The 70,894-nt window shown below is 49.7% G+C and overlaps 1 protein-coding gene across 3 annotated transcripts; it reads left to right on the top strand.

Moving 5' to 3' along the window:
• The first annotated feature begins 18,993 nt into the window (after positions 1-18,993).
• Ky (kyphoscoliosis peptidase) lies at positions 18,994-56,746 on the top strand. 3 transcript variants are annotated; one of them, XM_052189284.1, is made up of 11 exons: positions 18,994-19,129; positions 22,140-22,202; positions 25,695-25,757; positions 33,752-33,826; positions 35,956-36,018; positions 38,256-38,338; positions 40,070-40,178; positions 41,300-41,417; positions 51,427-51,615; positions 52,453-52,643; positions 55,380-56,746. In XM_052189284.1, the coding sequence occupies exons 1-11, from the start codon at positions 18,994-18,996 to the stop codon at positions 56,273-56,275; spliced, it is 1,986 nt and encodes a 661-aa protein (XP_052045244.1). In that variant the 3' UTR covers positions 56,276-56,746. The 3 variants fall into 3 exon arrangements, with proteins under 3 accessions (XP_052045244.1, XP_052045246.1, XP_052045245.1); XM_052189286.1 differs by lacking the exon at positions 25,695-25,757; XM_052189285.1 differs by lacking the exon at positions 25,695-25,757 and having other exon boundaries at positions 35,929-36,018.
• Positions 56,747-70,894: the final 14,148 nt, after the last annotated feature.

Genomic DNA, 70,894 nt, shown 5'->3' with positions numbered 1-70,894 from the left:
TTTCATTTGACTATCCAGGTATTTCAATCCCCCAGAAGCCGTGGAACAATAATTAAGGCGCTTTACCATTGCTAAAACTAACAGCCTCATCGATAAATAACACAAACTGAGTCACAGTTCACCTGGCATTGCCTTGGCGTTATGAGAAATATGTAATAGTCCACATTACACTGAATCTGATCAATCAAAACAGCACCGGCCAACAGCCTAAGACAGCTACATCATAACATAATGAAATGCTACCTGGCCTGGGGGCCTGCTGTTCATTACTGAACTACCATACATGGGGAGTGTGTGCCCTCAGAGGTAGAATGTGAAGCTAGGATATCAGCCCACTATGGTGTTTTACAGAACCTCAAAATTAGACCAACGAAGAGGGAAGGTTTCTTCACCAAATCTATGACCTGTGTTCCTCTGCCTACATCACTCGCCGTCCCTTTATGTTCTTTGGTATGTAGGCTTTTTTTTTTTTTTTGGTGGGCAGATGGTATGGGTGAGAGGAAGATGTTAGAGACAGTACAGAAGTACAGATGGTACAGGTGATGGAGGATGGTTGGTGGTGGTGGTAGTGGCAGTCGTAGAGGTGATTGTCCTGAATAGTTTTATGTCAACCTGACACAGACTAGAGTTATCTGAGAGAAGGGTACCTCATTCAGGTGCCTCCATAAGATCCAGATGTAAGGCATTGTCTTAATCAGTGATCGATGGGGGAGGGGCCCAGCCACCACTGTGGGTAGTGCCATCCCTGAGCTGGTGGTCCTAAATGCTATAAGAAAGCAGGCTGGGCAAGCCACAAGGAACAAGCCAATAAGTGCTCTCTCCCGTGGACTCTGCACCAGGCCCTGCTTGAGTTCCTGTCTTGTCTCCCCTTGATGATGTACTGTGATGTAGAAGCGTAAGTTGGACTCAATTCTCTCTTCCCCGAGTTGCTTTGGTCATGGTATTTCATCACAGCAATAGAAACCCAAACTAAGACAGTGCTTCATACGTTTTTGATAGAAACTACAACGTGTTGAAGAAAACAGCCTTCACCCTTGAAGCTGTAGTGACCTGGAGCTCAGTGCTGTCTCCTGCAATCCCCCCACTCAGGGCCTCATGCCCACTAAAGGGAGTCTTCTCTCTCTCTCTCTCTCTCTCTCTCTCTCTCTCTCTCTCTCTCTCTCTCTCTCACTCTCCCCACCCCCCTCAGGCCGTGGTAAGAAGGATGCCTACAGCATCTAACTCCCAACAGCTCCCACCTTTAGCTGGAATTTAATGGGAAGGCGACGCCTGGGCTAGGAGCTGGGTTTGGACTCTTAGCCTAGGATGTAACAGAGCCACTTACAGAGAGAGAGATGGAGAAGAGAACAGAGAACACAGGCTTTAGGCTTGGACGGACCTGAATTCTGCTGTTTACGTTCTCCGAGGACTTGGCAGTGTTACCTGTTACCTCTCGCCCTCACTGCTTCACCTGTGAGGTTGGCTCAATAATGATCCTTGATCTACTTAAGAGAATGAGACAAAACAAGGCTCAGCAGAGCCCGGCAAACATGTGCTGTCACTGACCTACCCAACTGCACATAGTTCTAGGACTGAATCAAGGCCTCTAAGGCACTGCCCCATTTGCCCACACAAGGGCAGAGAGAGCATTCCATCCCAGTCTGTGACTGCAGACTACTGAAACGAAGGATGGAGGGTGGTTCCCGTGCGTGCGTTGAGGGACTCTGTTCAGAGCCCTTCTTGCTCTGGCTCTAGCCTGACCCTGACCTACCCAAGGAAGGAAGGAAGGAAGGAAGGAAGGAAGGAAGGAAGGAAGGAAGGAAAGAAAGAGGGAGGGAGGGAGGGAGAGAGAGGAAGGAAAGGAAAGAAGGAAGGAGGGAGGGAGGGAGGAAAGAAAGGAAGGAAGGAGGGAGGGAGGAAAGGAAGGAAGGAAGGAGGAAGGGAGGAAAGGAAGGAAGGAAGGAAGGAGGAAAGGAAGGAAGGAAGGAAGGAAGGAGGGAGGGAGGGAGGGAGGGAGGGAGGGAGGAAAGGGAGGGAGGGAGGGAGGGAGGAAAGGAAGGAAGGAAGAAGGGAGGGAGGAAAGGAAGGAAGGAAGGAGGGAGGGAGGAAAGGAAGGAAGGAAGGAAAGAGGAAAGGAAGGAAGGAAGGAAGGAGGGAGGGACGGAGGGGAGGGAGGGAGGAAAGGACGGAGGGAGGGAGGAAGGAAGGAAGGAAGGAGGAAGGAAGGAAGGAAGGAGGAAAGGAAGGAAGGAAGGAAGGAGGGAGGGAGGGAGGGAGGAAAGGAAGGAGGGAGGGAGGGAGGGAGGAAAGGAAGGAAGGAAGGAAGGAAGGAGGGAGGGAGGGAGGAAAGGAAGGAAGGAGGGAGGGAGGGAGGAAAGGAAGGAAGGAAGGAAGGAAGGAAGGAAGGAAGGAAGGAAAGAGGGAGGGAGGGAGGGAGGGAGGAAAGGAAGGAAGGAAGGAAGGAAGGAGGAAAGGAAGGAAGGGAAGGAAGGAGGAAAGGGAGGAAGGAAGGAAAGAGGGAGGGAGGGAGGGAGGGAGGAAAAGAAGGAAGGAAGGAAGGAAGGAGGAAAGGAAGGAAGGAAGGAGGAAAGGGAGGAAGGAAGGAAGGAGGGAGGGAGGGAGGGAGGGAGGAAAGGAAGGAAGGAAGGAAGGAAGGAAGGAGGAAAGGAAGGAAGGAAGGAAGGAGGAAAGGGAGGAAGGAAGGAAGGAAGGAGGGAGGGAGGGAGGGAGGAAAGGAAGGAAGGAAGGAGGGAGGGAGGAAAGGGAGGAAGGAAGGAAGGAGGGAGGGAGGGAGGGAGGAAAGGAAGGAGGGAGGGAGGGAGGGAGGAAAGGAAGGAAGGAAGGAAGGAAGGAGGGAGGAGGGAGGAAAGGAAGGAAGGAGGGAGGGAGGGAGGGAGGAAAGGAAGGAAGGAAGGAAGGAAGGAGGAAAGGAAGGAAGGAAGGAAGGAGGGAGGGAGGGAGGGAGGGAGGGAGGGAGGAAAGGAAGGAAGGAAGGAAGGAAGGAAGGAGGAAAGGAAGGAAGGAAGGAAGGAAGGAAGGAGGAAAGGGAGGAAGGAAGGAAGGAGGGAGGGAGGGAGGGAGGGAGGGAGGAAAAGAAGGAAGGAAGGAAGGAAGGAGGAAAGGAAGGAAGGAAGGAGGAAAGGGAGGAAGGAAGGAAGGAGGGAGGGAGGGAGGGAGGAAAGGAAGGAAGGAAGGAAGGAAGGAAGGAAGGAAGGAAGGAAGGAAGGAAGGAGGAAAGGAAGGAAGGAAGGAAGGAGGAAAGGGAGGAAGTAAGGAAGGAAGGAGGGAGGGAGGGAGGAAAGGAAGGAGGAGAGAGAGGGAGGAGGAAGGAAGGACCAGTCCGGGTGAGCCATTGGGGTGCATCTATCGCTGGTTCTCTCCTTCCCACAGACCCTTCTAGAAGCATGTTGTCCATGCAGGCTCCTGGCCTCAGCCTAACTAGAGTCAGATTCTAGAGCACAGCCTGGATGTTGGAACTGCCCGTTAACACCTGACAACCACTGGCTGATTGCTGGGGCCACAGGTAGAGACCCCCACATAGTGGCTCAGAGTGCTGAGGCAGAAGGGGTGAGTCGGAGAGCAACCTTTCCACCAGGGGCATGCTGAGCACGCAGGGGCTATCCCGGCACACCCCACCTCAGAACCCCGCCCATCTTCACCTGTCTCAGAGATTTCTTGGCCTCCTCCCCCTCCCCCCCCCACCCCTCCACCCCCATAGCCTCTGCCTCTCAAGAATCTCTCTATCTCTATTGCTTTCTGTCTGCGTGCCTCCTTCTCTGATTCTGTCCCTTTATCTCTCTCCTTACTCCCATTTCAGGGGTCCTGTCATTTCTTCCTCCTTCTCACTTCTGCATCTCTCTCTCCCTCTCTTCTTCCCCTTCCCCCTCCCCTTTCTTTCCCTCTCTCTCTTCCTCTCCCTCTCCCTTCCCCTCCCCCTCCCTTCTTCTCCTTCCCCATCCCCCTCCCTTTCCCTCTCTCTTCCCCTCCCCCTCCCTTTCCCTATGCCCCTCCCCTCCCTCTCTCTCCCTCTCTTCCTCTCTCCTCTCTCTCCTTCCCTCTCTCTCTCCTTTTCCCTCTCTCCCTTCTCTCCCCTCCCCCTCTCTCCCTCTCCCCTTCCCAGTCTCTCCTCCTCCTCTACCCATGGATCTGCCTCCCTGCTCTGTGTGTGTCTTTCTCCCTGTCTCCTCCCTCCCTGGAGGCCTCCAGGCTGGTGGCTGGGAACAGATGGCCGTTAGCCTTTGGCCAGAGGCCCATGTCATCACTGAGGCTCCTCCCTCGGTGGCAGCTTGTCCGAGACCACCTGGGGAGTGCAAACTGTCCTGCCACAAACAAGTCACTGTCACCAGTGATTCAGGGCCTGGCCCTGTCTAATCTCCGCCTGCCTCGGGTAACCCTGTGAGTGGCCAGCTCCCTGCCTTGCTTGCGCAATGGCTGCAGCAGAGGCCAGAAGCCAGGAGTGGGCTAAAGGAGGGCAGTGGGAAGTTTTGCATCCAGGAGGCCTTGCCAGGCCCAGAGGAAGCACCTGGAGGCAACAATCATCTGTGACCCATGACCACAGTAACTGAGATGCCCTGGGCCTGTGTCCTATCACCAGCCTCCCATATCAGAACGTAAGAGATGCAACCAGGCTGCTCAGATACCCCAAGCCCCTGCCTGATTTCTCCTGGACCTGCATGGCGGGACCAGGGTGGCCTTGTCTAGGTGCCCTGAGGGCAAATCCTAAAGAACACTCCAGTGTCCAATGAGAAACTAGTACTCTCACACCCCATGACTCGAGCTGTGCCCCTACAACTCGCCCTCCATCTCTTTTTTAAGGTCAGACCTCAGGCATCCTGAGGAAAATCTCTGCGGTGGATGAGGGAGAGGATGAGGTATCCAGGTACTCATCACTTACTATGTGGGCCACCATCAGCATCTGGCCTGAAGGAATACATCTACTTTTCCATGACAGAATGTGGATCCAGCGAGATAAAACGACTCTTCTAGCATCTCAACCACCTAAAGGGCCCTGAAGTTCAGATAGCCTAGTTCCACCCATGTAGGTACACACACACACACACACACACACACACACACACACACACACACGAATTGCCATAGAGCAATATAGACGGGATCACCTCTAGAAAGCTCCCTGCACAAATACCTGACACACACACACTCCTGCACTCTAGTATACCTGAGATACCAAGGAATCCAAAGGAATCTTGTAGGATACAAAGTGAAAACCCCTATCAGGAGCCCACCTGACACAGAGAACAAAGGGGATAATTGAGACCCACTGGGCTGGCCCAGCCTAGCAAGTGTGAGTTGCAGACGGCCAAGCAGACCCACATGCTGCCTCCGGAAGGAAGGCGTGGGTCCTGCAGTTGCTATGCACGCGCATGCATGCACCTACAAGCTGCCCCGCTCTGTAGCAGCCAGAGGCAGTTGGGCCTGGGAGCTCTTCCCCAAGCCTGTCCTCCCCTGTCCCCACCCTAGTCACCCCCCTCCTAGTTGGAGCAAGGACAGGATGGCAGGATACAGTGGGTGCAAACCCAGCTCATGTTTCCCTCCTCTCTTCCTGGCAGGGATTACATGGGGAACAAGGAAGACAGCTGAGTTGGCAGGTGGGTGGCCGGCCATGCTGAGAGGAGGGGCGGGGCGAGCTGGGGAGGAAGAAGGACAGGACAGCTGAGGTAACTTGGGCCTGGAGTGGCTTCACTCCCACATCCCCCTCCTGGCTACCCAGGGGAAAATACATCAGGAATGAGTCAATCAGACCAAGCACCCACCAATGCATAGGCACCGCTCTTCGTTCACCCTAATTCTGCTCCCTGAATGGGGAAAAGCAAACTACCTAGTTTTTTTTTTTTTCAACAGACAGAAAGATCTAACTCAGAGAATTGAAGATCCGTGGGCTGGGGATGGGTAGTAGCAGGCCTGGAGTGGGTGAGATATATCCAGGTCTAAACCCACTAGTTAGTATTGGTGCTCATCCCTCTCCCAGCCTTTACCACACAGCCCCAGTAGAACCATCTCTCCAGCTGTCAAAGGCATGTGTCTGTACAAATGCAGCTGCGCCTCATCCCAGCCACAGCCTTCACCTTGATATGGTCCCAAAACCTATAGTTTCTTGGACTACCTACCATTGGAAATACTCAGCTTCGGGACAGAAGTTCTCAATCGTTGACCCTTAGGTACTTATGAGAATGACTGGGCACAGTTTTCAAGCAATAAAAACTAGGTGTGAGCCTAGAATATATAGGGATCCTGTGTCAGCAGAAAACTGTGACCTGGGCTTGGGTCTTGGTGGAGCCCTGAGTGACAGTCTCGTGCAAGGGAGGTAGAAGGTGACCCTGTCCTTATCGTTCCCACCCCACCCACAGGAGGACATCCTCGATCAGAAAGGCGAAGGTAGATATTGAAGCTCTTATGTGGATGCCCCCAGATCTGACCCAACATCAGCTGGTATATTCCAGGCAGAGACAGTCTAGCTGATCTCCGGATCTGGCGCAGCCATGAAGGGGTGCTCCAACGCCATGGTCAACAGGTACAATCAGGCACCAGACTCCAACAACTGCGCATGTTCTTTAACCTCCTTCCCATATTACCCTTGAGCCAGCAGACTCCATGGTTCCTGTCTATATCTACCCTGAGCAGTGCAGTCCAGAAGTCTCTGCCAGGTAGCATGTTTTCCATCTAACTTAGGTCCGTTTGTTCCAAACCCTCATTCTGGTGTCCTGTATTAGCAAGCCTGTATAACCCAGCGCTGTTCTTCACACATCTGTGCAAGATCCCTGCTCTGTGAGTGCAATGAGGTAGCTACTTGGAAAGTCTGTTGAAAAACATTCAAGACCAAATAAAAGCACCTGGCATGGGGCCCAGCATAGAGTGAACCCCAAAATATGTCTCTCATCTTCCATTAGTCCATTGTAACAGCTATAACAAAATACCATGAACTGGGAAGCCTATATATTAGGAAAAAATTCTCATAGTTCTAGAAACCGAGATGTCAAAGATCTAGACCACAGAAAATTTACCATCTGGAAGTCCTACTTCCTGCATCAGAGATGGCACTTTCTTCCTATGTCCTTACATGATCATCTGGGATAGTGTGATAAGTATGCTAATACCATTCATAACTGAATCATCTCCCAAAGAACCACCTGACATTACTATCACACTGAAGATTAGGATTTCAATAAATGATAAGGGGTGGGAAGAACACAAATGCTCAGGTCATGACAGACTCTCTTCTCAACCCTTCTTGCCTGCCTGCCTGCCTTGCTACCCCATCTCAAGCCTTCCAGAGAGTCTGGAGCATCCTAATTAATCCCCGCTCATCTGCCTCTCTTTCACGCCATCCAGATTCTCACTGAGAAGTGAGCCTCAGAGGTCCCAAAAAGCTCTGTGGCCTTGCTAAATGGATCTGCACACAATTTTCTAGGCCAACTGCAGAGAGGGACTCATTCATCTTTGTGTTCCCAAGCATCCAACACGGGCCTAGAACATAATGTCTGGTTCCAGATGGAATGAAGGGGTTGTGATTGGATAGGGAACGGAGGACAGATGGACAGATGATGAATGTGTGGGTGAAGGGACTGTGTTAGATAGAATGGATACAAGGGTAGAACCGCAGATGGGTTGAGTACTGGTGTCTACGTAGAGACGTAGGAATGGGTGCATTAACAGCTAAGTGAAACTAGATGTGACTATGTGGTACCCAAGTATTGAAGAGGAGGGACAGGAGGAGGGATAAACAGATGGCTGCAAGTCACGTGCCAAGTTGGCTTTGGGCCAAGACAAGAAGTCTCCAAGGAACTCTCTTTAATACTTTCACCCCAATCCTTGTCACATTCTGTCTTCCATTGCTGTCACAGCACAAACTTGGGGTACTGGTGGCTGATGGTGGTGGGTGTTGGATGCTACCTCCATTTGCAGTTTTGACCAAACCCTCAGTTATTGAGCCCTGCCCCAGGCTCCATGTACCACAAAACTCAGAGTACAGCCCTGGGTGGAGAGCACATGTGCCCTTCCCCAGCCACCTGCCCAGCCCTCAGAAGTTGCCCCAGAGAAAGATAACTGAACCTACCAGTGGAGATGCTGTTGTCCTCACGCCCAACACCAAAGTCTGGACACCAGCCAATCACTCTTCTCCTCAGGGTGAGCTTGGACTCCAGTTACATGGAGGTTCATCTGGGCTGACACTCCTATGTAGCCCTCAGTAAATCCAGAGCTCCTTGACAACGGGAATGGTATCATCCTCCCTGCCCAATCCAGTCATACCGTCTTTGACACAGGGTTGGCAGAGCAAATGTTTGCGGGCTAAAGAAAATGAACAAGGCGTCCTAGACACGGCTGGCTGTTGCTACAAGAAGGCAGTGGTAGGTGCTCATCCAAGCTGAGAAGGTGCTCACCAGCTCTGCCACTTCCCAGATGGGTGACCTTACCCAGTCCCTGGACCTCTTTGACCCAGCCTCTTTTCATCTGTAAACTCATAATAACGGATGATGACACTCAACTATCGCCTGTGCTCATTTGGATCATGCAGAAAACTTCTGATGTTTGAAAAACCCTAGTCTGAACCAATGGCTCCCCATAGTTCCTGCCCCAGATCTTCTCCACCAGGGTAGGGCAGGGCCTGGATAGAGGAGCTGGTAAGTTGCAGGCACTGAGCATACCCCATTTCCATGTTTCTCCAGCCAGGGCTATCTATAATCACCCTGACCCCAATCTTTCCGGGTGAATTATGTAAAGAGAGTTCTCTGAAAACGAGGCCTATGAAAAGTTCCAGCCTGTGCTTTCCAGCCCTCATGTCATCTTTTCCAACTTGATAAGGACCATGGCTTGTTAGCCGTTCCTACCCAGCTCTCACCATGTCCTGCGCCTGCACACGTGAGACTAAAAATACCCATGGCTCCTATTAGACACTCTGCCCTCGGGACAAGCCAAGCCTGAGTCTGCAGTGACACCAAAAGCTGGCTCCCTCGCAGCCCTGGGATCCAGGCCACTGGGCTCCTCTCCACAGCAGCTCCTTCCTGATGGGCCCCTGAGGGTCCACAGAATTGATCAAAACGCTGCTGCGGGTTTCGTTGTAGCTCAGCGTCAATTCTCCAAAGCTGCCTCCTCCATCCGACTCATCTGCCTCTTAGACAGCTTCACCCTGCCCAGAAAATGATTCTTTCTCAAGGAACTCTTGTCATTCTGAGTGCTTCCCTGGACCCTACAGATGTTCGATCCAAGCCTCAGCCTGCCCCTGGAAAAGACACCTGTGCCACTTTTCACTGAAAACATATGCAATAACAAGGGTGTTGGGTTCAATGGGAAAGTCAGACAGACCTCCCCAGAAGCCATGGGGTAGAAGCAAGCCTGTGTGTGTGTGTGTGTGTGTGTGTGTGTGTGTGTGGTTGTTGTTGTTGTTGTTGTTGTTGCTGCATGTTGGTGAATTGTTTACATGTGATGTAGATACACATCCATGTGTGTATGCATGATTATAGAGGTCAGAGGTCAAAACCAGTTGTCTTCCTCAGCTCTCCTGTTTGTACAGAAAAAAAAAATCTTTACTGACTGGGTGGTTTCCCCAGACCCCTGAACCGATCTCTTCACCCTTCACTGTTCTCTGTCGATAAAATGGACACAACTCCATCAGTCGAAGCTCTAGCTGTTGTGAGACAGTCGGGATGAATCCGTGCATAAGCCCTGAGCTCTCTAACCTAGAACTGGCACTGAAGAGGGAACAAGGGGTGGGCAAGGTCTCTTACTCCCAAGGAACATGCCAGGGACATGCCAGGAACATGTCAACGAGCCGGTGATGCATGCTTGGCAGGGCGGAAGAGGTGATCTCTCCTCAGGCTTGCATGTGCTACTGGATATCTCTCTTGGCATTGACCAAGCTATTTTGGAAATGGTGGTGAGAGACGAATTGATTTTCATCATCTCCATCCCCAGGAAAAGGCCAAGACTGTCACAGAGCGCGACTCCTATAGACAAAGTACTTGAGGGTTGGACCAGAGTGCTTCCAACATTTGCCCATGAATGTGTGCGACAAGGCATGTGGCTTTAACAAGCCATGGACAGACAAAACAAAAAGAAAAACAAAAAAACAAAAAAACAGAAAGCTAATTAAGGGGTCACGGAAAGTTAGGCTGAAATGGAAAGCGGCGAATGGCAGGAAGGCTGAGAATGGAGATGGTAAAAAAAAAAAAAAAAAAAGACTCAGGCTTTGGCTCCCGGCAGCAGCCGGGGTGGGGGTGTGTGCAGGACTAAGCAGCTCCCTGAATGAATCTCTCCTCAAATCTGTGCTCCAGAGCCTTCTGCCAGCAGCCAAGGAAGGTGTCTCTAGAGGCGCGTGTCCTCACTTAACCTTCCTCTCCTCTGGGCCCTAAAGGTCTGCAAGAACGATGCAGAGGAAGGAGCAGCCGCTCAGCTGCTCTGTGGGGCTCAGCGGTTTCTTCAGGCGAAAGCCAGAAGTGCCAGCTTGCTGGAAGCCCTCATTCTGTCCAATTTGGCTCAAACATTTATTGAGCACCTCCTGTGTGCAGCAGCCATAGACACAGTGCACGGAGAAAGCAGAGGGCGGAGGAGCACGGGAGGCCGAAGACCTGCAGGGGTCGAAGTTTGGCGAGGGCTTTATCAGAGCTTAAAATAAGATAAGGAAGGTGGTGTGTAGCAGGAAGAGTATTCCTCCTTCCGGTTAGTGTTTTAATGTCTGTGCCATTACAGTAGAAAACAGAAAGATAAACTATAAGCCTCAGAAAGCCAACAGCACACACATGTAAAGTTGGGCGGGGGCTTGGGGGAGATGGCTCGGGTGATTAAACTGCTAACCTTGCTAAGTTCAGTCCTCAGAATCTATGTGAAAAAGCTAAGCCAGGTGCTGGTTTGTAATCCCTGCACTGAAGAGACAGAGATGGGGGGAAGAAAGGAAAAAAGGAAAAGAAAAAAGTTATCCCCGGACCCCCACATGCTTGCCCACAGGCAAGGGTGCACACACATGTGTGCCTGCACATAAATATACACACATGCACACACATGAGCACACACAAACACACACACACACACACACACACACACATACATGCAGAGTTCATTCTCAGAGGTACTGAAAGTTCAACTAAAAATCTGCCCCACGCATTCGTTATTCTAATGCTACGGGCTTATGTAATGACAGCATTCAGTTGGGGTGACAGGTGACCAGAGGCAGACATACAAGGCTAGTGAGTTTGTAAGTAGACACAATCTTTTTGGAAAGTCATTTGACATTGTATATATCTCAAGCCTTAAAATAGTCATAACCTTTTGAGTCAGTGATCCCACTTCCAGGAATCTATTCTAAGGAAATAACCAGCTATGTGGCCAAAGGTGTAGGCACACAAACATTCACCGGGGCACCACCCTGGGGAGCGGATAATATGAAACAAGCTGAACTCCTAACACTGAGCAAAGGGGAAGCAGTTGTAATCACCGATTAGCCTTTTGAATTAGTGGTGAGGAGGTTCACTGTGTATGCCAAAAGAGGGGAAGTCATGATACCAACCTGTACTCGATACCACCCTACTGTTACTTTTAAGGAGCTCATACTCAGGTATATGTAGACACAAGAGGAGGAAATGCTAATGAACAGAACTCTTCAAAGTAGCCACACCTACTGGTGGCTTTCATTTGCTGGAAGATCACCATGACCTCACTCATCCAAAGAGGTCGCATTGCTCTGAAGATTTGGTCTGGTCACCTTCCCTGGATCTCCTCACTTCCTGTTGCCCTTCCCTAATCCATCCATGAAGGAAAGTATGCTGTGCCTGCAGGTTCCCTGCTAAAAACTTTCTCTGTACCGACTGGTGCCTGACGTCTGTTTCTGTGGGAAAGAGAGAACTGCGCCTCTTGGAAACCCAAGGGAAGGGAAAGGATTCAAACTGGAAGCCCCAGAGAGCTCCTCTTTCTAAGGACAAACAGCAGTGTGAGGTGGGACACAGGGAAACACTCCTTTTCAGGTGGGAGTCTATAGCCAGGAGCAAGTTCCTCCCCACCCACCCAATACTTTAGCTCCAAAACAGCAGCCCCGCCTCAGGGCCTGCAACTCAGCACACAACTGACATGCCCACCTTCAAACAAAGGAGTGGAAGCAGCGAGGCTGACAGTTGAATGAGCCCTGTGCAGCCAAATTGGGAAGAGGATGCTGACAAGAAAGCAACAGTCACGTGCTGTCTGTCTAGATCGCTGTAGTCTGAGAAACACAGTATTAAGTGATTTTCGTCAGTGTGTGAGCACCTTGCACTGTATTTAACCAGTCTTGCTGAAGCAGGCGTCACAGGACTTCGAACCACTTCCCTCTCTTCTGACCTCTTTTCATCCCCAAAAAAGTTTTATTCAATCACAGGTATATATATATAGGTATGTAAAATAATACAAATTGAGCATTTCCAGTCCATCCATTGCTATGTGTATAGCTTTTGAAGATGAAGGTAAATTTGCATATTGATAACATAATTGTTATTTATTTTTACATAAAGAATTAAAGTGTGGCCAGGAGGTGGTGGCACATGCCTTTAATCCCAGCACTTGGGAGGCAGAGGCAGGTGGATTTCTGAGTTTGAGGCCAGCCTGGTCTACAGAGTGAGTTCCAGGACAGCCAGGGCTACACAGAGAAACCCTGTCTCGAGCCCCCCCCCCCAAAAAAAGAATTAAAGTATGTCCGAGTATTGGATAGGCCATCTTCAGTGGCTTGTTGTTTTTTGGTTTTGTTTTGTTTTGTTTTGTTTGGAGTTGACCAGTGTTTGGATTTTATAATCATCAATGCTGAGATCATGGCTTCACTTAAACAGGAAGGACCAAATAACAGAAGAATATTTAGGGTTACTGTGGAAAATGTCGGAAAACACATTCTTTTTTTTTAAGGAGGAAGTAAAGTTTATTGGCCTTTATATTCTGTGAAACAGATTAAATAAATTCACAGTCAAGCATTAGAATTCATCCAACCTTGTGGCAAACAACATCTCAGTAGCACCTGGATGAGAGCTATATTAAAATCATCCAACCAGTTCTTTTTTTTTCTTTTTTATTCAATATATTCTTTATTTACATTTCAAATTATTTCCCCTTTCCTGGATCCCCCCCTCCCTGAAAGTCCCAGAAGCCCTCTTCCCTCCCCCTGTTCCCCCATCCACCCCTTCCCACTTCCCTGTTCTGGTACTGCCTTACACTGCTGCACTGAGCCTTTCCAGAACCAGGGGCCATTCCTCCGTTTTTCTTGGACATCATTTAATATATGGATTATGACTTGGGTATTCAAAGTTTCTAGGCTAATATCCACTTATCAGTGAATGCATACCATGATTGATCTTTTGAGACTGGGTTACCTCACTTAGTATGATGTTCTCCAGCTCCATCCATTTGTCTAAGAATTTCATGAATTCATTCTTTCTAATGGCTGAATAGTACTCCATTGTGTATATATACCACATTTTTTTGTATCCATTCCTCCATTGAGGGATACCTGGGTTCTTTCCAGCTTCTGGCTATTATAAATAGGGCTGCTATGAACATAGTGGAGCATGTATCCTTATTACATGCTGGGGAATCCTCTGGGTGTGTGCCCAGGAGTGGTATAACAGGGTCCTCCAGAAGTGTCATGCCCAGTTTTCCGAGGAACTGCCAGACTGACTTCCAGAGTGGTTGTGCCAGCTTGCAACCCCACCAGCAGTGGAGGAGTGTTCCTCTTTTTCCACATCCTCGCCAACACCTGCTGTCTCCTGAGTTTTTAATCTTAGCCATTCTGACTGGTGTAAGGTGAAATCTTTTATCAAATCTTTTTTTTAAATGAATGAAATTTGTGAAGCAATTTTTAAAATCAAATACACTGGAAAAGTGAAGTAATTTGATACTTATATCCTGAGGGGTAATAGAAAAAAAATTTCCCCTTCCCTTCTCCCTCTTGCTCTGGGCCCCACTCATTCTGGCCCATAGGTTTATTATTATTATTAATATCATCATGATCATCATCATCATTATTATTATTATTATCATTATTATTATTAGTTTCTGATTACAGATGGTTGTGAGCCACCATGTGGTTGCTGGGATTTGAACTCATCTCACCAGCCCAAAAAACATTTTTAAAGTTTTTTTAATTGTTAATTTTTTATTGAAAAGGGAAGTAAAAACACTTTATGATACAATTAAAGATTTACATGGAAAATATTTCAGATAAAATAGAAGAGATACATAGAAAAACACATTAAAATTGATGATTTTCATGGAAAATTAAAGAGTAAAGTGGTACACATAAAAACATTTCTAAATTAATTGAAATATGAAATAGAAACATTTTATGATAGAATTGAAGATTTGCTTGGAAAATATTTCTGATAAAATTGTAGAAAATGTAGCAAAACATGTTAGAATTGAAGATTATCATGGAAATGTTTATATAGATATAATAATTGTAGGCATTTTATATCACTTATAAATTTATATCAAAACATTTTAAAAGTTTGTATCTTCCATTAACAAATTGTTATGTTTCTATATGTACTGAAATTCTGCATGTGCAGTGAAATGCCACAATTCACAATGTACAACTGTCCAAGGCCATGACTGTTGTCTTGAATCTGCGCCCATATCTAGGGCAACACTGGTTGGTGCCTAGTGAGTGATGTCATGCACAGCGCTAAGTGTGCATGTTGTGTGTTCAGAACCAATGCCGCAGTGAAGTCCCACAATGCATTGAGAGTGAGCACTGCCAGAAATACTCAGACCACCATAATTACACATTGATTTTGAGTTAATTTGGGGTCATTGTACACTTAGAAACTCTCATTGTTGCCAAGTTGTTGTTGTTGTTGTTGTTGTTTACAACTCACACATTTGTGGGCTCCCAGCCCAGTTAAGCTTTGGTGTAGCCTGCCACCTATTTCCTCTATATGATATCAATAAGTAGACATGCAAATAGATGTTAGATACCGGGGGAGACGCAGATGCGCAGGTCCATCATAGAGTAGCCTACTGCCTCTGGGTCATGATAAAGAAACAAACATGAGGTTGAGTTAAACACAAGAGAAAAAGACACAATCAAAATGCACCATAATGGAGCAAGAATTTTTTACTTTTTATAAAAGTATTTACATTAGCATATAAGATAGCATTATGGCATTTTCAAACAACGTCAGTGAGCTTTTTTTAAATAAATACAAGTATACTCTAACAACAAAAGTGTAGTGTAAATACATGAATGAGTAACATAGTCCTTACTCATGTTAAGCATGTTCTTTGCATAAATACATCGCTGTGGTTGTCGGCAGGTAACAGGTTTGCCTTCAGCACACCAGAGAAAACATGTGTGTACTGTGTTGTGCTGTGATTGTTACAATGGCAACCATATCCCTAGGACAGTAGTAGTTTTCAGCCCCATCATAACCTTGTGAAACCTCCCTTGTACAGGTGCTCCATCATTCTGTAAAAACATTGCCTATACAATGCATACTGAATTCTGACTGTTCTGTGTCATTTAAATTCTGAAATTTCCACTTCACTGTAATTTAAATTATTAAGGTTTTACCCCCAAAATGGAAGTAGCCTCTATTTTGCCAAACCTAAGACAAGAGTACAGATTTATAAGTGAGGTCAGAATAAAATCTTTGAATCCCAGTGGCCAACATGGTATCAGGATGGAGGGGCTACCTCTTAGAAGAAAGTCTAAAAGCAGAAAGGCCATGAGCGTTTAAAACTAAGAGATAGTTTTAGCTGCAGCATAGGTGTATACAAGGTTAGTCCAAGGTGTGGATCGAAGACGTTTGTTTGTTTGTTTGTTTGTTTGTTTGTTTGTTTGTTTCGTCTTGAAGCTCCAACTGGAGACAGGCCTTGAGCAGATAGAGTAGACAGACACTCTGCCTAAAGGCTATCTCAGTATCCCCAACCATCTCTCCAGCTCCCCCTCCCTGATTGATCCATCCTCTCTCTGTCTGCGAACAGGTCATCAGGAGAGGGAACACAACTGCGTCAACCCAGGCCAGGGATGGGATTTGAGCAGGAAGGGGTGGGGGAGAGCATCTCAGTCTTTCGTCCAGGCTCTAGGCAGGGAGCAGCTTTGCAGGCTGCAGGAGCTCGTCTTGGCACTAAAGCCCGTGAGAAGGACACGTGCAAGGACCTGGCAGCATCAGCACTCAGAGTCAAGGTGACCCTGGTTCAGGAGCTTTCTCCAAGGAAGACTCTCAGTGCAGTTCTGGAAACATTTGTTGACATCTAGATACAGTCTAGGTCATGGGGACGGGGAAGGAGGTACTCCTGGCATCTAGTAGGATGGCACTAAGTATAGTAGGATGGCTTACAGTACATAGGATGGCTTCCTACAGCAAAGTCATCTCCAGCCCAAATTTCCAGTCACAAGAATGGGAGGCAAGCAGGTCTTCAGAGACTTGGATTTCACACATAGATAGACAGCAAGACCCCCCCACACACACACACACACAATCTGCCTCTCACTGACTGATATGCTTCAGCTAACCATGCTTCCCAGAGATGGCTCTGGGAGGGGGTGTTAAGCTGAATCCTTAAGAATGACGCTCTGTAGCATGACAGCAAGGTGGCAGGGACTGAAACATCTCTGTGTGTTATACCACGGGTCCTCTTCCAGCAGCAAGGGGAGATGATGCTAAGAGGGTCTTCTCTCAGACAGCGTGCCTGCAGTAGTTACTTTTCTTGTCTCTGGTACAAAATACCTGACAGAGGCAGTCTAGAGAAAGAAGGATTGATTTACCTCAGTTTCATGATCTGTTCCGGGACACAGGAAGGGGGCTCACAGAGAAGTGGAGGTGCCTGAGGACCTCAGGATGAGTCAGTCAGGAGGGGGAGGGTTGAACTGAAGAGAAGGTTGGGGATACTGAGCCTCTAGGCTGAGTGTCTACTCCATCTGTTCAAAGCCTGTCTCCAGCTGGACCCTCAAGCAGAGCAGAACTCACGGTGGTAGGTAGGCCTGGTTTCTGCCCATGGCATTGAGATTGTGGTGGCTTGCTTACACCTTGGTGGCCAGCCAAGATGCACAGCTAGCTCCTACTAGTGACCCACTTAGGCCCTGCTTCCTGAAGGTTCCACAATCTCTTCAAACAGCATCAGCTGAGGGCCAAGTCTCCTAACAATAACCAGGTGAGGAACATCTCACATCCAAACCATAACGTTGTCTCTTGAAGGACTAAGGCCAGTGGTTCTCAACTTTCCTAGTGCTGTGACCTTTTAATACGGTTCCTCGTGTTGTGGTGACACCCTGCCGCCCCCAGACATAAAATTACTTTTGTTGCTACTTCATAAATGTAATTTTGCCACTGATATGATTATAAAGTAAATATCTGATATGCAGGATATCTGATATGTGGTCCTTATAAAAGGGTTCTTTGACTCCCCCAAGGGGTTTCCACCCACAGGTTTAGGACCACTGACTTAGGCCACACTGGGTAAAGGGGGTGAGTGCAGGTCTTCATGGTCCTCAGGTCTCATGGTTGCCTAAAGCACCTCCAAGTATCAGAAGATTTGCATAATCCAGTTCTTTCCCAGCCAGTGTGTGTGTGTGTGTGTGTGTGTGTGTGTGTGTGTGTGTGTGTGCATATAGTCAGGGGATAGGACTCACTTTAGCAGAATGAAACCTGCCCTGTCCACCATCTGTCTCCCTTGTCCATCAAGAGACTCAGCTGTCTAGCAACATCAGTTCAACACTGTTGGAAGCCAGCAACAGACACCCAGTTACAGAAGATGCAGTGGTGACCCGATGCTGAGAAAATGGAGGAAAATGGTCCAAGGTCACATGGCCAGCAAGCGATGGCACTGCAGATGGAACACAGCTTGTATCATAATGGCTGTTTCAAGGACAAGGCAGAGAGCTCTCAGGAGCCATGTACCAAGGCAGAGTCACAGAGCAAGGCCTCCGTGCAGAGGTGGCACCTAGATACCCATTACCTGTGTAAACACAAATTAAGTAATCGTCTCCCACCTGGTTGAACCATAGTGCCAAAGGCTCCCAAGCAGAAGCCATGTAAACAGGCCTTAGCCCTACAGCCAAATGCCCTGTCGCTGTTGGCTGGGCAGAACAGGCCTGGTTAAAAATAGAAGGGGCTCTCTCAGGTCCAGCTCCCTGACAGCAGCCTACAGCTCCCAGTTCCTCTCCGAGAACTAACTAACTCTCTCTCTCTCTCTCTCTCTCTCTCTCTCTCTCTCTCTCTCTCCCTCCCTCCCTCCCTCCTTCCCTCCCCCTCCCTCCCTCCCTCCGTTCCTCCGTCCCTCCCTCCTCCCACCCCCACCCCCTCTCTCTCCTTCCTCCCTTCACCTCAGGCAAGATCTAGTCTTCCTGAAGGAATGGAGAATTTTAAGACCTCCATCTCAGGAAAAATAAGATTGTTAACTTGATGCCCAGTAGATATGACCCAAGGTCTGAAACAGTCATCAATGGGAGTTGGGGACTTCACCATAATGCCTCAATCTATGAAAAGAACTATCAACTTTCAAAACCTACCCAAGGGAACAAAGAAGTCAAGGCTAAAGATATGGCCAACATCTGCCCACTCTGCAATTCAACCTTCTCCTTGCCTTTCTTATTCCAAGACTAAACCAGCTCTGCTTTAAGGTTTCAGGGTTGGCCAGTGACTTCTCTTAGGAGTTACATGGTCGCGTTGAGGCAGCACCCAGCCCAGCCACAGGGAAAACTTTGCTGGAGCCCAATACCTGCACTTCCGTTGTACAGGGAGGAAGGGTCATAAACCCTGCAAAGTGCATCCTGGGTGTAGTTCAGGGCCCAGCCCCCTGGGATTTCCTTTCAAAGGTGACTTAGAGGGACTTCAGGAGGGTAGCTCCCTCCCGGGCGGGCCCTAATGATGAATTTGGCAGAGTCAGCGAAACTGCGCCCGGCCCGGCGGACCTGGCGGCGGGGCAGCGCCCTCTCCCGCGCCCTCGCCCTCTCCCGCGCCAGGCAGCGGCGCGCACGGGGCCATTTGCAGCCTAGGCAGCCTCGCGAGCAGCCGCTGCGCGCCAGCGGGCCGGAAGGGAGGTGGCACCATGGAGCTGAAGAAGGACAGCAACGCTGTGGCCATCGACATGCTGCTCATCGTGCAGTCCGAGAAGCGGCGCGCAGCGCAAGCCACGCACTTGGACCCGCAGGCGGACCCGGGCGCTCTGCTGCAAAACCGAGGAGGTAACACCCGCCTGGCCCGGGTCCTCAGGATCCCTGGGCACCTCGGCCACCAAGCCCCGGGGTCCGCCCGCAGGGGGGACGCCTAAACAGCAGCCCCCTTCCCCAGCGAGGCCAGTCCAACCCTCTCCCGGACCGCAGCTTGTGCCCAGGCGCCACAGCACCTGCGTTCCTTGGCAACGCACAGCGCACTGGTTGCCCCAGGCCTGATTTCTTCTGCTATTCCCTGAAGGGTGCAAAACACAGAAAACTGCTCTTCAGAAAGAAGCCAGGGCCTTAGGCTGAGCACGTTTAGCAGAGGCCTAGTCCCCAAGCAGCATGTAGCTCACCAAAATGCACCAGTGATCCTAGAGGATTCTTGCAATTGAGTAAGACTTTGAGATAACTTAGAGCCTCAGTTTCCCCTTTCTTAAGCCTCTCTTTCCGCCTCCAACAGATATAAGGACTGAATGGGTGAAGGGGACCTGGGCTAGGGTGTGGTAGAGTAGAGGTTGAAGTCTCCTAGCCTTACTTGAATTTTACTTCTTCTGCAGACTTGGGAAAATGAAAACTGATTGCTTATAGGGTGATTGCTGAAGGCAAGATCTGCATCTATTCCTCTCCCGGCACCCCCCCCACACACACACACACACATACACACAACGTGTATAGAATATAAAGAGTGCCGAACGGAGGCTCAGGAAATCCCCAAGAAATGTAGGGGCCTCATAGCGCTGGAGTTGGAAGAAGCCTCTGACGCTGATTGAAGGGTCTAACCCTGCACCACTTCTTTAGCAGAAATGCCTGACCGCTACACAGAGAATGATGACTGCTCCCTCGACTCTCTTTCCAGCTCTGGCGTTCCTTGGATACCCCTGCTGCTCTATCTGTCCCCCAGAGCCTCTGTGCATAGGAGGCACCCAAGGCTGGTCCACCTTCTATGCTAAGGCAGTGGTTCTATAGACAGCCTTGACCCACCAGGCACGCTGGAGCTGTGATTCCCCTCCTGGGGAGCTGGAAAGGCGGCAGTTAGGGAAAGAACTGAGAGAGTTCGCTGTAGTTAGAGTTTAGGAGGGAGTGTGGGGATGGGAGCTGTTTAGGTTAATAGATTCTGTAGTACCCCCACACACAAACTGCCCCTGGGAGAAGGGATTAGACCCTTTCACGGTCTTTGAAGGAGAAAGAAAATGTCCTCTGCTTCTTGATGGGACCGAGTGAGATGGCGCCTATGTCATGTAACACAATCTAGAAGACCGCTCCCCGAGTGTACTGAGGCCCAGTTCCAAGTCAGCCAATAGTCCCCACCACCCAATCAGAGTCCCTTTGCTTCTGACACCAGAGAGGATAAAAGCAGAGGCCTGAAGTGTTGGCTATCAAAACTGCCCTCAAGGTACCCAAAACCTACCCAAAATGCCCATGCCTCCAGAAGGGCATACGCTTTGGCCCTGACTTGGGGGAAAAGCATCCATCGCTACTTGAAAGGCACTGGTATTGTTCTATAAACATTTTCCCAGGAAAGGTTTCTTGAAGATGCTGGGCAGCTGAGAGAACTGTGTCCCGTATTCTGCCCCAAAGTGGAAAAGGACAGTGGAGAGTCTCCAAGTTCTGCCGCCCCCGGAAACCCTAGGCTGTACCGACCTGTGTAGCCACACTTTAGGACACAGCCTGAGGGACAAAAAGCACTAAGTCAAACTACTTGTTCAGCCGACTCACACAGATGCACAACAACCCAAAATCCCCCAGGCGATTTTCAGGTCTCTTCCTGTCACCAGCAAGCGAGTTCTCCCCGCCTAAGGAGAAGCCAGAGGTCACCCTTAACCACCCCCCCCATACCCATCAGAGAAGAATGAAGTTCAACTGTTGTCACAAGGCAGACATGGTGGCCTCACCCCCACAGTGCAAGAAGGAAAGGAGTCAGAGGGACAGGACAAGAAGCGTCACTAGGGATTTTGGCTGCAGGGCTGGCCTAGTGTCTCTTATTTTTCTCCTAGGAATCCAGCAAGTGCCCAGCTATTTACATAGAACAGCACTTCCCATACGCAGACTATGGAGAGCAACAGACTTTGCAGAAAAGATCAGGGGAGGAGAAGGCTGAGGAAGACTTGGGGGCTTCTGGGTGGGTGAAAGGTTAGAGAGCCAGACCTGAGACTGAACTTCCTGGGAACACTGCTATCAAGTGTGCCACAGAGCTGGTTTGTTTTTTCTTTGGGGGGGTGGGGGGTTGTTTGTTTGTTTGTTTGTTTGTTTGAGACAGGGTTTCTCTGTGTAGCCCTGGCTGTCCTGGAACTCAGTCTGTAGATCAGGCTGGTCTTGAACTCAGAAATCCACCTGCCTCTGCCTCCCAAGTGCTGGGATTAAAGGCGTGTGCCACCACTGCCTGGCTGTGCCACAGAGCTGGTCTTGTGGGGACACCTCTGCTCCCACTGCCCAGGCGTATAGCAGTTCTGTGCCAGGAACTCAATCTCTTAACTATCTCTTCCAGCCACTGCCAGGGAGAGAGCCTCCCTTCCCTTCTGCCTTACATCATCACCAGAACGAAACATAGGTGCATCTGATGGGCCTTGCTGAGACCTACACAGGCCCATCTAGCTGCAAGGGATGCTGGGAAAGTATGCAACTGTCACTCTCTACTCCCATAGGAGCAGGCAGTATTTATCCATGCTCCCTGCATACAGAAATGGGCAGGCAAAGCAGATGGAAAACTCTCAGAAAATAATACTTTCATACTTACATGTGGTCAGATATGGGAATGGGTATTAGGCATCTGCATAGCAAAAATTCCAGAAAATCCCAATAGCCAATTCCACCATCACTAAAAACTACCATTTTCAAAATATTCTTTTTTAATTGAAGGGTTGTGTTGTTTCCTCAAATGTGTCTCATTCAAGGGCAGCCTGTCTCAGATCCTGAAAGAACTGGTTCCCACCAGCATTTTTTTTTTTTTAGCACAGATGGGTCTGTAAGTGGAACAGTGGTGCAGCACTCGCCCTAGGGCTCCCTCCACACAGTCTCACACCCAACCCTTCTCTCACAGGATTCCAAGGTGTCAGAAACGGAATCCGGAAGTGGCAAGAGTTGGAAGAAAACGGCTTTCAGGGTAAATCTCTTCTTCCTTCTGTTTTCTGTTCGTCTCTGTGATTCAAAACCCTGAAGAAAAAAAAAATGAGTGGAAGAGTTGGGTTGTGCTCACTGGGAAACTGGCCCCAACATCTAATCGGTGAGCAAACCTGGCTGCCTGGGGCTCCGCCAGGTCTCTGGGCCTCCGTGAGCCTGGAAAGCCTTCCCTGGCATTAGGGCTCCTGCATCTCTGGAAGCTGAAAATGGGGAATGGTGTCGTGAATGTCGGCACCCAAGTGTTGGTTGGCTGAGCTATAGGAGGGGATTTGGCTTTACTTGGGGCATTGAGGGTTGTGTGTGTTCCCAACAGAGGCAGGGCTGCTGATGTCACAAAGACTACACAGCTTTAAAATGTGTTTGGGCTTTTTGTTGGTAGCGGTTTCATTTTTTTCTGGTCAGACTAGGATAGTGGCCTGTCTTATATCAGTATTTCTTGAGGACTGGGCAGAGGCAGTCAAAGGTTCTATAGTCCCTACCGCCCTGAGCTCCAGAATACAGGTAGAAGAAGTTTATTTCCAAAGCCTCTTCTCTCTGGTTCCAGACAGCGCTCGTTCCTGATGGCCCAGAACCTTTCTGGAACACAGGAGATGGGCTGAATATAGGGAGTTTTGCTTTGTGTGCCTCAGATTACCCTGGCTTCCAGGGAAAATATCAGCCCTAATATGCATGCCGGGAATACAGGAGTTCCATCAGACAGCATCCATGTGAACTGTGGAATCAAATGCCTGCCCCTGCACACGAGCACAGCTGAGGAAGCATGGATAACCAACCGGCTTCCCAGCCTCCAGACAGTGGCCAAAAGGAAAAGCAAACCAGGAAAGCTAAGCTAATCTGTAAACTTATTCCTCCAACACCTACCTCTCTTTAGCATTTACTTTGTGCCAGGCAAAAGTTGAAGTGTTAGGGATTCAACAGTTAACAAGCAAGTCAAGAACCCTGTCCTTGCAGGGCTATGCTCAAGTGATTGCCATTTCCCCGTCCCTGACACTGTTCTCAGGAAGAAGCCATCTTCTAGATGCACACACACCCATTAAGGAAATCACTCTTGTGCATCCTGGCTAGTGGATCAGTGTAAAAGCTTCCTTAACTGGGGCTAAGCTATAGGAAAAATCTGAGTCGCTTGGGGTGGCAAAGGTTGACCTCATAGCTAGCGAAGTGATACCCTGGGCCAATAAGAAGCCTATGAATGAGACTCCAGAAACTCCAGCCATAGGGAGGGCCACTCAGAGCATGTGTGCTGCGTGCTGGGTCCGTGTGTAAGCAGGCGAGTGAATGGAGTAAGACGTTGTGGATAAAGAGAGAACATCCTTTATGTTGCTCTTGCCTGTGTGAGCCATCTGTCAAGCAGCAAAGGCCTCTCAGAAAACACTGGAGTCACCCCCACGTTGAGCATCTTCAAGGTTGGATGGGAAATTAGTGAAAAACGTCACAAAACAGAAAGCAATACAGTAACTCTCAAGATGACTATTTAAAAACAAACAAACAAACAAACAACTCAGAGGCTCTTAGTATCGGTCCACAGAAGGTGATTTAAATAGTCCTTGAAAAAAAAAAGGTACTGTTTGAAGATTTTTTTTTATGAATCTGGCTGCAGAGAATGTCTGTGGAAATCCAGAAAGCATGATGGTTTTGCTATCCTGCCAACACGTGCAGTTTCAATGTTAGACTCTGTCTACTTTGTAAATGACATGCATGTGTGGGGAAATGTAGCAGATTCTTTCCATGGTTTTTGATGCCAAGATCCAGGACTCTGGCGTTGTAGCTGATTTTGTCACATATGTACCTTGTTGGTGCCCAAGTCACCCAGTCCTGCTAACCAACAGGCTGTCCAGCCCCGGCAGTTGGAGAAATTTCATCTCAGAAGGAAGTGGCCCGGTGGCATGTGCTGACAGTGTGCACAAATGGGACTGAGCGTGGTGTTGATCCAAAAGTGCACATTTGTCCTCTTGTTCCTGCTCTGCACACTCCTAGGGCTTGGGTGTTGGCGAAAGGAAGGGTGGGGAGCCTGAAACACTCCAAACTTTTGGAAGCAGCAGGTGTTTGGGCTGAGCCACCCCTCTCTAGTAGCTCGCCCAGCAACAGGCTTCCCCTGCTGTGATTGGCTGCTCTCCTTGGTCCTGGCTGAAGTCTGCCTAGCAGCATGGTGTCTGGTGCCCTACAGCTAGAGAGAAACCACTTGTGCAGCCCTGGCTATAAATACCTCCCAGGAGCTGTGCCAGCCAATCAGCCTCCTTGAGGATTCCCTTGCCGGCTCCTGTTTCCTCACAGAGGTACAGCCAGCCGGGCCCACAGAAGGCTGCCTCCCTGTCCTCACCAGCGTGGCCTGGAGCTCCAGCCCAGCATGCCACATCACCACACATTGGCACACAATGGCAGTGCTATCTGGCCTTGGCTAACCAACCATGTTCTGGAAGTGCTGGGGTCCTGTTCATAGGAAAAGGCTAGACTGTGCAGGTTCCCCAAGGCAAACCTCTGCTGGGTGGATCCTAAGTCTAACCCAGCAGAGTGCCCTGCCCACCCACCTTGACCAGCCTCTGCTAGGCGTGGGCGTGGGAAGCACAGAGTTGCCTATGTGGTTGGCTCCACTGTGCAGACAGAAACCCTAGGGATGGGCTAGGTCCCAGGCTGAACCTCGGTTTCCCCTAAAGTGGGGCTCACTCCAGGTCACAGGGAGATGATGAATTATAAGGGGAAATGTAGCATGAGAACTCCCTTCTGCCATAATCGTTGTCCTTCCTCTTCCTACATCCATGGAGACAAGGTTCAGAGGCTGGCTCAGTAAGGATAGTCCACAGAAACAGAACAACCAGAAAGCAGAAATAGATTCATGCCTAGGAAGGGCAGAGAAGACAGCGATGGCCTGTAGCAAGAACTAGGCGTCTCTCATCAGCATCCTGACCCCTCTGGGTTATAAGGGCTTGTAAATATCACCAGTGGGTACAGAGAACTCAAACATGTTGACTGCCCTGTAATATTGGTGAGTACCCTCTGAGTATTCCCTCACCTTCAAAGCTAAAATCAAAGGCAAGTTACTGTGACTGCACTCCTCAGGGGAAGGAAAGCAAGCTGAGCTAGGAGTTTGGAAACTTAAGAGTACAAGTATCATGTTGTACCTCCCAGGCCATCATTCCACAGAAAGGGGTGATGATCAGTCAGGCGTCTGTGTATGAGAAAGCATTTTGGAAATTGTAGCAAAAAAGTCAGAGTGGCGGTTCCATCGACCAGTAGAATAAGTCCCGGCCTGAATAGGCTTGGCTTCCGCTGGGAGGCAGAAGGGGTGAGCACTTGTGGACCCCATGAGCCGAGGCTAGACCAGTCCAGAGGTGTGTGCACACCATGGCAGTAGATGTGCTCAGCCCCCTCCGGCATGCAGTTATCTCAGGCGTACCCAGCTCCCTCGGTCCCCCTCCCAGGGAACATTATGCCACGGTCACGGTGGTCACTTGCCACCTTCTTTGTCTTTCTTAAATAGGAAACTTGCCAGAGAAGCAGCGCCTTCAGCAGCCGCAGGTCATCACCTCCTATGACAACCAAGGTAAGAGACAAATCACTAATGGCCATCTCTCCCAGGTCTGTGTCCCTGGCTCTGCTGCCCAAATTAGCAAGCCCAGAATATGGAAGATCAGGCTGCAGGGAGCACCTCCTCTGTGATCCATGAAGACTGCAGGGAGCACCTCCTCTCTGATCCATGAAAGATAGAGCATCCTTCCATCTCCCAGCATCCCAGAGGAAGAACTGAGAAACTTAAAGTCCTTGGATTATGAAGTCCCACCATTATCCATTTCATTGTCAGTGCTACAGCCAACACTCACTGAGGACAAAGCATATGTCTGGGGCTCTGCCAACCGTTATACACACTCAAGTATCAAAGCAACCCTGACTGATAGTCTCACCACTTCATAGACGAGGAGACCAAGGCTTGAGACAGTTATCCAGCAAGCATCAGGGCCAGCTCTCTGGTACCTTACCTCCAACCCCAGCAAGGTCTCAGTGGTTAACCTTTACATGGCTGGGCTTCTGTGGCTCCCTGGAAACTGATCTCCTGCTGGCTCACAGTATCCAAGTCCTCCCATCTCCCGAGTCACAAAGGTTCCTTGAGCTCTCTTGAATCTGAGCCTGATGAAACATTCCACTTAGTAGCAAGGTGGAGCAACCCGGTCCTTCCTTGAGAGCTCTGATTTCCCCAGAAGTGCTCCAGGTACTTGGAAATGGCAGGCGAGGGCACTCTCTGCTGGCCAGGCTGAATCTGTGGTTATCTAGATCTGAGACTACCACGAGGTAGTTTCGAGGTTTTCACTATGGCTGGAGGAGAATCTATTTAAAGGACTCTGACACCTACCATGGCTCTTCAACAGATGCCTGGGCTTCTCGGGCTCAACCTGGAGAGTTGGCTGCCATTGCTGATGCTATAACGTGCAAGAAAGCTATGCCACGGCATCCAGGGGGCACAGGTGTGCCTCTCTTCCTGAATCACAAGAATCAATGCAGGCCAGGCTGCATCTCTGACACTGCCTTGGCTGCACAAGCCTCACATCAGAGATAACCTCACTGGTGTAGAAAGATCACGAATGGGCTGCTGTTCTCTCAACGCGGGGAACAAAACAAATGCTTCTGTGTGTGGAACTGAGTCCTAGCGAGAGGAGAAGACCAAAGGGGAAATTAAGGCAGGAGGGATGGTGGGGGCAGGGGTTGTAAATCAGTTTCCTGTAGCTCATTGGCTAGAAACAGCAAGAAGATTTCGCCTTAAGTTTCTGGGACTGAGAAGTCCAAAGTCAGCTTTGCCGGGTAAAAGGCAGGTGTCAGCAGGCTGCAGCCTTTGAAGTCTTGGGAGGGAATCCACTCCCTAGCTCCTTCTGCTCCTCCAGGCTGCCAGCATTCCTCGGCTTTATGGCTGTGTCATTCCAGGGACTGCTTCTGTTGTCATGTGGCCTTCTCCCCTTTTAGGTAGGCAGTTCTGTGTCTCCCTCGTATAAAGTAATATGTGGTCACATTTAAGGTCCAACCAGATAGCCCAGAGTAATGCATAGGTAAGGTACCATCTGCGAAATCTCCCTCGCAGTCAGCGATTCTGCATGGATACCCTGAAAATTCATTATTCAGCTCACGATAAGGAACCATCATAAACAGAACAGAGGAGGCTGGGGATGTAGCTTAGTGGTTTGACTAGCACGTGTGAGGCGTTTTAGTCTGATCTCTAGCATTTCCCCCAGCCCCGGATAAAAAGAATAGGTGAGCAGCAACCGAGACGGAATATCCGTGTACGAAAAGAGGGGGTGGGACAGACGCAAGGGCACCTGGGGAGAGATTTTTAGCTGGGAGCCATGACATGAAGGCACTGTCAGGCAGGCAGGCATCTGGTGGGTGTGCAAAGTCTGTGTCTGTGAGCAGAGTGAGAAGCGGGGGTCAAGGCAGAGAGGACTCGGGGCAGGACTTACGCACCGATGTATGGGCTGCCTTCAGGGTGCTGGCTTCTGATCAGAGTATGATTAGCAGACAATAGATGGCTTTAGACGCAGTGCCTTTGATATTGGGGGAGTGAACAGAACAGGAGGAGGTGACTGGAAGCAAAGAAGACTCCCCTGGAGGTGATATCATGCTGTCCAATTGCAAGAGGGTTTCCCATGTTGTAGATCTAGATCCGCTAGAAGAAGAATCAGGGGGGAAGGGGGGAGAAACAAGGATTGCAGCATAAGCCGTGGGAAGCCAGGGGTAGACACAACCAATGCAGACTGCGGGAGAAGGGAGGAACTGGACGCCAGTCTATGGAGACCTGGCATTCGGGAAACAGCAAGGACATCACCATTGTGTGCTGAGTTCCTACTCATCGGCAAACCTGGAACTCCTCGGGCTCTATTCTGAGGACCCTATCGGCTCCAGCACAGTTTTCTTGGGAGGTTTGACCATAGCATGGATCATAGGTGGAACACGAGGTGTGCGCCAGACTTGGAGCTAAGCACCTTGCAAGGCCCCTCGTTTCCCTCGGTCACATTCAGCCACTTTATGGATGGAAACAAATAGAGAAGCTGAGGCACAGGGCCATCTAAGCAGCTTGCCTGAAGTTACACAGCTAAAGAAGTCAGACCCAAGAGCTGACCATGTCTGTGCAGCCCTCAAAGCCAAGTGGGCTTAACTCCGGTACCACACTTCCCCATACAGACCAGGGACCTATGTAATGGAGTTGATCTGAGTACAGCGTCCCTGCCCACCCCAGCATGAAGTCCAAGGCTCCAGGAGGAGCTTGTTCAAACTGGTTCAGCCTTCCCCATCCTCCTCAGCAACTTGTTCAGTGGTAGATTTTATACAGCAGGTGATTCAAAAGCACCTTGTAGTGCACAGGGGCCTGGGCTGATGGCTCCGCCACAGTGGGCTTGTGTTTGGGTGGCAGGAGAGTGATCGCGAGGAGGCACGGTGACTTCTGACCCTCGGGGTTGTGGTTAAGGAGTCAGTTCTGAAATGACACCCATCATGCTAGTCCCCGGTTTTTGGAGCTGACCGCTTCCCGACTACTACATCCTAGAAGCACAGAGCGTGCATCTTTTAAGATCTAACCAGGCACGGTTCATTTGAAAGTGCTTTTAGGATGACAGATGTTTAACTAAGATTTTTCCGACTTTAAGTGTTATGGAGACGTGTGTCCAGGCTGTAAGTGGATCAGCAAATACAGGAGGCTCTTTAAGTCAAGGGTGCTGAGTATCTTACATAAATCCTGGGACTCCTCCACATGCACACCTGTCTCTCCCACCCCCACCCCCACCCCCACCCCCATGCATGCATACACACCGATGCACACATGCTTGCCCGGCAGTATTCGTTAATTGATCGATGCTCCTGGCAGCCACTTCCAATCAGTCAGAGTTAATGAACAACACAAAACCCACTTGCCGTGCCCACATTAGGAATTCTGAGTAAATTGAGCCGTTAGACAAATACCGATTGAAACCTGGAGCCATTAGGAGAGGTGTCAGGGCGAGATGTCCCCTGACTGGATAAAAGGCCAGCCTAGGACAGTGACCACATAGACTCAAGACCCTGTGTGCATCTCTGCTTTGGGGACAGAAAGGAAGGAGAGTCAGCAGGGTTTAGAAAAGGTCTGGCCTGAAAACTACTTCGTAGGGGTAGCAAGAAATAGTAATCCTTAAAATGTTTTTACTAACTGGCCAAGGCTGCAGTTTCAGAAGTCTTATTCAGCAAATGAATTTCTGGGGAAGGGTATTGTGAGGGAGGCCAGCCAGGATGCCCAAAGTCCCAGGAAGGGTCTTCATCCTTGACTATCAAGGTCGGTGTGATTGGCAGCTGCTTGGGATTTAGCCCTGACTTGAATTTTGCTTAAGACTCTTTATGATGAGAGCTACGTCAGGTTAATATTTTTACTAAAATCTCAGTTTCATTTAATCTAAGAGTGAAGATGGTGCACTGTCAGCCTCTCTGGTGAATGCTGACCACCTTGACACAGGGTGATGAAGAACGCAGGCCATTTCTGGTGGGCAGAGAAGTCTCTCAGATGGTCTCCTCAAACCCTGGGGGAGTGCAAAACTCCAGAATCGGGGTGAGAGTTTGACTGCATTCAGAATAAAACAGCAGCACAGCCTGGGGACAGCCTAGTCCTCGGCAAGGAGATAGAGTAGAAAACTGCAGGGAGGAGAGGGGGTCCAAATGACATCAGGGGGAGCTGGTGGACTACAGCCCCCCTAAACATGAGGCCACCTCCCCGTTAACCCCAGAAGGGCCAGAACCGTGGTTTGTTTCCCGGCCCCATCACTCTTCACAAGAAACGTGGTTGGAGGGGAGCAGCTGGAGAAGTTAGGAGAAGCGTGAGGGAGAGGCTCACTGTTGGGCCCTAGGCCCACGAGCTGTTCACCTTCGCAGCTCCTATAAGGCTACAATCAGTCCAGCCCAGCAATCTCCAAACAACAGCTGCACTAGGTCAGACAGACTCCTTTGCTGCGGGGCTGAAAGCATTGCGGGTTGCGACCCACAGTAGAGAGAGCATGCAGGGGAACCTCTCACAGTTCGCCTTTCACAAGGTATCTTGTGGCCACATGACACTTTGGAAAACACCTCAGAAAGAGTTGCACAAGAAAGTGAAGAGGCCACATTAACTGGGGCCACAGAGGGACTATGCTGTGGATGACAGCAGCGCCCGATCTTCTGACACGTATAGACTCGGGCCCTGAATTCTGAAATCCTTGGCATCTTCGTCCCAGGATCACAAGGCTGGTTGTCACTGGCAATGAATGTGTCAGATTCTATGCTTTATAGGTGGATGCTGGGCTAGAGAGGTGGCTCAGAGGTTAAGAGCACTGGCTCCACGATCAGAGGAATGGAGTCCGGATCTCGGCACCCACATGACAGGGCAGGCATCATTAAAGATGGTTGTGAGCCACCAGGTGGCTGCTGGGATTTGAACTCAGAACCTCCAGAGAAGTCAGTACTCTTAACTGCTGAGCCATCTCTCCAAACCTCATCAATAATGTTTATCCAAAAGGAAATAACTGTAGTATATATTAACAAAGGATTAATAAAAAAGAACTCTTTCTTACAAAACCATCAAGGGAAACATAATCAATCAGTAAATAGTAATAATCAACACACAAAGCAAATTTAAATAGCAAATAAAAAATTTAAAAACTACACTAAAATTTTTTAAATATGTAAAACAATAAGGTACCTTTCGTTAATAAATATGTAAAGGGTTTATGAAAGCAGGTGCCGGTGAGCTTAGCAGGCATGTTTGTCTTATCCAACACCACAGGGCTCAGCTGCTAGTGGCATTGTGAGCTTCCAAGCCTGCAGGTCTGCTGGACAATCACTGTCCACGCCATACCCGGCTGATCTCGGCTCTTGGCTGAGCTAGTGCTGGCTGTCAGCTGGTGGGCTGGCTGGAGACCAGATGGTTTCAGATAGCCTCACCTGAGCAGCTCTGCTCTGCTTCCCGTGGTCTCTCACCCACAGTCTGGTACACACACACAGCACAGCTCACTGTGGCAGGGGTGCCAAGAGTGTAAGCAAGCACTGCAAAGTCTCTCCAGGGCTAAACCCAGACCTGGAATAACACAAGTTCTACCCCCTTGCTAATGAGCCAGACTAACTTGTGAGATCTGCGTACATTCAAGGGGTGAAACAAAACACCTCTCATTGGGAAGAAGATGAAGTGCAGGCGATTGCAACCAAACCAGGGAAAGAAGGAGGAAAAAAGACATTTCCCCCCTGACCGGGTTGGTGAAATCAGAAACCAATGGAAGGATGTGTGGGAAAGTTGACCAGTATTACAGAAGCCTTACATTCCTCATTCCCTTCCATCAGTGTTTAAGAATTCACCCACAGGAACTAATTGGAAAAGTGTTAAAGATGTCTTCTTTATCCTGATACTCATCACATCATCGCTGATCATAGCAAAGCACTTGGGGAGTGCAGAGCAGCCAATGCAATGAATGATCTGAACACGTGACAGGAAGTTGTGTGTTCCACCTTCCAGGACTGGGTGGCCGGGGTGATGCTCTCTGCAGCACTACAGAAGCCACTCCAGCTGACGGCGCTATCTAACACTTCTCCACAGTTGCTGATCTTTTAATTAATCCCTCCGATCTGAGAGAAGAGAGCTGCTATCTCCAACTATAATATATGTCTATTCCTCTTTATAATTGTGTGAGTTTTATTTCAGATGTTTTAAATCTTTGTGTTCAGGTGACTACATATTTGACATTGTCACATCTTCTTGATAAGATTTCTTCACTATTGTATTATATTTCTCTATCTCTGGTATTTTCCTTTGCTGAGTGGATGTGTTATTGAGCAAATTATCTTGGTCTCGCTCTACCCAAAAAAATGTTTTTATTTCATTCTCATATAGAATTTTATTGGATAGAGACAGTTAATTCCTTTCAGAATCTTTTAAAGATTCTACATCTTTCTGACCCAGTTTCTGATGGGAACTATGTAGCAACCCAGTACATAATGTATCACCTGTCCTGAGTGTTTTCAGAGACATTGTATCCCAGTGGTGTGATTACCTCATGTCTGGGCTTGGATCTTCTTTTATTTATCATGTTTGGAACATACTAAGCTTAATCCATACCTGTATGTCTTTTCTCAAATGTGAGTAGCGTGTTATTTCTTCAGCTACTTTTCTGCACTTGTGATTTTCTTCTTGCCAGAGGCATGAGAATGGACTTCTAAATGTGGTCCTGTGATCCCTGGCACACTGTTGGCTCCGCCCATTTTCCAGTTTGGACCCTGGCCGCTGTTCTTGGGCTCTTTCCTTTGTCACAGAGAATGTCGTAGCCCATCTTCTATTTCAGCGTCAAAGTCTTCACTTGGTTCTTTCCAACTTCTGCTTCTTTGCTGAGTTTTGTATCTTTTATTTCTTTTGAAATGGTTGGCCTTTAGTTTTGCAGCACGGTTAATGTGCCATTTTATCATCTCTGGGTTAAGTGTGGGTTGCCGTGGCTGGAATCTTTTCTTCTCAAACTGAGATCTTCCCAGGTACTGAGTTCTGAGTGTGGTAGCCACTGCAGGGCCCATCTGCTTGCATGCACCATGAAGTAGCCAGTTCAGAATGAGGACACTACTCTTCCCCCAGAGGCTGGTATTCAGACTGTGATATACAGTGCATGGGGTGAGACCTGTGGTGTGCAGCTGAGAGGTGACCATAGAAACTTCTTATTTGCAACTTTAGAAAATTACATTTTGTCAGCCACTTCCTGGTCCTCTAGCCAAAAAAGGGTGGAGCTTTGTCTTTTCACTGTCAGGTCCTTGTGAGTTTTTGTTGTTGTTGTTGTTGTTGTGTTGTTTTTGTTTTTGTTTGGCCATGTACTTTTTATAACTGTGTCTGGGGACAATCATCAGGAGAGATGAGGGAGGGAGAGAAAGTAGAAGGTGGGATGGAGGAAGAATAGAGGGAGGGAGGGAAGGAGGAAGAGAAGGTAGAGGGAGGGATGGAGGGAGGATAAAGGGAGGGAGGGAAAGAAGGAAGGAGGGAGAGAGAAAACACAGGCCATCACGCATGCCTGGCTACTAACCTCACAGCTACCCATGTTCTTGCTTCTGGGCTGAATCAGGAAAATATAGAATAAAGAAAATCGCAGCAGAGGAAGTCCCTACTCCCTGAGACAATTAGCGGTTCCCATTCTCACCCTTCAAGTAGAATTTGAATTTTTTTTTTCTTGAGTACTCTTTTACATCCATTCTACCCCTCTGGTTGGGATGCCTTTGACCAGGGTGTTGTCAGAGCGGGAAGGAGAAGGGTGGGCTGATGTGGCCCTGTCTCGCAACCTGGTCGTCGACACCCCTGTTCTTTTCCATCGCTGACTTTCCAGGGTCTGCAGGTGGGTTTCAGGCCGGCGGCTGCGTCGGATCCGGTAGAGGGGGTGCTTGTGTGTGTGCTTTGGGTTAGTCTGGAAAACATGAGTTGCCCGCACAGCCAACAGAAAGCTCTAAGATGAAGCATGTTCTGCCATTTGAACATCTGTCACAGGATGGAGTGCTCTTCCTGGCAGCATTTGGCTAAGAATGTCACCTCCTCCTTTGCAGGTACTCAGCTGACTGTGGAAATCCACCCCCAAGACGCCATGCCCCAGCTGCTTAAGAAGTTCTCTTTGGCTAAACGTACGTACATGTGCAGGGCTGACTAAAGAGAGGGCAGGCAAGGGCAGGTGTCGTGAGCCAGATTCCAGCATGGACGTCTGAGCGGATCAAAGAAGAGGCTTGAGCCTCCAACCTGGGAGAAGAGAAACATTACTGCTCTATACACGCCCATTGTGTTAACTTCTGTTCTTATTGCTGTGACCATGTGACGAGAATCAACTTGAGGAAGGAAAGATTTATTTTGGCTCATGGTTTGGGGAGATACAGTATACCATGACAGAGAAAGTTTGGCAGCAGGAAGTTCTGTAATGGCAGGAGTGTGCAGCCAGACTCATCACTGCCTCGTGTGATGGTCAAACAGGAAGCAGAAAATGAACAGAAAGTAGAACTGGGCTTTAGAGACTTGAGACCTGCCCATCAGTTACCCACTTTCTCCAAAGAGGCCTCACCTCCTAAAGGTTGTACATCCCCCCTAAAACAGCATTAATAGCCAGGGACTGAGTGTCATGCACATAAGTCTATAGGAGCATTTCACAGTCAAGTATGACACGCAGATGCTACTGTTCTCGTGTCTCCGTGATGAGGTCCAGGTGATGGTGCGCCTAACTAATAATGCATCCTCTCACCAGACTGTCACTACCAGCATTCTAAGATGCCATCCACGGGCTGCCAAAAATCGTGGCATATCCGTGGGCTGCCGTGCTAAGCACTTCCTGTGCCTCGACTTTGTGACCTTTCTGCAGATGCTGGCATTCGCCCCGTGTGCTTTCAAGTCAGCAAAGTGAGGCTCAGAAAAGAGAAACGAGTGTCCAAGAAAGACACTTGGCCAAAAGATAAAGACCCGGGTCCGGCTCTGCCGCCCCCGATTTTAGCTGTAATACGTGGCAATTGTCAGTCTATGCAGGCAGGCAGGATGCTGACTGCCGTCACTCTCCGTCCCTGTTCCATCCTCACCCTGGCCTGCCTCTTGGCTGATGGGGATCTCATAGGGCAGAGGAGGCTCAAGTCCCCTCCCCCATGTCCTCTCAATGATGCAAAACCTTCCAAGGCTACGCTGCAGTCAGCAGTCAGGACCCCAAGAAGGCAGTCTTGTGTGGCTCTGGGCTCCACGGTGCGGTTTCACTTAACCTTCTTTTAGATTCCTTTTTTTTTTCCATATAGAAAAGAAGGAAAATAAGTATGACACCCTTGTAGGAGTGTTCTTAACTCCCAGTAAACACTAACTACTCGGAACCCTGTCATTCCGTCTGAACATGTAGGAGGAGGGGAACAAAAGTTCCAAGGGAAAACAGAACCTATTTCTGGGCATGGAAAACACCTTCTCAGCTTTCAGTTCCTATATTTACAGCCTGAAGTGGCTCTGGGGGCATAAACCACCTGCCTTGGTGAGCCCACCCTCAGTTCTGAGTGCTTTCATTAGACACCACGTCTTCCTGGCCTGGCTTGGAGCCAGCAGCCAAAGCCCCTTTGCTTCTTTCCCAGGGACACTCCTGTCGCTCACCATTCACAGCACAGGGCACCCACTCCAAGGCTACATGGCCTTCTGGCCCACGTTCCATATACATTACCTTCTGTGCCTCTAGTATTGCTCTTAGCTTACTCAGTTCTTACCTTGGGAAGACATAAAACTGCCTACATATATTGACAACTGCCCCATATTATAGCTAGAAACAGAGACTTTGGAGTTGGACCTGGGTCTTTCTCTTTCTTGGACAGTCATTTCTCCTTTCTGGGCCTCACTTGGCTGATTTGGAAAACACAGGGCGAATACAGGTCCGAAGGCCGAGAAAGTACTAGAAGAAACCGGTTTGTACCTATAGCAGAATGCAGGGGGATGGGGGGGGGGGGTGAACCACAGCTCCGTGCTGGCCTGCTGCAGGGTGTAAAGTCTTGAGATCACAGCCTGTTCTGACTCAGCTCAAAGACCATAGGTCTCTTTCCTGTCATCCGTTCCCTGTTTCCCATCTCTCCTCTGGCCAAGCAGACCTCATGGAAGGTCTAGCCACAGTGCATGGTGGCTGGGAATGGACGCAGGGAGTCTGTGAGGGCAAGAATGAACAGGGAGAGCGGGCAGGGCTGCTATCTAGAAAATCGTCTGCACTGGTTTTTCTGTTTCTTCTGAGATGTCTCTGACCTTTGGGATATTACAGGTTTACAAGGTGATAAAAACGGAAACATGAGACCCCGGCAGCCTGGAGGGAAAGATGCCCATGGTGAGTCCCAGGCCTTCTCTGGGGCCTCTTGAGAAAGCAGTGAGTTGGCCTCATGGTGCAGCCTCCAGCCAATTGGAACTGACTTGCTGGGACATCAAGAGTCTGAGACCATCTGTGTATCTGGGAGTAAGAGTGTCCTGACTGGCTAGTAATGTCTGCCCCAGACACGGGTGAAGAGGGAAAACTCTTATATCCTCCCAGTGCTAAAGATGAACCCCTTTCTGATTGCAAAACAGTCTACTACAGACTATGGTGGACTCAGGGTGCAGCAGAGTGATGCTCATTTGGAGCTGGAGATGTAGTTCAATTAGTAGTGTGCCTACCTGATGTGCATGAAGCTCTGGGTTCAGTCCTCAGAGCCAGACCAACTGTGTATGCCGACATACTCCTGTAATCCTGGCACTCAGGAGACGGAGGCAGGAGGATCAGAATTCCAAAGTCACCCTCTGCTATATAGAGAAAACCAGCCTGAACTGGAGACCCTGTCTTGAAAGAAAGAAAGAAAGAAAGAAAGAAAGAAAGAAAGAAAGAAAGAAAGAAAGAAAGAAAGAAAGAAAGAAAGAAAGAAAGAAAGAAAGAAAGAAAGAAAGAAAGAGGGAGGGAGGGAGGGAGGGAGGGAGGGAGGAAAGGAAGGAAGGAAGGAAGGAAGGAAGGAAGGAAGGAAGGAAGAAAGAAAGAAAGAAAGAAAGAAAGAAAGAAAGAAAGAAAGAAAGAAAGAAAGAAAGAAAGAAAGAAAGAAAGGAAGGAAGAAAGAAAAGAAAAGAAAAGTAAAACTTAGATGGGGAACTTGGAATATATCTCAGTGGCAGAATGCTGACCCACCATGTGCGCAGTTCAATGCCCATTGTGACAAAAAAATTGCGGAAAAAATAAATAAAATGGAGTGCCAAGTGTTTATAGAGTAGGGAGCAGGTAGGTAGCAGGTTAAGGCAGAGAAATAAACACTAAATGGGGTGATATGAGGTGATAGATGGTCTGGATTATAATTTGGTTTTTCCTCAATTCATCTTCTCTATGCCTCAGTTTCCCCTTTGGTAGGTCAGATGCTAGCTATGGCTCCGTGCACACCTGCCTATTTTATTTGGCCTTAAAATCAGAGTCAGTTAATTAATGCTCCTAGTGTTTTAAGTACCTTCCTATAAAATCATATCCTCCAATTTGATTCTTATATAATCTGCTCGGAAGGTAGATTTAACGAGGCATGAATCATCATGGGTGTTTTGAATATAAAATATCAAATATTGTGAAAATGGAACCAGGAAAGGAGGAACTAATAAAATAGAAATTTTAACACCATTTTAGAAATGTCATCCTTCTAAACAGGAAGGCAAGGAAGAGCTAAACTGAGTGGAAGCCTGTGTGGTGTGAAAGCCTGCCTGATCCCCACTTGTCACCCTGGCGCTCTTATGGGACAGTGGCGGGAGGCAGGCTGAGGAGAACTCTGAGACACGGGGCACTCAGAAGGAGCTGGTTAGTTATCCCCCTTCTGGTGGGAGTGGCGAAGTACAGAGATGTCTTTGAACCACACTTGATGGTTATATCTGAGTTAAGATATCCAAGCTTCAACTCTGTGGGTAAATATGAGCCAGGATGATGTCACCTCCAGAGTCCAGATCTGCCTCCCAGAACTGCCTGGGGCGCTCCTGTATCCAAAGGGAAAACCTAGATAGACACTGACCATAAACCACTATCAACATCCTGGTTTCTCTCGTCCTTTCTACCCTGGTGGCCTGACTCTAAGGCTTGGTCTCCTACCGGTGACCAGCTCTGCCAGGCTTCCTTCCACCCAGCAGGCCTTGGGGTACCTTACACCAAGCACTTGGCTGTGGGCCCTCCCTGATTAAAAATACCAGGGCCAGCAACACTGCATACAGAAAGTTAAAAAAGCAAAAACAAAAAAACTTGAAACGAATTATCAGGGGTGGAGACGTGGATTGCATCATTCCTTCAGTAATTGTTCTGGGCACAATTGTGTTAGCCAAGGTATTTAGTGCTGAATCCCCAGGGTCTTCAAAATAATCTCAAGTTCCCTGTGGATCTTCAGGATGACCCAGAGGGATAGTCACAGTTCCCAGACGACTTTGTCCAAAGAAACATTTCTAGGAGGTACAGGAGATACCGCTCTTGGAATGAGTGTGTCAGTGTGAGAGCTGTGGATCCTCCAAGTGACTGAAAGGCTTGAGCTCCCAGCCCTCCCCAGGGGTCCCCGCACTGACTCAGTTTCCCTGTGTTCACAGCCTATCCCTGGGACAGATCCAGTTTGAAATCCATGCCCCTGGATCTCCGGCACTTTGAAAAACTGGATGCCTCTGCCTCACAGGTAGGAGAATTGACCCCCTGGCTAAGGTTCCCAAAGATGACTTGGAGTTTCCCAAATCAGGATAAAGAAGCCCGCCTCCAGGCCTCTCTTGAACACTCCTGAGTAAACCAGATAGTCTATGACTCCTTTCAGTGTCCTTCGTTACTTTGTTACTTTGTTACTTTGTTGCTTTGTAATGTCTGTGACCAAATAACAGGCAAAACACGAGCTGATGGCTTACAGTTTGAGGAAGTACTGTGTGCCTCGAGGCAGGGAAGGGATTGGCAGCGGGAGCCTGAGGTGGCTAAACAGATTGCAACCCTAGGCAGGAAGAGAATGAACAGGAAATGGAGCTGGCTATAAAGCCTCACAGCCTGAACTTCAGTGACCCACTTCCTCCAGCAAGGCTCTGACTCCTGAAGGCGCCACGACCTTCTAAAAGAATGCCACCAGCTAGGGACCGAGTGTTTAGGTACACAAGCCAATGGAGAACATTACACATTTAAACACCACCAGTGTGGGCGAGGAACAGGAGGCCCAAGGGTTGTGTTAAGTCCACAGTGGTGTCTTAGTTATTTTGCTCTTGCTGTGATAAAATGCAATGATGGAAAGTACCTTGGGGAAGATGGGGTTTATTTCATCTTATAGTCCCTTGGATGTGGGACATCCAGGGATGTAGAGGCAGGAACTCAAAGCAGGAAGCCTACAGATGGGAACTGACGCAGAAGCCATGAAGACCACAGCTTCCTGGCTTGCTCCTCAGGGCTCGCTCAGCGAACTGTCCTGCAGCATTCAGGACCACCAGCCCAGAGGTGACACTGCCTCCCACGTCGATCATCAATTAAATCAATAAGACAAGCTTGTCCACAGGCCAATCTGGTGGGGGTGTTTCTCAACTGAGACTTCGTCTTCCTGAATGACTCTAGCTTGTGGAAAGTTGGCATAAAACTTGCCAGTATAGATCAGGTTTAGTACGTCTTAACCGTGGCCACAGGCTGCTGTAGCTACCTGTGAAGGACTTTCGGCAGCAGGATGATGAGGCTTAAAAGGGGGGGGGGGGCGGGTATAGGGGGTTAGGTGAATGTGGCTAGGCGGCGTGGGGGAAGGTGTCCAGGCGGGCCCTTGCCTGGGCACCTCTGCCCCTGAGGGACCACACACACACAGACATGGTATAGAATAGAGTTTATTCAGAATAGGGGATGGGAGTTAGTGGTAGAGAGAGAGAGGGAGAGAGAGAGAGAGAGAGAGAGAGAGAGAGAGAGAGAGAGAGAGAGAATAGAGAGAGAGAATAGAGAGAGTGGAGGCCAGCCATGACCACGTGGAGGGGGGGGAAGAGCCCCAGGGACAGAGAGGTGAGAGAGTGTGGGAGAGCAGAGAGCAAAGAGGGAGAGGAGGAGCAAGTAACCCCTTTTATAGTGGGCCAGATCTCTGGGGCGGGGCATACCTGGCTATTGCCAGGTAGGTGTGGGGTGGAGCTTAGACAAAACCCCAACAACCTGTATACCTGCCTGGCTGGTCCCAGACAGAAAGAGGAAAACTGAGGTGGCTCTAGCACCTGGGATTCAACTGGCCAGCACACATGTCCTGTCCGACTCCCCTACCTCCACACTATGCCCAGACACCCTCTGCCCTCCTGGGCCCTCCTGGGCCCTCCAGCTTCCTGACTGGAGGAAGAGTAGCTGGCCACAGTTAGTGGGTGTTACACTCCCGTCCTCCCCTGGCCCCAACAGAGTCTGATCTTTCTGCCTCCAGGTGACAGTCAAGAGCGGCCTGAATGAACTGGTGAGTGACTTGCTCCAGGATGCCCACAGCGATCTGGAAAGGGTTAGAGCCATCTGGATCTGGATCTGCCACCATATAGGTATGCCACTAGGGGGTAGCACTGGGGACCCTGGATGTCCCCTTCCTTCAGATGCCTACTTCCATTGCCTCATCGAAATGAGGAGTTAGGTCAGGGAGACATGCCTGAAGTAACCAAAAATTAACCAAGGAAGGTAAAAGCCACCCTCGTGAACTGGGCCTTCACCCAGAAGCTGCCCTCCTTGGGTCCAGGATTCCTAGCAAGCCCACTCTACAGAGATGAGAACCCGGGACGGTTCTCACCATCTCCAAGAGGGTGGCCACAGGCTGAGGAGCACACAGCTGTGTGAAGAACAGTAACAACAACGGAAGGTCCTAAGACAAGTGCCAGCAAGGGCAAGCATTCATCTCCCTGTCTCCTGCTGTCCCACCTATGTCCTTGGCCACTGGCTGCCACCTACTCCCGGGGTTATCTGGGCCATCTCAGGGACCTGGGCCTGAGCAACTGCCCACCGCTCTCCATGAGACAGTTAAGGGAATCTCACCAGGTCCTGACAAGGCACCATAAAAGGCTTGCCAAAGGCCTGCTACCCCTTGCTGAAGCCTGCAAATGGGGAAGATAGTGGCTGACTGAGTAGTGGGGTGGACCCTTGGTCCTTTGACATGAGGAACAGCCAGTGTCCCACCTGGATTCCCCAAGGCTCTTCTTTGTCCTCCAGGTGCAACTTAGAAAATGTACTCACTCGTAGTCTGAACCTGAGGAAGGTTCCTCCTCCCCCACACACCACCAGCTTTTATTCCTCCTAGACAAGATTTCATTAGGCAGCCCTGGCTGGCCTGGAGCTCTCTATGTAGATCAGGCTAGCCTTGAGCTCACAGAGCTATCTGCCCACCTCTGTCTTCTGAGTGCTGGGATTAAAGGTGTGCACCGTGAGGGCCAGGTGGCCCCCTTCACTTTGGCCTCCATGTCCCTTTTGCCACCTACACGAAAGGTGACCACATCTGGCTAGGCTGGGGTCCTGCTTCTGTTCACACCACTGTTTCCTCCTGAGCACAGCTGGGGGTGGAAGCCATGCTACGGGGGCTCTGTGGCTTTCCGGTCCTCGCTGAGCCGTCCTTACTGAGCCGTCCTCATGCACCTGGGAGCCTCTTTTGCTCACAGCCACCTCCTCTGTCCTCCAGAGTACGACGTCGAGGCTGCCCAGGAGAAGGACCGCCAGGCCTTCAAACCCACTGACATCCTGAGGACCCGGAAGACCAACTGTGATGGCTACGCCGGCCTCTTTGAAAGGATGTGCAGGTATGAAAGACGGCCTGCGATAAGCAAGCGTCCCCGGGCTGTCACCGGAATATGTCCTCCTTTCTTCTCTCCCTGTCCCTCTGTGCCTCTGCCCCCATGCCAGGTCTGGAGCTTGAGTTTGCAAACTCTGCTTGGGAATCCAAGTGAGCCCTGAAAGGTCAATTTCTCCCTTTTTAACACTAGCATAATTGACTTTGGACCATCTGCCGGGCTTCACCATGCATTAACATAATGGCAGATGAATGTGCAAAGATAATTTGGTTATAAAAGGCCCCTTTTCTGCCTTCTCCCTTCACTGTGCAGCTGAAGGTTAAAAGAATGGCAGGTCATGAAGCCAGAGGACAGTGGCTGCTGATGCCAAGGGCCGATGAGAGGAGGGGGAGGGGCCGTGCCCGGGAAGATCCATCGGTAGGAGATCTCAGTAGCCAGGTAGTGCTTCTCTGTGCCTTTGGGCCCCATCCCCAGAGCTATGGCCCAGATGCAGGCCTAAGGGGGAGAATGGGCCGTGCTACTTCCCAGTAACTTCTAGACAGTCTCAAGTCTGGAGGAGCCATACTGATCCCTACAGCCCCCCTTTCTGGGGTCTTCTGGGTTCTCCTAGGGGACAATCAGGAAGCCCTTGGGGGTCACCAGAAAGGGAGTGATTGGCTATGTCTCTGAAAAGCTGTGAGTAGGTCTCAGATACCCAGTGTCCACCAATCAGGACTGCAGGTGGCCGTTGTCTAGGCATAGTAATAAATGACCCTCAGGCAAGGAGCGGCATGGCTTAGTGCTGTGCTGCTGTGTGCCTTAGTCCTGTGGCCTTGTGTGCACGTATGTGCACCCTGCCTTGAGATGCACACATCTCTTCTTGGCCTGAGGTCCAGTGTCTCCCAGCCCTGCATTACCACTTCCAGGTATGAGCAAACACCTGGCTAGCCCTCCTGCCCAGCTCCCTGCTCCAAATTTGCACATTGCATCTCTGGGAACCTGGACAGGATCTATTCTGGCTGAGCCATATTCTTCTCCCCCGCAGCAGTGCCGTTCTACTCCGCCCTGTCCCCAGCAGCATCTCCAGCCCCAGAGCCAGTTGCCCTGTCCTTTGCCTTTGGGCCTCCCTGTCCCTGGGTTCCCAGTGTCTTCCAAAGTCCTCCAAAAGCTGGCCTCAGACCCCTGTTGGCTCTGCACCTTGCAGCAACACCCACACTTGCACTTCCCCTGTGTGCACAGTCCTTCCCGGCACTTCTCTGGGCCCCGCCGCAGAGCCTCCTCCCCATCCTTTCACCTCTGACCTTGATACCAACTTGGGTGTGTTATGTTAGGTTTCCATCTCATAGTTCCTTGTTCCAGGTGATGCTGAGGAATCAAACGCAGGGCCTTTCCCGGGGAAAACAAATAATCTACCTACCACCAAGCTTCATCCTCCCTTGGGGCTTGAGACAGAGTCTAGCTATGCAGCCCAGGCTGGCTTTGAATTCACTGTGTGTCGAGGCTGGCCTAACTGCTGGAGTGATCGGTGTGCAGCAACTGTTCTGCTAATCACTTGTAACTCTATTACAGTTGGTTAGTTAGTTAGTTAGTTAGTTAGTTAGTTAGTTAGTTAGTTATGCCTCTGTCTCTCTGGGGCAGAGGAGGCATAAACATGTCATAGCATTCATGTGGGCCAGGCATGGTGGCGCACGCCTTTAATCCCAGCCCTTGGCGGGCAGAGGCAGGCAGATTTCTGAGTTCAAGACCAGCCTGGTCTACAAAGTGAGTTCCAGGACAGCCAGGACTTGAACTCAGGTCATCAGGCTTGGTGGCAAGTGCTTTTACCCACGGAGCCCACTAAAAACTTTTTTGAATTTAAAAAAATAATAATAATGCTCACTGTGTATATAATCTGCAAAATGTACAAAACGGGGAAAAAGAACTAATTGTCTCCGAATCCCCTACACGGCCGTCGCAATAGTGACGCCCGTGTCCCTTCCCAGGCTTGTTCTCAGCACAGTTCTCCCTCTGCTCCTTTCTTCCTGTGTCTTACTCGCCCCCAACCCCGCCCCCACTTCTTTTCTGCCTCTCTGTGAACATCAGGTCCAGATTCTTCCACACAGTAGGCCTTTAATAGGCATTTACACACAGTAGGCCTTTAATAGGCATTTACACACAGTAGGTCTTCTTTAATAGGCATTTACACACAGTGGGCCTTTAATAGGCATTTGCACACAGTAGGCCTTTAATAGGCATTTCCAGAATGGGGAAAAGTAGCAGAAAGGATATGCCTGGCAGACTTGTGTGTTTGCTTTTAAATAGCAGAACACCACCAGTTTTCAGTGCCCGCCTGGCATCTTTCAGACTGTGGTTGTTTTTGTAGGAATTTGTAAATTTGAAAACACTTGGATTTTTTTTCTTAATTGATTCATTCTTTTACAGTTTCATACACATATGAATGACTGAGAATGCCCGGTCCTCTCACCTCCTTCCCCTCCCGCTGAACCCCTTCTTCCCAACAGACTCCCCCACTCTGCATTTTATTAGGGTTGTCGGGCTCTGTGGAGTAGGAGTTAGTTAAACAAGGACAGCTTACCACTGAGAAATTTGGCTCTCCTGCCCGCATTAACTGCCTAGAACTTCCCAGAAAGGAGCGAGGCCTCATGAGCCCCTCCCCCATCCTCGATGGAATTCAGCTCAGGCTTCTCAGCACAGGAGCTGCAGGTAGCAACAGCTGCCGTGAGTCTTGCAAGCATGTCTGTGTGTCTGTCTCCTGAGCTTCCTGGCTCACTGTAGAAGTGTCACTGGTACAGCCAGAAAGACCAGGGGCCCCATCCCTAACTGACCTCTCCTGAGTTTTGTTCATTTTGGTAAGGCGGCAACCTTTGCAAGCCTCAGTTTCTTCATCTATGTTTTAGGAACTGTACTGCTTTCACAGGGGAACAGTAGACTGGTTGAAAAGAGGGACCATGCGGCTGGGAGGTGTCATTCAGCTGACTTCAGAAAAGCTATTTTTTAAAGCCCCATCTTTCATAAGCATAGGAGCATTTCTGCAGAACTTTCCCCCTGACTCTGCCAGCCCACCCACATAGATCCAGAAAACTGACGCTTGCCTTGATTGGAGCTGTCAGCTCTCTGACCTGGTCCAGATGCTTAACAACGGCCAGCCACATCCTGCCCGGCAGCTCATCATTAAAATACACCCCAGGTTAAAGTTAGTCTCAACCTATCGATGACCATGCACAAAATTTCTTGCACCTCCCAGGACACTTAACAGTAGCTCAGAGTTCTGTGAACTCCCTTAAGTGATGCCTTAAAGATCAGTGTAGTTCACTCATGCCTGGCCTCCCTAAGCCCCCTCACCCTTGAAATAACTGCCAATCATTTGGTAAATCCATTAGCTGACTCCTTAATAATTGCAGAATGCAATCCACACTTGCTGATTTAGTCTGCGGACTACCAGGGTGGCCTCTGGAAAGAGCAGTCTTCGGAAGCCCTGCCTAATACTCTGCTTCCTTGCCGTGGCCTCATTAAAGACTGATGTAATAAAGTAGTTTGGTGAGGACTTGGATATTTGCAGGCATCATTCACTTCCCCCTTGTCTTTCCTAAGTTTCTGACATGGTGTTTTGTTAGTTCTCTCCCCCGCTGTGTAATCGCTGGTCCAGTTTCTTTCTGACTTTCTATCATTGAGCAGTAAGTCTGTCTTCCGCCTCGATTGCCCACAGTCTTAACTGGTTCTGCCTAATCTCCTTGCAGAGGCCAAGGTTAATTCCCCAGGCTCCTGCCACTGAGTCAGCCTGCAATAAATTCTCTCCCCACTGTAATCACAGCCCCAGTAACACCAGCTAGCAGATTTTTCCAGAGATTTGAGATAGCCAGGGGGTTTATTACCAGTCTGAGGCTTTGACGCTGAACAGGTTGGTTGTCACCAATCATATGTCAGCTGCATTTCCATCCATCTTCCATGACATCTTTCTAGTGTCATGAGAAGCAAGGACAGAGGCATGCCTGCCTGGTTAGCAGCTGGTGGTCAATATGACCATAGTGGCCGTCCAAGCCTCTAGGGAGGTGCAGATTCTCCAGGAGCTGGTCTTTTTTCTTCTTTTTCAGCAGCATTGGAGACTGAACCCAGAGCCTTATATATGCTAGCCAGCTAAGAACTCTATCCCTGAGCTGCATCTCCAGATCTCTGCTAAGTTTTTATTTTGAGACAGTGTCTCTGAGTTACCCAGGCTGATCTTCAACTCATTCTGCAACTCAGGCAGGCCTGGTACTTACAACTTTCCTACCTCAGCCTCCTGAGCAGCACAAACTGAAGGCCTGCAAACCGCCCCCCCCCCCAGCTGGCTTAAATAATTTAATTATTGCCAGTGCTGGCTTTGTCACATAAGGCCTCTGAAAGGGCCACCTAAACTCCTCCTTCCTTGTAGATAGACTGAAGGAGGAGGCAAGCTTGAATTCTATGCTAATCATCTCTTCATTTCATTGTATACCACAGACAGACTTCAAACAGAATGTTGGTCTGCAAAAGTCCTGACATAATTTGAAAGCTCTCAGGCTGTGTCTCAGGATTGCTGTACCCCAAGATTGCTGTACTCCACTTTCACTCTAGCTAGCTCTGTGTTGCCAAGACAGGTAGCCTTTCTCTCTGAACTACAGTTAGATGGGAAACCTCTGAGATCATGTCTCATGAAGCCAGAGATGGAGAGATGTGTAGCAAGGCCAGAGAGGTCCCTATGTTTGTAAGAAATCAAGTCCACACATTGAGAGAGATGTCACTGCTTTGTGCTGCTTAGAAATCGCACTCTTTCAACAAGATAATGAAAGAAAGGAATGTTTCATTTACCATGGCCAAAGGCTGCTGTGTGCAGGGTCCCTGCCTGCCCAGCCCTTCACCCATGCTACCAGCTACTCACAGGCTATAGGTATATCACACAGCTCCTGTGGCAGGACCTGGACCATATCTGTATCACACAACCATCATGGTCTGGACCTGTCAACTCCTCATTCAGTACCCAGGGGACACACCACGGCAAGCTGCTATACTCAGATCTTTGGTAAGTGACAAGGAAATGCACTCATGGACGTGAAGGTAGCTCCAGAAGCCCGCTGGGATCACTAGGTAATGTGGTCTTCCATTCGCCTACCCACTCTGCACAGTGCATATTCATCACGCTGCAGACAGAGGAAGGTCAAGTGTTCTTGCAAAGTCTCAGAGCACCGGTTGGGTCCCTGAGCCCCAGCCCTGGCTGGGGATGGGCTGTAGCTTTCTCCTGGTGTTCTGGGTGTCTCTGAAACCTTGCTCCTGAGTCCAGCATGCGAGTTGGCTTTGCAACTTCAGATGCACATCGTCCCTGGATTGGTACACTGACAGTGGTACTGTCAGAACTCTCAGATGGAGAAGCAGCCTAAGGTTGTTAAATAGACGGACAGCCTTGGGCTGTGTTTAGGGGTGGCAGTCAATCGAGTCAGCAGGTGGAAACATGTCCCCACTGAGATACCTTCTTCAGCACTTTTCTGCTTCAGTCTAGTGTTTCACTGACAGTCCACAGATCCTCCAGCTTTGCAAGCATGAATACTTCCAAGGCAGCCACTGAGCCTTGTCTAGGAATAATCTTACTGTGTGGTTCACTGTGTGCTGCGCCCCCAGTGCCCGCACCTGTCCTTGGCACACCATTTGTACCGTCAGAGCTCCTTCAACGACATGAAAGGGTCACGGACCATGATCTGACCAGGAGCCAGAGAGACTGGATAGATAGTTCTACAGTCATCGTTTTATGCCTGTGAATTATCTAATGCATATAAAAACTATGGATTATTGACAACCCCTTACATTGTGACTTCTGTCCAACTCATCTTACACATAGCTGCCAGATAATAAAATCTCCCCATGCCATCCATACTCCAGCAATGCATAAACTTACAGCTGACTTCATTTGTCATTTTAGTTCTGCCACAGGCATTCCCCACAGCCCTTTCTCCTTCTCCTCGGTCTGTCAGAGGAGAATCGCCCCCTGGAGATCACTTAATGCCAACTGTCCTTTTTAGCCCATAATGAACCTGGCAAGGTCAGTGCAGGTGACTGTTGGAAGTAGCGATAGAGTCCTGATTTCCTGGCTGCACCGTGTGGCCACCCATTCCAGCTTGGAGCAATGCAGGTACATGGCACATGTCTTCCCTTCCTCCTGTGGTTCTTTCCTGGGCTGGGCAAGGCCATTCCCCACTTGTTTCTCCTGGCTGGAAGAATACCTGCTACTCCACTCGCTGTTTAAAACAAGCTTTCCCCCAAGAGGAGAAGACACGGTCTGCCTACGGGAGACCCCAGTGCGCTCCAGCACCCAGAGATGATGTGGATGCTAAATGCTCCTCCGTCCTCCCTTGATCCTGCCGCCCTGAGCAGAGAGCAAGCACCAGACAACAACCCAGACCCCCAGCCTTCCACTCACCCCCGCCCTCCCTGTGAAGTGAGCCATTTGCAAACACAAGGTTCCCAGGACTTCCCTCTGCCCTCCACACCAGACCAAAGTTTACATACACCTGTTTTTGAGCAACCATGGGAAATAATTCACTGAAGAATATAACTTAAGTTTTCCCAGTCTTAAAACCAACACATAATCATATTTTAAAATGTTGTTGCACTCCCTCCCCTGCCCCGCCCTGCTTTTTTTTTTTTTTTTGATTAGGTTTTTTTCAAGACAGGGTTTTTCTGTGTAGCCCTGGCTGTCCTGGAACTCACTCTGTAGACCAGGCTGGCCTCGAACTCAGAAACCCGCCTGCCTCTGCCTCCCAGAGTGCTGGGATTATAGGCATGCAACACCACCACCCGGCCCTGCTTCTTTTTACAGTACTGGAGATTGAGTCTGGCCTCTTACATGCAAGGCACACATTCTGCCCCTGACCTACAGCCCCCTCCAAAAAAAAAAAATTAAGATGCAGGGGAATTTAAAGAAATAAAACCCAGCCTGGTCTACAGAGTGAGTTCTAGGACAGCCAGAACCATACAGAGAAACCCTGTCTCAGAAAGAAAGAAAGAAAGAAAGAAAGAAAGAAAGAAAGAAAGAAAGAAAGAAAGAAAGAAAGAAAGAAAGAAAGAAAGAAAGAAAGAAAGAAGGAAGGAAGGAAGGAAGGAAGGAAGGAAGGAAGGAAGGAAGGAAGGAAGGAAGGAAGGAAGGAAGGAAGAAAGAAAGAAAGAAAAGCACCTATAATCCCATTTCCAAGGGATCAAGAATCTCCCCCCCCACCCCCGCCCTCATTCTCCATGCATCCATAAATTTACACTCAGAGAGACTCTGTCTGCTGTGGCTTTCTGCCCCAGGAAGACCTTCTGTTCTGGGACTTATTTTGGACCATCACCAGCAGAAAATCCTGCCACCAGGGTCTAGCAACTCTTGGTGTCTGTCAACAGAATGTCCCCAAGTGCTCCTGAAATATTTTCACAGAGCCCAGCTGCTATAATCTCATGAGATACCCTAGGAAGCCCTGGAGGGCTAAAACCTCTTTGACACCGTGTACAGAAGGGCAGAGACCCGTCATAGTAAAAATTAACTGCTGATTTCTTCCCCACCCTTAATCATAGAGTTCCCAAATAAAAGACACAAAACCTTTATATTTAAAATAAGCCGTAAGCACTAGAGCTGGGCAGATATCAACCTTCTGTGCTATTTTATTTTCTTCCTTGTCAATAACCCCGAAATATCACTTGCTATATTCCCCCTAGGCTACTCCTACTCCAACTGGCTGGGCCTCATGATCGTGTACTCATGATCTGCCTACCTCATGGTCTGCCTACCTCATGGTCTGCCTACCTCATGGTCTGCCTACCTCATGGTGTCTTCTTCCTTCTTCTCTCCCCTCCTCTCTACTTGTGATCTCTGCCTCACACCCCAAGCCCAGAACCAAAACCTGCCTACCTCTCTTGTGCCCAGCTACAGGCTGTAGGCATCTTTATTGACCAATCAGAGATAACTTACATAGCATCACTTGGTGTACATGAGGATCTCCTCATCTCTGCAGGCAACCAGACCTTGGGGGCCAGTATTCAGCAGTACAGTGCATAGCAACAGACCAAACCTCAGCAGGGACCACCCAATATCATCCCCTGTAAGGAGTCTCAGTGTGAGTAGCCTCAGGGTTCCGCAGGGTTCAGTGTGAGGTTCTGCAGGGAGAGAGGAGGGCCACAGTGGATGTGGTGACATACCATAATTATCTGCATGTGAAGCAATGTGAGAAATGTGAATCTCTTCATTTTCATGCTGCCACCTTTGCCCCAGTGACCCAACAAATGATATGTAAGTGTAGATCAGTAATACTCAATGTGATAGTCTACTAAATACTAGCTAAATACCCATCTTCATGGGGAAACTCCTCCCTACCCTCACAGTAAATGCATGGTCTTCTTACCCCATTACTCTAAGACCCTGTTGCTAAATGTGTGACTGGAGATTCAGACCTGATGCATCCTGAGGGTGATCAGGCCCTGCTACCTGAAGCAGGCATCAGAGAGACACTCAGGGTTAGCATTGTCTAGAGGATAGGGCAGTTGTTGGGGTGCAAATGGGGTTCCACTGAGGAATTACTTTGGGCCCCCAGGACTCAGTAGACTTGTGAATTTATTGTACCAGATTTTCACAAATGCAAGTAAAGTGTTGGGGCAGAACAACTTAGCACTGGAGCCAGCAGCTGCATGTAGGAAGGACTGGTACTGTCCATTTGTCAATAGACATGTTGGGGAGGAGCTGCTGAAGAGGGGGGCCAGTGGGTGTGGGGAAGGCAGGGACTTCAGGGGACTTGTTGATTTAGCCTTGGAGTGTTGACCACAGCCCAGACCTGGTTTTCTGAGGTCTCCAAAAGTGACTGGCACCCATCCCCCACCGTTCAACTTTCCCCAAAGTGATACCTTTGCTTTCCTGCATATCCTGGGGATACTCTGTCAAAAAGACTCCAAAGCCAGGGCCAGCCAGTCAACGTTTCCACTCCTCACGGAGCAGATAGAGACTTCAAGATGGTAGCTGTCTTAGTTAGTGTCACTAACTAAGTGACTTGCTTAGTTAGTAAGTAACTTGCTACTTTCTTGCAACTTGGGATGCAAGTGATGAAACTTGCTACTACTTTCTTGCAACTTGGGATGTTGTGATGAAACACCATGACCAAAGCAACTTGGGAAGGAAAGGGTTTATTCAACTTATGTTTCCACATCACAGTTCATCGTTGAAGGAAGTCCGGATAGGAACTCAAACAGGGTAGGAACCTGGAGGCAGAAGCTGGTGCAGAGACCACAGAGGAGCACTGCTTACTGGCTTGCTCTCAATGGCTTAGTCTGATTTTTATAGAACCTAAGACCACTAGCCCAGGGGGGGTGTCTCCACCCACAATGGCCTGGGCCCTCCCCCTATTAATCATTAATTAAGAAAATGCCCTACGATCTTGCCTGCAGCCCAATCTTACTGATGCATTTTGTCACTTGAGGCTCCCTTCTCCAGCTTGTGCCAAGGTGATACAAAACTAGCCAATGCAGAGGCCAAGCAGGTAGTCAGTGAAAGAAAGGTATTAATGCACCATGGCGCTTTCTGTTCCTTCCTCAGGAAAGTCAAAACTGATGGTCATGTCTCCTGACAGCCAGCCCATTCTCCTAGGTTAGTTCTGGACACACCAGTTTGCCTGCCTTCCCAACCCCATGCAGTGGGGAAGAGCCAGGAATCAGATCTCAGCTACCTTCTGCCCCCCCCCACCAGCACCCACCCAACTTGTGCTGGCTCCCAGCCTCTGTGTACAGCTCTTCACATTGGTCTTCATCCAAGAACATCTCAGTCCCCCTGCTCCCTGCATTCTCGAGGCCGTCCTCACTCTTGTCCTGATTTTTCCTCCTGAGGCGCTGTGCTTCAGATCATGTCAAGCAGGCCCTGGGGAGACTCTTCAGCCGTGAGCTGAAGAGTTTCAGGGGAGTAGCAATCAACCGGGTTGCAGTCAGTCTGCACCAGCAGGGCCTGCCAGCACTGTGGAGCCCTGTCCACACGCCCCAGCACTCGAGCCCCTTCTCAGACCCATGTCCCCGTCCCCAGGGTTGCTGGTGTGCAGTGTGTCACCGTGGCTGGCTACTCCAAGGGCTTTGGCTACCAGACAGGACAAAGCTTCTCTGGAGAGTTTGACCACGCCTGGAATGCGGTGTACCTTGAGGGTCGTTGGCATCTGGTGGACAGCACCTGGGGCAGTGGCCTGGTGGACACCACCACCTCCAAATTCACCTTCCTGTAAGTACGAGGCTCAGTTTTGCCAGTGTCTTGTCTGGGTGTGGGGTGGGAACAAGGCTGAAGAAGGGAGAGGCATCTGGCAGAGGAACTGAGCCACCTCCGCCCTCACAGTCCAGTCTGGACCACGATCGGCCTCTAAGGCTTGGCTAACCCTGACTGTAACCTTCAGTCGAGCATGCCATTCTATGGGTCGTGCTGTCCCTTAGCAGCCTTGGTCCCCATGTATTTGGGAAACTTGACTGTTCCCTCCGATGTGTGCTAGTGAAACCTTGGATCTCCACACTCACCCTACACACAGCTGTCACTCTCAGCAGTGCCCCCCTTAGGCGGGGCAAAGCCTCCCAAGCCCAGGCTCTCTCCTTTTTCTTCTCTTTGTCTTTGTCTCTGACCAGCCCTAAGGAGCTACAGAAGTTCCCCTGCTGCATACCCCCTCCCCCCAGGCACAGGGACAAGAAGGGTCCAGCGCAACTACAACACTGGCCCCTCGCCTCCCTACCTTCCCTGTGCACGTGCTGTCCGCATCTGCTCCACGGATCATGCTTTCAGTCCTTTCAAACCATTTTTGGGCGTTGAATACACAGAAAGCCGTCCTTTCGATCTCACCCTATCCACAACACCCGAAGGCTCTGAGCACAGGCCCTGAATCCATGCTGTGGCCTTGTCTCAGAAGGGACCTCAGGTCCTGTGTGGTCCCAGGGTCTGCACACAGCCACTGAAGAGTCTCCAGTGCCCACATCAGGACCACAGGTCACCCTGCTGACAAGCTTCTGTTGTTAGCAACACCCGATCAGGCCAACTGTTACACGCAGCTCCTAACCAAGTCTTCCTCCACTCCAGCTACAATGAATTCTACTTCCTCACCCACCCTGCCCTGTTCATTGAGGACCACTTCCCAGACAACAAAAACTGGCAACTGCTGAAGCCACCCCAGTCTCTGAGGCAGTTTGAGAACAACATGTACCACAAGAGCGAATTCTACAACAAGGGCATGCTGAGTGCCCACCCAGAGACGTCCATGATCAGAACAGGTAAGGAGAGGCAGGTATACGAAGCGGGGCACTGGTAATGGCTGACGCTCCCTTCTTCCTAGAGTGGGCCAAGAAAAGCAGACCACCAAGCTCAGCTATCTTCCATGGCCTGAGCTGACGCTGTTGTCCCTTGACACACCGTGGAAACCATGGTAGCCAGGTGTTTGCACACTTTTGAGGGGGCAAGACCTGACCCCAGAATCACAGTCATGAATCTCAAAGGACTCTCCCTAAAGGGCTTGTTTCTCATGCCTCTCTGGGCATCAGAGCCTGGTCCTGCTCTTGGCACACCACAGCAGGTGTCAGGAAGGCTGACCAGCCCACCTTCCAGTTCCAGTCAAAGCCCAACCTGTCAGCACCAGCTCTGCCACCAGGAGGCCTCCACATATCCCAGACAGAAGGCCTGAGCTCCCAGAAGCGATCAGCTAGGGTGGCCTGAGGGATGATGGTCTTGACCTGGCCCACACCACAGGCTGATGGAGGTGAAGGGGAGAAGGCAGGGGGTCTACCAGGGGGCAGTCAGGAGCAGATGCCTCTTGCCCATTGCACTTCCCCATGGACTCTTGATCTGGATGCAGAGCCGAGGTGGTCTCTGGTAAGTAATAGACACGCGGCACTACAACAGTTGAAGCAACAGCCCACGGCTGCTCACGTCAAAGCTCATTTCCTGCACCTGAGTCTGACAGAGGTCTGTGGTCTCTATCGTGAGACATTAAACCACAAGAAAGACTGGAGCAGACCACAACGGCACCATGATCGTATTGCTGAGTTGAGTTTGCCTTTTTTTGGGAGATGTAAAAATGTAAACACCAGATTTCTTAATTTATACTAACCTAAAACTCAATTCCATATTCATGCTACATATTGTAAGAATGGTGCCTGTGAGTTGCCTTAAGAATAGAGATGGGAAGGAAGCAGAAGGGGTGGGGGCGGGGTGAAGAGGAAGGGGGGAGTCAGCAGATACAGGAAGAAGGGAAGAGGCCGAGAGGATAGAGAGGTGCCAGCCGTGGTCCTTCAGTGGCCTTTGGGGTCCACAATAATTCTCCTCTTCTGAGATGCTCAGCACACTTCTGCCAAATGTTCTCCAAGACAGGCACTAAGCTCTTTCCAAAGAGCCCACAGCCCAGACAAAGCAGAGTATAGAAAACCACTCCCTTGATTCATTCTGGAAATGGTGGGTTCTCTGGAAGAGGCCTCCAGCATCCCCCCAGAATCCCCCCAGCAGCCGCCCAGCAGCCCCCACCATCCCCCCAGCATCCCCCAGCATCTCCCAGCATCCCCTCCCAGCATCTCCCAGCATCCCCCAGCATCTCCCAGCATCCCCTCCCAGCATCCCCCAGCATCTCCCAGCATCCCCCCAGCAACCCCCAGCATCCCCCCAGGATCCCCCAGCATCTCCCAGCATCCCCCAGCATCTCCCAGCATCCCCTCCCAGCATCCCCCAGCATCTCCCAGTGTCCCCCCCCCAGCAACTCCCAGCATCCCCCCAGGATCCCCCCAGGATCCCCCCAGCATCCCCCCAGCATCCCCCCAGGATCCCCCCAGCAACCCCCCCCAGCATCCACGTATGCAATGGAGGATTAATAGTGAGTGTCAACCAGACAGCCTTCTCCCCTGCCTGTCTCCATCCATGAGCAAGTATGGAGAGGTTGCTGGGCAAGGGGTGGGTGGGTGGTCGGCTTCTACCAGAAGCCATGGCCAGGCTCTCAGAGCAAACACTGCCCTGGGGAGCCAGGGAGGCCCAGATAGAAAAAGCCTTTGTGTGCTGCAAAAGGCAGTGAAAGGCAATGACCAAGCAGAGGAATGCAGAGGCAGGTCGAGGCAGAGCTGACGTGAGGAGGAATAATGGATGTCGTGATTCTCTGAGACCCAGTCCAGAAACAGCTATGGAATGCCTGTGTGCGAAGCTAGTGTTGGGGAGAGGAGAACAGGAAAATATCCTATTAACACTCCTGGGCATAGACTCCTGGAGGAAAGCCCTTACTGGTTACGGTGTTGTACTCATGATAGCTGTTGACACCAACTTAAGAGCTGCAGGGGGCTGGATGGATAGCTCAGTGTTTAGGAGAGCTTGGTGCTCATCTGGAGGACCTGAGTTCTGTTCCCAATACCACATCCTTTAGTCAGCTCACAATTGCCTGTAACTCCAGCTCTGGGGGAATCAGAACCCTCTTCTGGACCATCACACACACACACACACACACACACACACACATACACACACAGGGAAATCAGTACTCTCTTTGGACTCCACAGGCAGACACGCACAGAGCATTCATACGAAGACCATACACGCACACACATAAAAATAAACTTTTTTTTTAAGAGTAAGAATTGAAGCAGACAGCCCTCTTTCCATCCTATTAGGCCCCTCCCTGCTCTGGAATCAAGTAAAATATCTAGGCAGGCTTCATCTAATATAAACCAAGTGGGAGAGTAAAGGAAAGGAACACGTATGGCTAGGGTAGGGTTTTCTTGCCCCATCCCCCACCCCACACCCCAGTTTTTACAGTTTATCAGCTATTTAAAAAAATATTCACCCAAATGAGTCAGAAGAATACCGTGTTCAGGGCCATCACATTGGTAAAAATCAGGCTTGGTAGAACTATTAACACCACACACAGTGGACACACACTGTAAGTCACACCGTCCCCACCCCATCCCCAGCGGTTAGCATTGAGCACCTCGCATTGGGCACTGGGTCCGTCTCGCCTAACCACGACTTCCTCTCTGCAGTGAACGGGAAAGCCACAGTCGCCATCGAGAGCCGCGCCCCAACCCTGTTCATGTTCATGCTGAACGGCAGGCAGGAACACGGGCTCCTGAGCCTCCGGAAGAACGGGATGAAGCTGGAGGTGTACCCTCCATCCATGGGCACACACAAGCTGCAGATCTTCGCCAAAGGCAACTCCGAGATCTACAGCTCGGTGCTAGAATACACGCTCAAGTGCAACTATGTAGACTTCTCCGTCCGGCTGCCCGCCGAGCTTCACCAGCCCGTGGGCCCCAGCTGGTTCTCCGAGCAGATGGGCATCACGAAGCCCTCGCACCCCGACCCCATCATTCACACCAGCGACGGCCGCTGCTCCGTCAGCTTTGGCGTGGAAGAGGGCATCAGCGTCCTGGCATCCCTCCACGGCGATGACGGCCCCGTCACTGAGGAGACGCAGCGGCGCTACATCTTCCAGCTGAACCGAGAGAAGAGGACCGAGCTCAAAGTCCAGCTGCCCCATTCGGGCAAGTTTGCCCTGAAGATCTTTGTGAAGAAGAGGCAAGAGCAAGGTAACTTCGTCTTTGTCTTCAACTACCTCTTGTGCTGTGCCAACACCAAGGTGAACTGGCCCATGTTCCCCGAGAGCTTCGGCAACTGGGGCCAGGACAACGAACTGCTGGAGCCTCTTTCGGGCGTGCTTCCCGCCAACCGCAACATATCCTTCAAACTAAAGTTGCACGGTATCGCCAAGGCTCTGGTGAAAGGGCAGGACACGTGGCCCTTGACCCTTAACCCCGAGGGCTACTGGGAGGGCAGCTGCAACACGGCCGGCTGCCAAGACGTCTATGTCATGGTGCTAGAGAACGCTAATCACAACTTCTACAACTACATCCTGAAATACAAAGTGAATGACCAGTGAGAGGCTGTATTCTCCAGTCTCCCAGGGCTACGGCCAGCCCTGCCCAGGGAGGGGCCAAGCTAAGTGCAGAGAGCCCGGGACACCATTAATTTGCATGAAATCACCTCTAGGCCTCTGCCTCGGTCCCCGCTGCCTCAGTTTCCCTGCTTTTTGCCACAGGCACTGAGGAATCCTTCTGCTGAAGGCTCATTCAGTGTGGCTGTGGATGAAGGGACAGAGGCAAGGGCCCTCTAGAAGAAAAAGGTGCTATGTAAATCCAAGGTATTGTGAAGTGTAGGCCCCTGCCTGGGCCTGCTCTCCTGATAGTAGTTGTTGCTGTAGAGCTGGGTGACAAAGTGGAGCTGTTGCCGGTGCCGAAAGCGTTCCCCACAATGCCTAGAGAATTCTCCTTCCTGCCCCAATGATGTTTGAAGCTGAATCTATTAGAGAGGTGCCCCACCCCAAGTGACATGGTGTTTCCCCGTTACTCCTGGACCCCAGGGAATGTTGGGCCCTGCCCATCTTCCACATTCCTAGTGCCTTTATTAGCTACGGCATGCTCTTAAGAGCTTGCAAAGGGGGGTGGGTATAGAAAACAAGCTAGCTGACCCTCAGCCGGCTGGAGTGTGCTGTCTCCCAGTCCCTAGAGTCTCTGAGCTGTGGTAAGGGCGGAAAAGCATGTCCTCTCTGGGAACCAGGGATGGAGTGGTTTTGGAAGTCCGGCGTCCCACATGGAAGGTGAAGAGCCCCGATTCTCTGTGCCTACCAGAGTTTAGCTGAGGGCCTGAAGATGCCCCTCCAGTCAGCAGCAGGAGCCTCAGATGCCTGCCTGCATAGCCCGTTGGGGGCCTGGCTGGTGACCGTGAATGGAGACCTGGGTCCTGGACAAGCAGATGAGTCCCCAAGCTGAGGGGACCACCACCTGCCCCTAGAGAAAGTGCTCCTGCCTGTCTCTGAGAAAAGCCCTATCGTAGCCATTTTCCCTCCTGCCTTTCCCTGAAATGACAACCCCTGCCTTGAGTTCATCCTTCCTTCCGCTGGGAACAGAGGAGGGCCTCTTAACTCGCTCCGGCCTGTCCTAAAAAGCCTGAGCTGCCTAGCTGGCCCTCAGCAGCACCTGAGGCTGCTGTTTCCATGGCAACAGCTGCGGGGGGGGGGGGGGGGGGGAAGCAGGCTGCTGCAGGCAGGGAAGGCCTGAGGAGAGCCCCAAGAGGCTCCTGCAATAGCATCCCAGTCCAGGGATGGGCTCCAGGATGGCCCCCCAGCAAACTTCAGGGTTCTAGGACTCTGCTCACAGTACCCATCTCAGGACTCCCATCCCTCTCTGCTCTCTGAGGAATATCCTCGGGCTCTGCTGCAGCCAGAGCCAGCCTGGGGTACTCACAGCCTCTGCAGTCAACTCTCTCCTCGGTAAGAGCTCATCAGACTCCTCCGATGAGTGGCTCCCCCACCCCACCCCCGAGCTGGATGCTGGGGCTGTAGAGGTGAACCCAAAGCCTTCAGCCACAGGCACCCACATCTCTGGGTGGCAGTCTGCCAAGTGGAACCTATTTGAAGACCGGGGATCCCGGAACTTCAGTTCTTCATTTCTTTCTACCCCTTTCCCACAGGTCCCCACGGCTACCCACCCGATACCAGCTAGCCCCCCTCCTCCACACTGGGTAGCCTCATTTGTGATTAGCGTGGCTGCTAGGGGTTGAGCTGCCTTGGCTCGCATCCAGGCTCCTCTGACAGTCTTGGCCCATCAGCATCTTGTCACTCACTCCCGGAAAACGCACAAAAGTGGGGTGGGGTGGGGGTGGCAGTGTCTCTGCTACAACAAAACGGCGGAGTTCGCGCTGCCTGGAAACAGCCTTTCCTTGCCCCTTTTATTTTACGAGTCGAAAGAAGTGTGCTATGTTTTAAGGAAATAATAAGTGCTTCTGCGATCCCTGCCACTCGCTAGACACAGCCGCGACAGCCACTGCTAGCCCTGCAAAAAACGATCCCCATGTTTTTTCCAAACAGCGTAATTAATCCATTCTGGAGCTTGTGGAGGATGCTACCCCAAAACCAGGAGCTGTCCTCAGCACCAGAGACCCAGACCCGGCCTCTCCCAGTGGCCCCAGTCATCCACACGCCCCGCCCTTCTCGTTTAACCAGGCAGCCCCTTTGTCAAGGCCGCAGCTGTACGTGCACTCGGAAAAACTCTTGCATTTCTTTTTACTGAAGCAAAGATACACGAAACTGAATCCAATCTTCATGAATTTTTACACGCATGCTGCTCAGGCTGGAAATTTGGAGGTTGCGTTTTGAAGGCTTTTTATTCAAATCCCCCTCTTTGTCTGCTGGTCCACGAGTCTCACTGGCCGAGCAAATGGCACGAGCGCCCCCTGGTGGTCTACATGCGAAGTTGCCACCGCTGCAAAGCCCCAAGCTGGCTCTTTAGGATGTTGGTTAAAAATCACTAGGTGCTTTCTCTTCCCTACTGGGCAAGTTATGCTGTCTACGGCATCCACATCATGGGTAGTCATCCTCGTAGTGGATATGTCAAGGTCGGCGTTGCCATGCAGACTGTGAGAAGAGCCTGGGGAGACTTCCTAGCCTGGCGTGGTGAGAAGACAGACACAGGATGGGATTAAGAATTGAGCGTCTTGCCCAGAAAGCCTTTCCTGAGACAGAAACCCTGGGCACAGGAATGCCTGCCTGGGGTCGCTGTGCTCACACTCATTACTATGGCAATGACAGACTGAAACTGATCAAACTCAGCGTTTTGCCAGGCAGGCCCCAGGATGGGTGCCAGGGTGCAGAAGGATGGGGCGTGGTGGGGCAAAGGGTTGCAATTAAGCTCTTTTGAGCTTGCTTCAAAAGTGCCACCAGCTCAGCTGGACTGTTCTCTGTCTGATTGTGAATATTTTGAGTTCTCCATATGTTACATTGTCCCACCAGGACGGACTCCTCCCGGCCCACCGAGATTAAAGAGACGTAAATAGATTAACTGAAGCATGAAGGATTTGAGCTAGATATAAAGAACCATTTCCTGTTGTGAAGCAGGAGGGACACGTTGCCAATAAACTCTGCGAAATTCTCAAAGGACTTGAAAAGGAGAAAAGTTACCCCAGTGGTCCAGCATTTTCTTTGCCATGCTTACTGAAGTGGTTGGGCTCTCTCCACTAATTCTTAAACTACACTGGTTGGCCAGCAGTAAACACCAGGTTAATGGTGTGACCACATAGCTCACTACTGTTGGATTTCAAAGGCAGTTTATGTGAGGTCTGATGTTTCCTTTCATTTGGAGTAAGTAAGGCCGCAGAGGTGACTGTTCCTGCTAACGTGTGTTTTGAATTGTGTGGGCCGCTGGCTGTGAGGGTGCTGTCCTCACACCGCTGCTGGGGTCCTTTTTCAATAAAATTTATATTCATTTTTATCCAACAATGTAATTATCGATCCATCCTTATCGCTGCTCTTACAAGGAGAAAAAAACCAAGGGGGGGGGGGTGGGCAACACTTTCATGTTCAAAGGATGCTTTTAAAAAAGAAATCAATGTCCCTGCCATTTGGACGTGATGGTGGGATGCAAATGGGATGTTGGGCAAATAGCTATTCCACATTAAAGAAAACATAATTAGGTCAGCCTAGCCCTCCACGGCTCACGTGCCTTTGAAGAATCTGAAGATTGCGCTTCTCTCATTGAATCTTGTTTAACTTGAACATTTTAAAGTCAGCCCAAATTTCTTTTTAGAGTGGGAGAAGAAAAAAGCATGCCAAAAATTTCCCATCAACCTACTTTTGGGGTTCTGAATATATAATATACATTTCTTGATATTCACACACACACACACACACACACACACACACACACACACACACGAGAGAGAGAGAGAGAGAGAGAGAGAGAGAGAGAGAGAGAGAGAGAAACTTTCCAGGTTGCCTAAACTGATTACTCATAAATTAGATATTTAGGGGACTAGAGGGGGAAAAATGAAAATGTAGGCACCTCTGAGAAGCTGCTGTAACCATGGAGACCATTCTCATAGCTGTTGTGTGAAGGGCAAAAAGATTTGTGTTCCCAAGTCTGAGTTTATCGCATCCCTCATCGCTAGACACAAAGAGAGATGTGTTATACTTCATCCTTGGGGTGGGGCTTCACAGAGGGCTGTCTGTAATCCATGGGTGAGGGGAGTTTCTAATGATGCACCATGGAGAAGTTGGAACAAATTGTCTCCAGGTCTTTGGCACAGTAGAAGGACGGACTCTTGAATTATGGGGAACAGGCTGCAGGTTCCCACCCAAGAGCTGAAGAGACTGACCTCCAATGCTCCTTCCAGTCCAGAGACTTCATGAAGCTGTGTCTTTGTGAACAGATGATGGCAGGCACCAGCCTGAGCTTGTCAGTTAGGCAACATCTGAGGGGCCCTGCTGTGCTAAGTAAGGGCCTGCTCCCGGAGCCCCCGTCACGCTACACTCACACCTCTTACTTCCCTGCGGGCAAGGGGACACTCGGAGCTCAGCAGGTAGACCACGGGGAACCAGCAGCCCAGACATAGGCTGGTCCTCTATGATTTGCAAACAAAACTGAAGCAGATTAAGAGCCCCCTGGACAGTCCTCTCTTGGACATGCCCCTGGGTGTCTCCTTGGAGACTCTTTTCTTCTGCCTTAACCTCGGATGTCTAAAGCAATCAAATTCCCAAGTAAGATGTACAGGGCTGTCCCGTGAACTCCACCATCCTCCACGGTGAGATCTGGTCCGTAAGGAGGCTTCTCCTGCCTTGTTTCATGTGCTTCTTCATCTACCGTGAGCATTCGGGACCCCGCACTCCCTCAGTGCCACTGCTTGGGCCTCTGTGTGCCATGGTGAGTCCTGCCGATGTCATGACTATCCACCCTGACCTCAAATCTGAACATCGACCCCACTGAGCTGTGTTAAGACAAAATGCTTTTCGTGATCCTTCCCAAGGAAGTTCGTTGTCTCTGGAGAAGGCACTAGTGGGCAAGGTAAGTCTTCAAACAAAAATTGATTTTAGGTCTAGAATCCTGCCTCCTTGAACACACCTGATCCAGCGTGATCTCTGAAGCTAAGTGGAGCCAGACCTGGTTAATGCTTGGATGGGAAACAAAGGCTTATTTTACTAGAGAATCAAGAGAGTGCCCAGTCACCTCCTTCTCCTCAAGTCAGCATACCAAATGCTTCACTCCCAGGACAGTAAAGATGGCTCTTCAAAGAGGGCCACAGATGAGGACCCCTGGAGAGACGTCTCCCCTGCAGTTGAGTAAGCTGTAAGCAGCAGCTTTAGATCACAGGCTGCCCCCCTGTGGTCCTTCTGGACCAGCAATGGAATGCACTGATCACGTAGAAGCACCAATCAGCCCTGACCTTTGGGAACGCAGTGTCCTGGAGGCTATGCCTGTGCAAAATAAAAGGCCAGCAGTCAGGACCAGGTAGGCAGCACCTCAGACTAAGATGGAACATGACAGGAAGTTCTAGAGTAAAGGTCCCCTAGAGCATCCCCAGATGGTAGGAGCTGTGACAACAGTCCTTAGGATAATCAATTGGAGACATCACAATCCACAAACCCTCATGCGACCCTGCTTTCGAACATGCTGGTCCCTGTTGTACCAACAGACTTCCCTCCCTCTCTCCTGGAAAAGCCTTGCCTGGTCCTCATCCATCCTCAGGGTTCACACCACATTTGTGACTCAGAACTCTGCATGAGCCAGTGATGAGAAGGGATTAGAGGTTCACCGTTGGGCTGAAAATTATCTTTTTTCCATACAAGTCTATTGAAAAACTATTTTTCATACAATATTTTCCATTCATGGTGTTCCCTCCCAGTTCCCTCCAACCTCTCCATCCACCCACCACCATGCCCTTCCTCTCGTTTTAGAAAGCAAGCAAGCCCATAGGTGGTGATGCATAGCTCTGATCCTAGCATTCCTGAAGCAGAAGCAGATGGATCTGAGTTCCAGAATCTCTATGAGATTGAGGCCAGTCCGGTCTACAGAATGAGTTCTAGGACAGCCAGGGATACATGGAGAAACCCTGTCAAAAATAAGAAAGAAAGAAAGAAAGAAAGGAAGGAAGGAAGGAAGGAAGGAAGGAAGGAAGGAAGGAAGGAAGGAAGGAAGGAAGGAAGGAAGGAAGGAAGGAAGAAAAAGGAAGAAAGAAAGGAAGGAAGGAAGGAAGGAAGAAAGAAAGAAAGAAAGAAAGAAAGAGAAAAGAAAGCAAACAAAATGGCAAAAAAATATATAATTAAAAAAGAAAGAAACGCACACATACACACACCAATAAAAATACAAAATCATGGAGCTGAAGAGATGGCTCGTCAGTAAAAGCATTGGCTGCTCTCCCAGAGGTCCTGAGTTCAATTCCCAGAAACCACATGGTGGCTCACACCCATCTATAATGGGATCTGACACCCTCTTCTGGTGTGCATGAAGACAGAGCATACATATATATTTTTTAAAAACACACAAAAATTGGAAGCCATGATATCTACACAAGCAGACTAATAAGACTGAAAAAAAAAATTTACCCAAAGCAAGATGAGACAAAAAGTCTACAAAAATACCATCGAGTTGGTTTTATGTTGGCCACCTGCTGCTGGGCCTGGGGCCTACATGGATGGTTAATATGCCCAGTGGCAGTCCACTGGAGAAAATGAATTTGTCCTTTGCAAGTGAGTGTCAATTGCAGAGAGCCTCTTGGTTTGGAATGGGAGCACAGGTCCGCTTTCCCCTTCTCAGAACTGAGAATGCTTGGAGCACACACTTGGGTTCTTTTTCTTGGCACATAAATGCTCAGTAAGTGTTTCCTTGGGAAGACTGGGAAGCGATGTGAACGGGGCTGCCGGCAGCCATTCCCAGAACATTTGTAGAGAGTGTATCATGTTCCCAGGACTGGCCCTTGTGGTTTCATTCAGCTCTGCCTGCCTCAGCCTGAATAGTGAGAAAGAGGCCAAGAGTCTCTGGGGAGGATCTCAACTCAGGGAAGGAGAAACAGCTGCCCTGGGGAAAGACTGAGGGCTGGTTGCTAGTGACCTTCAGGGACAAAAGTGACCGCTTTATCAAGACCAACTACCTCAACTTATTCTGGAGGCTCTCTAGGAGGAGTACACTTGGTCTGCGGACTGTAACTGAATGCAAGACTTCTATGTGAAGGTGGGCTCAGGGCCTCCTCGTCTGTGAAGGACTCGTGGAGTTGCTGTTCCCAAATCTAGTTGTGGCTTGGTCTGTTTAAAGGAGGTCTGGAACATGAGCTCGATGCTTCTGCTTGACCCAAAGCAACACAAACACGCTAAAGCTCCCATTAATTGTATCCTCACCTGCCCAGTGCTCAACCAACAAGCCTAGCTGCAGGAGACTCTCTGAGGCCCCAGGAGAGCATATTATCTTATGGAAAAGCTGTGAAACGGCAAGTTCTGCTAATTGGGACTAAAACGCACAATATTTTCTCCTGGCAAATGAGGAGTGTGCTGGGCTGTCACAGAAAAACTCTGTTATCCCTGTCCCTAGTCTTCTCTCTGCACATCCCTATCTTCTCTCTGCACATGTATGTTGTATACATTTCTGTATGCATGTTCCCATGTATGGAAACACATGTGTGTGCATGCATGCGGAGGCTCCCAAGGGGACATCAAATGTCTTCGACCACCATCGCTCTCCACTGTGTTGAAGCCAGGCCTCTCAGTTGAACCCAGAGCTCATTGATCAGCTATTGCAGAAAGCCAGTTTACCTCGGGCCTCCCTGATCCCAGTCCCCCGACTTCTGACATGACAGGCACCTACTCAGCTTTTACAAGGGTCCTGATTTTCAAGTTTGCACTTTATCCACTGGCCCATCTCCCCAGCCCCACTTATGGATATTTTAAACAAGGTTGCTCTTGGTCTTGAGTGGAAAATAAACAGAAAGCTTGGTTGATTTAGTGACTAAGGGATACCTGGACCATGGAGCCATTCCTGCCTCTCTGGGGCCAAGGAGATGACTCGGGAATGTGCTTGCTATGCAAGCATGAGGAGCAGAGTTTGATCCCCTTGGAAAAGGCCTGGTGAAAGAGTATAGGTCTTGTAACCCCAGCACTAAGGATGGGCAAGTCCCTGGAGCTTACCAGATGTACTGGCTGGTTTTGTGTGTCAACTTGACACAAGCTGGATTTACCACAGAGAAAGGAGCCTTCTCTGTGGTAACTTGAGGAAATACCTCCATGAAATCCAGCTGTAAGGCATTTTCTCAATTAGTGATCAAGGGGGGAGGGCCCCTTGTGGGTGGTGCCATCCCTGGGCTGGTAGTCCTGGATTCTATAAGAAAGCAAGCTGAGCAAGCCAGGGGAAGCAAGCCAGTAAGAAACATCCCTCCATGGCCTCTGCATCAGCTCCTGCTTCCTGACCTGCTTGAGTTCCAGTCCTGACTTCCTTTGATGATGAACAGCAATGTGGAAGTGTAAGCTGAATAAACCCTTTCCTCCCCATCTTGCTTCTTGGTCATGATGTTTGTGCAGGAATAGAAATCCTGACTAAGATACCAGCCAACAAGCTGAGCCCAGCTGGCAAGCCTCAAGTCCCAGACAGAGACTTTGTCTTAACAAAAAGGTAGATGACACTTGAGGTTGACTTCCTGGTACACACAAGTACACACACTCACATGGGTAGTGCACACATGCAGACACACACACAGACTATTTCCTCTCTCAAGCCAACTATACAGACATTTGAACATCACCAACTGAAGCCCTAGGTTTACGAGGAGTCTGAGCTCAGGAGGAAAGAGCCTCACAGTGACCAAAGATCATAGACAGCCAGGCCGTGGTGGCGCATGCCTTTAATCCCAGCACTCTGGGAGGCAGAGGCAGGTGGAATTCTGAGTTCGAGGCCAGCCCGGTCTACAGAGTGAGTTCCAGGCCAGCCAGGGCTATACAGAGAAACCCTGTCTCAAAAAACCAACTAAACAAACAGATCGTAGACCCTAGGTGGGAAGGGAAGTTTACACGTATTTGCCAACCCTGACTAATAACCACCCAGGAGCCAAAAAAGTGAAGAAAATGCTCAGCTACATAAGGAGAGGGAACCCTGGCTCCCACCAAGTCAGCCCACTGCTGAGAACCATCCAGAGACCAAACAATAGGTCCCGGGATGCTCTGGAGGGCTCTTCACATGCCTGGGCTCTGGGCAGGCTCCACATAGCCTCCCCCCTTAGGGTTTCTCGGTCCAGAGAGAAATTGAAAGATCGAACCAAATTCACCAGCGACTGTATCTCTGATTAAATACTGTCCGGCATTCAGAGTGAGCAGTGATTGGTCATTTCAAACTGAGATAGTAGGTTACTGCGTTGTTTAAAGGGCTGCGGGCTGAAGAAGGTTATTGAGTTACAGCATCCTAAATAGTAATTTCCTTCTTGCTTCCAAGTAAGTCAAGGAGAAGATGCACAGCCTCAACCTCTGGCGCTCTCATGGGAATGTATCTCTCCAGGAAGAGAGGGCTTCCACCTGGCTCATAGTACTTAGCTCCAAGAAACAAATCGGGGCTTGGGCAACCGATCGATGCCGATCGATGGGTCCCAGGGAGCCCTCCGTCTGGGGGAATTCACTTGCCTTGAGCTGTACTGACATTGCCAGATGACTGCCTCCGTGTCACAAGGAATCAGCCGTCCTGTTGTCCTGGCTATGCAGAGGACCTGGGCAGTTACACCCCCTGGAGGGTAGGCAGAGTGGCAGAGAGGCAGCCACAGCTATGAGTGGCCAAAAGACAGCGATGACGACAACACTGTGTGATCGATTGACTGCGGACAGGAGGAGAGAGCCTCGGCAGCCTTACTGTGGCAGGGGCGAGAAGGGAAGAAAAGTGAGGAGGGTTTTATTTAAAATTCAAGCAGAGCGTGACAGTGTTTACTGTAAGCCCAGCACCACAGAGGTAGAGGCAGGAAGAGTCGGGAGCTAACCTGGACTCCATGAACAGACAGAAGAGGAGGAAGAGGGATCAACAGAAAGAAAAAGTGGCCTCGGGATAGCGAATTGTCTAGTGGACGTTTTGCCAATATATCTTTATGTATGTGAATAGCAAAGAAACCTGAAAACTTACGTTGACCATTTTATTACATTATACAAAGTGAACGGAAGGGCCAGCGATCTGGCTCAGTGGGTCAAATGCTTGCCACACAAGCCCGACGGCCCGAGTCTAATCCCTAGGACCCGCATGGTGGAAGGAGAGAAGCACCTCCTGATAGTTATCTTCTAACCTCCACATCCATGCCTTGGCATGCACGCCTGAGCTCACACACATCCCAAACACACACAATAGTAATAGCAGTGGGTAAATAAAGATTGTAGGGCTGGAGAGATGGCTCAGCGATTAAGAGCACTGACTGCTCTTCCAAAGGTCCTGAGTTCAAATCCCAGCAACCATATGGTGGCTTACAATCATCCATAGTGAGACCTGATGCCCTCTTCTGGTGTGTCTGAAGACAGCTACAGTGTATTTACATATAATAATAAATAAATCTTTAAAAAAATAAATAAATAAAAGTTGTAAATGGAATGAAGCCATCCGTTCCCCTGGGAGCACTGGGAGGCCACTGACACTCCTCCATGGCCTCGGCAGCCCTGTCCTGGTGCGGGCATGTGTGGCTTCCACGCGCCCTTTGCGCACAGAGGCGTCTTGAGAATCAGCTCGCACTCCACCCCTCCCCCAAGGAACACCAGGAGCAAATCAGTGCTAACCTGCTGTGGGAGGGAATCTCCTCGGACTGTAAAAGCTCCACTTGACGTTTTTTAAAGCTCAGCAAGAATGTAAAAGTCCATTTTGAAAAGACGCCAATGATCGTCTTTCCAGGAAGATGGCCTCTTAGCTACCGGTCTCGCCTCACTGAAAGCCTCCTTGTGCCATCAGGAGCCATTAACAGATGATTGAAGCCTCAGGTTTCCCTCTATAAACATTGATTTAACTCCGTGAAGAGTTTTTAGGTTCCTAGTACTAGCTAGCCTGGCCTTGGATCTGATTCTGTTTGCCAACAGGCAGGAATGCACGGAAGGTGAAAGGTATATGCCTCAAAGTCGATTATTCTGCCCCTGATACCAAGCTCAGCCCTCCCACCTGGTCTGGCAAGAGCCACATCCTCCCTGGCTGGCTCCTCATCAGTGAGGTGACAAAAATTATTTGCACCTTCTCAGGAGGTTGGCATGAGTCAAGAACTCAAAAAAAAAAAAAAAAAAAAAAAAAAAAAAAAAAAAAAAAAACCCGACCGGCAACTCCCTGGCATAGTGAGCATGCGCTCTCTAACGGGGTTTCTACTGGTATGACGAAGCACCGTGACCTGAAGCAAGTTGGGGAGGAAAGGGTTTATTTAGCTTATGCTTCCACATCACAGTTCATCATCAAAAGAAGTCAGGACAGGACACTGGAGGCAGGAGCTGATGCAGAGGCCACGGAGGGATGTTACTTACTGCCTTTCTCCGCAGGACTTGTTCAGCCTGCTTTCCTACAGGACCCAGAACCACCATCCCAGGGATGGCCCCACCTACAAAGGGCTGGGGCCTCCCCTATAAACCACTGCTTAAGAAAATAACCACCACCCTAAATCCGACAGAGGGCTAATATCCAATATATACAAAGAACTCAAGAAGTTAGACCCCAGAGAACCAAATAACCCTATTAAAAAATGGGATACAGAGCTCAACAAAGAATTTTCACCCGAAGGACTTCAAATGGCCAAGAAACACCTTAAGAAATGTTCAACATCATTAATCATTAGGGAAATGCAAATCAAAACAACCCTGAGATTTCACCTCACAACAGTCAGAATGGCTAAGGTTAAAAACACAGGAGACAGCAGGTGTTGGCGAGGGTGTGGAGAAAGAGGAACACTACTCTACTGCTGGTGGGATTGCAAGATGGTACAACCACTTTAGAAATCAATCTGGTGGTTCCTCAGAAATCTGGGCAAGACACTTCCGGAGGACCCTGCTATACCTCTCCTGGGCATATACCCAGAGGATTCCCTGACATGCAATAAGGAAACATGTTCCACGGGCGGTGGTGGCGCACGCCTGTAATCACAGCACTCTGGGAGGCAGAGGCAGGCAGATTTCTGAGTTCGAGGCCAGCCTGGTCTACAAGTGAGTTCCAGGACAGCCAGGGCTACACAAAGGAACCCTGTCTCGAAAAAAAATAATAAAAATAAAAAAAAATTAAAAAAAAGTTAATTTTAAAAAAAAGGAAACATGTTCCACTATGTTCATAGCAGCCTTATTTATAATAGCCAGAAGCTGGAAAGAACCCAGATGTCCCTCAATGGAGGAATGGATACAGAAAATGTGGTATATTTACACAATGGAATACTACTCAGCAGTTAAAAACAATGAATTCATGAAATTCTTAGGCAAATGGTTGGAACTGGAAAATATCATCCTAAGTGAGGTAACCCAATCACAAAATAATACACATGGAATGCAATCACTGATAAGTGGATATTAATTAGCCCAGAAGCTCTGAATTCTCAAGACACAATTAGCATATCAAATGATACCCAAGAAGAGGGAAAGAGGGGGCCCTGGTTCTGAAAAGAGTTGATCTAGCATTGTAGGGGAGTACTAGGACAGGGAAATGGGAGGGGGTGGTTGGAAAATGGGTGGAGGGAAGAGGGCTTATGGGACCTATGGGGAGGGGGGAACCGGGAAAGGGGAAAGCATTTGGAATGTAAACAAAGAATATAGAAAATTAAAAAATTAAAAAAAATAATCACCAACCAAAGAGTACACATGGAGGGAGCCATGGCTCTAGCCGCATATGTAGCAGAGGATGGCATTGTAGGGCATCAATGGGAGGAGAGGCCCTTGGTCCTGTGAAGGCTCCATGCCCGAGTGTAGGGGAATTCCAGGACAGGGAAAGAGGAGTGGGTGGGCTGGTGGGGGGCGATGGGGGTTTTTGGAGGGGAAACCAGGAAAGGGGAGAATAACATTTGAAATATAAATAAAGAAAATAACTAATAAAAAAAGTAAAATGACAAGTTTGCCCACAAGAAGGAAGGAAGGAAGGAAGGAAGGAAGGAAGGAAGGAAGGAAGGAAGGAAGGAAGGAAGGAAGGAAGGAAGGAAGGGAGGGAGGGAGGGAGGGAGGGAGGGAGGGAGGGAGGGAGGGAGGGAGGGAGGAAGCAAGGAAAGAAGGGAGGGAGGGAGGGAGGGAGGAAGCAAGGAAAGAAGGAAGGGAGGGAGGGAAGGAAGGAAGGGAGGAAGGGAGGAAGGGAGAGAGGGAGGGAGGGAGGGAGGAAGGAAGGAAGGAAGGAAGGAAGGAAGGAAGGAAGGAAGGAAGGAAGGAAGGAAGGAAGGAAGGAGGAGAAAATACCCTCCAGGCTTGCCGACAGCCTAGTCTAAAGGAGGCATTTTCTTCACTGAAGTTACCTCCTCTCAGATGACGATAGCTTGTGTCAAGTTGACAAAAATATGTAGCAGAGTTGACCCCTTGTCATCTTGACACACAAACACACCACTGTTAAGCCACAACCTTTCCTTTCTCATCCATCCCCAAGATCTTACATTTAAAACATGAATGACTTGAAAATTCCCACAGCCTTTACAAATTCAAACACATTTAAAGTTCAATCTCTTTGTCGCCTTTGGAACAAGATGTAGAACCCTCAGCTCCTCCAGCACCATGCCTGCCTGCACGCTGCCCCTGCTTCCCACTATGATGATAATGGACAGAATCTCAGAACCTCGCCTGGCTGGAGCACACCTCCTCATCTTTGCCATCAGGCAGGACCTGCCTGGAGCACTGTCCTATAACTCTGTTCAAGAGGCCCTGGAGTTGGACTCCATCCTCAGCCACCGCGGGCGCATCCAGGAATGCAGTGCCTTCACAGGGGATGACCTGCTGCCTAGCACCGACCGGCTCCTCGATGACATTTCCAGTCATGTCTTTACTGCCAGCTGAGCTCCTTCAATGTCCCCAGATCACTGTCCAGACCCCTGTCCTCATCAGACACCAGCCAGAGGGATGAGCACCAGCTGGCCAGACTAACACGCCCTACCCCGCTGTGACCTGCTGCTGCTACTGCTGCTCCTTCTGGGTGAGGGTTATCACCCTGAAAGTGGCCTGCAGCTGCCTAAAGGAGAGGCTGGGCTGGGAGGGGCTGCCTGCTGCTACCAAGGTCCAGGCTGTCGCCTCTGTCCAGCAGTGAGAATGAAGCACTCCTTGGCCAATTTAAAAAAAAAAAAATCCAGTCTCCTTAAAAATCCAAAATCTGTTTCAAACATTTGAAATCTCTCAACTATGGGCTCCTATAAAAACCTCAATTAAGTTAAATACTTTCTTAATTCAAGAGGGAAGACCCAGGACACACAATCTTAACAAAGCAAAATCAAACTCCCAACACTATGAATAACTCAATGTTCAATATCTGGGATTCACCATCTTCTGAGCCCCTCCAAAGGGTTTGGGTCGCATGTCCAGCTCCGTCTTCTGCAGCACACACAGATTGTCTTCTAGGCTCAGGCTGGCTCCATGCCACACCAGCTGCTGTCCTTGGTGGTCATCCCATGGTGTTGGCATCTCCAAAATGCTTGGGTTCCTTGTTGCAACTGACTTCAGTTCCACCTGTAGCCTCTCCTGGGCTCTCTTCAGGAGCTCCAACCCTGCCACACAGCGCCAAGCTCAGCTGCTCTCCTTGACCCCTTC

This window comes from Apodemus sylvaticus, chromosome 7 (assembly GCF_947179515.1).
Source record: "Apodemus sylvaticus chromosome 7, mApoSyl1.1, whole genome shotgun sequence".
Lineage (NCBI taxonomy): Eukaryota > Metazoa > Chordata > Mammalia > Rodentia > Muridae > Apodemus > Apodemus sylvaticus.
The sequence above is the reverse complement of the archived record's forward strand: the minus strand, read 5'-3'. Positions and strand labels throughout refer to the sequence as shown.

Coding starts and splice junctions, on each gene's coding strand:
- Ky (XM_052189284.1), top strand. CDS start 18,994: ATGGAGCTGAAGAAGGACAGCAACGCTGTGGCCATCGACATGCTGCTC. Junction 22,203..25,694: donor GGAAGAAAACGGCTTTCAGG/GTAAATCTCTTC, acceptor TTTCTTAAATAG/GAAACTTGCCAGAGAAGCAG. Junction 51,616..52,452: donor ACCTCCAAATTCACCTTCCT/GTAAGTACGAGG, acceptor CCTCCACTCCAG/CTACAATGAATTCTACTTCC.